This window comes from Protopterus annectens, chromosome 6.part1, assembly GCF_019279795.1.
Source record: "Protopterus annectens isolate FY-2018-M chromosome 6.part1, PAN1.0, whole genome shotgun sequence".
Classification (NCBI taxonomy): Eukaryota; Metazoa; Chordata; order Ceratodontiformes; family Protopteridae; genus Protopterus; species Protopterus annectens.
In genome coordinates, this window is record NC_056738.1 from 490,019,484 (window position 1) to 490,091,572 (window position 72,089).

Genomic DNA, 72,089 nt, shown 5'->3' on the forward strand with positions numbered 1-72,089 from the left:
CCACTACATAATCCCATAAGTATACATTTGCATATGAAAGATTATATGACAGCATGAATTGCAACAAACTCATACCTCTCAACTGTCCCTGATTTTGACTCAAATTTTAGCTTTGTCCCTCTTAATCCCTCCTAAAACTAGTGAATTTTAGAGGAAAGGTGATGAATTACACTTAATGAATAATAACAATAATTAAGAGACTTTTACTTCAGAAAATGTATATTAATTAATATGCTCTGATTCTGTCAGTGTCTCAAGTTAATAGTACTAATATTTTAAAAGTGTCCCGATTGTCCCCAATTTCTTCTGGATTTGTTCTTGATTCTGTTGAAATTTGTCCCTGATTGGTTGAGAGCTATGCCAAACATAGTAGAAAATGTTATTTTTTCTAAAGAAGCTGACAGTGAATTTGAACTTCTGTCATAATCTAATCTTTCTGGTCTTGTTTAAATTTGCTCTAAGGTCAATACCAGATTAATCTGTTGGAAGTACCAGCAGGCACTGCTTACAATGTTAAGTGGCTGATGATTTTGAGTGTGTTTGAAATCAACAAGGACCTTGTATCCAGAACTTTGCACCCTGTAACTTTCTATGCCTATTAATAAGTCTAATTATTTTTAAATGCACTAGTACTTTTGTCCTTTTCTAAACATGGTGAGAGTTTCTAAGTGTCAGGTGAAAAAATATCCAGTATAATTCTGGAATTGCTTCTTTCTGTGTTGACAACATAACTGTTGCACTGTTACAGGGTGATTCTGCATGTTAATCTCCTCTATCGCTTATCTTTATTGACATAACTATTAAATGTGTGCAATGTTATTTTAAGTCATTAATCTAATATAATGCTTTATAATCCCTAACACAGAATATTTTATTTGTTAAAGTGTCATTACCACAACATAGCCTTTTGTCTTACAGAATAAAGAAATAACTTTTTTAATCACTTGCTGTGGACAAAATGTAGTTATCTTTATTTTACATATTTTTATTTGACATTTGTTTACTGGGATGGTCCAACTGGGCACTTGCCCATTTTCAGTGGAGGCCTGGGGAGAAAAGCTCCATGGATAAGCTACAGATTTTACAGAGTATTAGATTAGATAGTAACATACAGGTTCTAATACTATATCCATCCATCCTCAGCCCCTCTTCCCATTTTTGCACATGGGGTCTGGGTGTCACTTCAACAGTGACAATCATCTAGAGCCAAGGTTTACACCACCATTCTAATACTTTTTGTACATACAAAATACTTACAGACAAGACTGAAACCATATACACTAATTTGACTACATAGAAACAAACAAAATACTCACAGGAAGTATGTGGCAGGCATAATTGAATTCATATACACTAGTTAGGACAAGCATGGTATCCAGATACTTAAGAAAATAATGGTTGTGTGCTTTTACTAAATTCAACTACTAAGAGAAACGTTTGCTAGCCGAAAAGAAGAGGTACTGGCCACAGCATGAAACAGTGATAGAGTGGGAGTTTAATGTATTTGAGTGTAAAATATTACCAGAAGAGTTAGTAGTGAAAATGTATAAGACAGGAAAGAAAAGGAGGGATACAACAGGAAATGAGTATTGTGCTTAATGGTAATGTACATCTATCCTGGTGTGGAGCATGAGCAAAGCCATTCCTTGTTTAAGTAGTCATTTAGAGAGAGTTTGAAGGATTGGAAGGAAGCATCTTTTTGTATTGGCTGTAGGGATAGAATTCCAAGATTTAGTGACAGATCTGGAATATAGAGAATATCCTGAAGGTTTGGAGGGTTTAAGAACAGTGAGTTGTATTTGCTAATTGGATTGCAGTGGACATTTTGGGGAGGCTTTTTTTTAGGGTTCCATTTAGGGCAGTGCAGGCAACAGGGTAGTGAGTAATTTTGTATGTGTATATATATTTTCAGTGGTAGGGTAGTTTAAAGCCAGTTGAGCATTTAGTACAGTACAGTGATGGGTGTGGTAGTGAATATTGGTAGCAAATTTGGCAGTTTTATTGTAACATTGTTAGAGAAGTTATTTAAGGGAGGTCTGGTGGGTTGTAAGAATGGGTGCACTATAAAGAAGGGAAGGCAGGAAGTAAGTATTTGCTAGGGTGATTCTATATTAAAGGGCCAAGATGTTTCAGCTGTATAGAGTAAGCCTAGTTTTTGCTGTGTTTCTAATGGTATTTTTATATGGAAATCAAATGTAAGGTTGTCATCTAATGTCTTATCTAATAGTTAATTGTAAGATGTCAGTTCAATATTAATGTTATTCAGAGATATATTTTAAAGTTGTTTTTTTTTTTCATGGGAGTCAGCTTTAGGGAAAAATAATAATTTGATCTTTTTGGAGTTTAAGCACGAGTTGAGAGTTATGCCGCCATTTTTGGTAGTGGTAAAGGATTCCCGAGTAATTTGTTGAAGATGAGCTGGGTGATTAGATGAACATGTAAGTGTTGTATTGTCAGTGTATGTATAAAATAAGCATGTTGTGTGCATGTATGAAGTGATTTGGTAAAAATATTAAAGTGAAGGGGACCAAGGATCAATCCTTATAGGTTCATAGGTTGGTACTAGGCTATCGACCCTAGGGCCTATACAAGCCTAACCATAACAATTCCCTGGATATTTCTTCCCACAATATTTACTTCCCTGGACCCCTGTCTAGTAGGGCGACTGACATGATCCCTGGGGTGAATTTCCTATCTCCCATCCAATCATCAAGGTTCCTTTTGAAGAGGGCCAAGGAGGCACTCTGCTTGACATGTATGGGCAGTCTGTTCCAGAGTATGGGGAGTCTCTGGGTCAGGAACCTATCCCTCCACATGTTTTGTTCATTGTGATGACAAGGTGTAACACTACTATTAACAAGGAGGTAGGGTGAGAGTGTGATGTCGTTTAAATTTCTGCCATTGTGTAGGGTGGTGATACTTTTTCCAGATTTTTGGGACATTAGATTGCTACTTGCTGTCTTTTTAAAAGACATTTACTAGGTAAGTTATCTGCAGAGGTAAAGAAGTTTTAGAGATGTTGCAGGCACAAGCTGAAGGGTAAATGTATTTTATACATCTCACTTCTCCTTTATTGACCAGGTCAGTCTCACTAGGCTAGTAGCTTCTTTTCATTGGAGACTGCGGTGGTATTTATACTACAAGGGGAAATTTGTAAAAAAATCTTCCCTATTCATCATTGTTGCGAGTATGAACTATTTTGTAGGAATATTTCCTGTTTCTGTTCCAGGCACAGAGCCAGCCTGAAAAAACAGGGAGGCAGGTGGAGAGAGAAGGAGATGATGAAGTAGTGAAAGAAATAAAGGAGGAAGCAAATATTGAGACTGAAGAATGTGTGCAGGATTCTGAGGAAATGTTCCAAAGAAACCTGTTTGATGGAGATGACTCAGCAAATGATGGATGTATAATTACAACCCTCCAGTTGTGAGGGTTGAGGGATGATTTACTTAAAGAAATAGTGGTGCAGAGTGAGGTAGAAAATGAAAGAGATGTTTCCTGGGGGATATTATGGAGAAAATACACAAGGAGGATGCAGCGACAAACTGAAGAATAGTGGTGAGATGGAAAAGAAAACATGCAGAGAAAGTAAAAGAAGGCAAAAATGGAGTGGCAGACGAAAATAAAATATGGAAGTATGTGGTAAGGATTCAAAGTAAAGAAGAAAAAGAAATGGACAGGTTTGAATTGTGGGACAACTTAATAGCTCGTTTGGGTGTAAAAGTTCATGAGATAAGATCATTATTCTTATTAACAAAGTGACATTTTGTGACATCAAACCTGAGACTGATTTTTCAATGCAAAATATTCTTGAGGAACATGAAAAAAAAAAAAGACTGTTACCCATGAAATCTTTATGTGCTAAAAGTATTTAACAGATAAACAAAAAAGAAGACTTATGTACAATTTCGAACAGAGCTAAAAAGAGAGACTTTGAAAGAACATTTGAAAGCTTTCTAGAAAGAAGTATTGGACATTGCAAAGGTCTATGACAAAAGGGGTTTATGCACTCTTGGCTCGGACTGTAATATTGTGTTAAAAACTGAAAGAGAAAAAAATTATACATATACCAAGCATGATAAATGTGGAGAGGAATATAGGTGTTGTAAAATACAACCCAAAACATGTAATTTTGTGGAAAATAAGGACATTTGATAAGTAACTGTTACAAAAGAAAATGTTTGTGGGGAAATGGGACATAATGCAAAAAATGTGAATTGAAATGTTATAAATGTAACAAACTTGGACATTTATGGATGGGTTGCAAAAATTAAAATAAAGGGTTGGGAGGGTGGCCTAATGGTTAAGGTGTTTGCCTTACAAACACAAGGTGTGGGGTTCGAGTCTCACAAGGGATAATTGGCTAGGCTTAAAATATCTCGCAAGGGCAGTTAGCTTAGTACTAATCTATCTATGAACCTATGAACAGTAAGAAAAAAGAAAGAGAAGAAAATGAACAAAGAGAAGAAATTTTAGAACTAGTAAAATAGAAGAAAAATTGGATGAAAAAAGTAATAAAGAGGAAACAGAAGATGATTCTGGAATAAGTGATGAAGAAGACATAAACTGGGAGGTAATAAAAGGGAGAAAAAAATATTCTATTGGTAAAAGGGTAAATTACAGAAAAAGAAAATGTAAAGGAATAAGTACAAAAGAAAAAAAAGAAAGGAAATAGATGAAAAAGAATATATACACAGCTAAAGTTTGGGGTTTGGTATAATGGTTAAGGTGTTTGACCCACAGACACAACGCATAGTGTTTGATTCTGACCTTTGTGAAGGCAATTGATTAGGCTTAGAATGGCCTATTAAGAAAGCTAGCCCAGTAGGTAGCTATGAATTTATAAAATCATGAATCTAAGGAAAAGGGAAAATTAAATTTCTAGAGTGCTTTCTGTAAATGTGAATAGTATTAAGAATACAGTAAGAAGAACATGAAGTTTTGAGTGGTGTAATACATGTCAAGTAGATGTAATTATGTTAGAAGACACACGATTTTTAACAAAGATTAAAACAGAGAAGTTATGGGGAGGAAAGATAATCTGGAATTTTTGAAATGAGACGTGTTTTGGACTAGCCATATTCTGCAGGAATACAGTAAAAATATTAGCTGTAACTTTAGCAAAAATGAGAAGATTAACCATTGTAGATTTAAAATGGAAAGAACAAGTACATAGAATTATAACATTTTATACTTACACTAACTGTAAAGAAAGTGAAAGCTTATTTCATCAGAGTTTTGACTATATAGTGATATATATGAATATTATAATAAAAGGAGACTTTGCAATTTAAGAGGCAAGCATAAAAAAGGAAATAATATAGGAAAAATGTTCGAATTTATAAGATGTGTTAAGTTAAAACTGTGTGACGAAAAATCATAGACTTACAGAAGGGATATATAGAACTGAAATAGAATATTTTATAGTATCAGATGGTTTAGTTATAGGAGAAGGGGAGGTAGTTGAAACAAGATTTTCTGATCATTTTGCAATATGGCTAGAGATAAAAGAAAACAAGGAATATATAAACTTAGGCAAAGAAGGATAAATGAGAAAGCATGGAATGAAGAAGGAAATATATTAGTAATACAGTCATGGAAAGAACATATTACGGAGAACAATTGGTCTGAATGGTGGATGATATTTAAGGAAAAATATAAAAGATGTGTTTTACAGTGGCTATGTGATGTGAGAAAAGTAGCGAAAGAAAAATGTAAAAGAACATATAGCAATGCATTGGAAGATTTAGAACATAATGATATAAAGTACTTTGACAAAGAAAAAGAATTATATGAAAGAAATCAAGAAAAAATACAAGCATCATTATATAAGCAAAGATATTTTTAGAAGGAAAAAGAGATGAAGTATCGACTTACATAAGCAGATTAGCAAAGGAAGATGGTAGTGTAAGGAGAGAAATAAAAAATGTAAAAGGAGAAATAGAAAAAAACTCATGAAAAGATTATGAATAGTGTAGTACAATGTAGTACAATATGTACAAGAAATGTTTAAAGAAAAAAGAAGGTCGTGAAAAAATGAGGCAAGTAAAACAGTTAACAGAAAAAGAAAATAATGAGTTGGAAAAGGGAGATTTCTTTAAATGAGCTAGATAAAGTATTAGGGCAAGTAAATATAGATTCACCTACAGACCCAGATACAATAGGGTGTGAAATTATACAAATTTAGGGGATCGGCAAAAAATATTTTGAAAATATTTTGAATGGATGGTTAATTTAAGGTTTTATGTATAAAGAATTGTGTAGTGAAATACTTAGACTCATACGGGAGAAGGAAGATAGAAGATAATTAAAAACTGGAGACTAACAGTATTGAAAAATAATGATTATAAGATCTTTATGAAAATAGTGCAAGAGATTTGAAACTAAAATGGATAATATTATAGAAGATAGTGTGTATAGTATAAAGGTGAAGGGTTGTGAAGAATTATTAATAATAGTTAGAGAAATTGTGGATGACATAAACAGAAAAGAAGAAGCAAAAATCATGATAGGAGACTTTAATAAGGCATTTGAGACAACTGGACATGAAATCTTATAGGTAATAATTAAATAATATAAGCGAGAAAGTTAGGGAATTATGTATGTCAGTATATAGTAATAAAGTAAATATACTTGTAAATGGCTGGTTAAGCCAATACGTGCATATGAAGAGTGGTGTAAGACAGGGATGTTCAATGAGTTGTATATTCTTTGTATTAGTTACGAATGTGATAGTATGTGAAATAAATTACAAAATGAAGGAGGGGAGGCTATGTATAACACCTAAAGGGTTAAGAATTCCAGTTATGTTAACATATGCATATGACATTATAATAATGGCAAACAACTAAATTTGGATAAAATAAGTAAACATTTGCACAAATGGGTATTTAGAGATGATAGGGATGGCATTAAATAAAAAGAAAAGTAAAGGTTTAGGTAATGTAGTAAAGATCAGGGGTATGTATTTTACAATGAATGAAATTACTGTGCTTGGCATAACATTTGGGAATAAAGATGTTGTGATGATATGAGGTATTGGCATCTGTGCCAGGGACAGTAGGGCAGTGCATGTGTAATACATGCCAGCATAGCTAGCTGGAATTTTGTAAAGAATTTTATGTTATTTGACTGTCGCACTGATCAGTACAGATGCTTGTGTTAAAACATATTTGTAAAGTCATTTGTGTTAAAAATGCATCTGCTGGACAGAAAAGAGATATAAATGTATGTCAGACAGTATTATTATAATTGATTAAATGTATCTGCTTTAACAGAGAATTCTGGAAGAGAAAAGTTAATCTCAATCCAGCTAATTTTAAAAAAATAGGTTGAATTAAATGGGTTGGTTTAGGCCATGAAGATTTTTTCTTATAGGTCTGATTGCAGCCAGAGCCAAAAAAAAAAAAAAAAAAGTCTGGAAAAACAAGGACTAGGAGTCTTACTGTATTGTCCTTAGGGGTGAACTAATTGCTATCCTGGAAGGGTAGAAGTTTTTGAAATTGTTTTATAGCTTTCAGATGTTGCAACAGATCTTAGCAAAACTAGGTGTGTATTGTACCAGTCAGGTGACTCTATGTGACAGCATTCTGTAACCAGCAATGAAATTATCTTTTTAGATGTTAGTGAGAAATATGATGGAACTCTTGCAGCAGCACATTGTTTCTCAGAATCTGACAGGAAAGATCTCTCACAGATAACTCACCCTCCTCACACTTCATCTTGCCTTGCTGTAGTAAGTAACTTAACTGCGGAAAAGTAATTCTTTAGTCAGTGAGGAAAATACAGTGAGATTAGTTAATTATTCTTTTTCCTGCATCTGTGTGAATCTATCCAATTATGTTATTTTTTATATCTTCTGTGATTGAAGCTCTGGTGTTTATTGTAACTAGATATTCAGTATGCTCATGTTTTCTATTTTATTTATTATTAAATATTTTATACCTTTCATTGTGGGTGGTCTTTTAGAGAATACTTTTAACATCTTAAGAGTATTTATGCTTATTTTAGTGACACTTTGGCCACTCCTGAACGCCTTGTTGTGTTGGTCAAACTCTATCATTTGTATTTGTATTAATTTTACTCTGTATAATTGGGTACCCTTGTAAGAACCTTAGAGTAGTTGACTGGTGGCAGTGTAATTACTCTATAGTCTGGCCAGAGGGGGCACAGCTGGTAAATCTGTGCCAGCCTTTCCCAGGTAGGTGTGTGTGTGTGTGTGTGTGTGTGTGTGTGTGTGTGTGTGTGTGTGTGTGTGTGTGTGTGTGTGAGTGAAAATGAAATATCCAAGCGTGTGTGTGCCAGCTACTTGGAAAAGGGACATAGAGCTCCAAAGTGGTCAGTGTGGAGTCTTGTTTGGGGCCTGGAGAGAGAGAGAGAGTCCAGTCCCAGGTCTGGAGTATGCTTCCTATGTGCTCTTAAGGGAAATTATGCTTAGTTCAAACAGCTGAATCTGAAAATACTGTGTGTATCCAGTTTTGTTCCTAGTGAATGTCCCTCACTGGTGTCAGTGGTGAAGATTGAGGCTCCTTGATTACTGGCCCAGAGTAGGGACCATCACAGATGTAAATAGAATTCATTGGGAAAAACAATAGAAGAAATAAAGCAAACGTCTTTTCTAGAGAACATATAAATTATCATTCAGATAAAAGGCTTATTTTATAAATTCAGTATTGATGGGAAAAATAGCATACTTAATAAGTATATTTATGTTGCCAATAGTATTCAAAAATGAATTATTGCAGATATTTTTTTTCATTTACATGGGGTTCTGGATTAAACCCAGTAAAAAGAGGAGTTTTACCTGTAAATAAAGAAGAAGGAGGTTGGTTTAAAGTTAATTAACCCATTGGTATATGCTGCTTCATTACATTTTTACAAATTGTTAAAGTGGTTAAATGAAAAAGATGAGAGATTAGTAGTAAAACTGTATAAATATAAGTATGATAAATGTTGGGATATAGGGAAAAAAGAGCAAAAGAGAAAAGAGTGTATATGCAAATATTTGTAAATATTTTGTAAATAAAGTTATTTTATTATATAAATAAAGGTCCCCTACTCTTTTTGATAGGTGTCATGGGATCTTTTACATCCACCTGAGCTATTGCTGGCTTATGTATGTTTGTCTAAGGTTTATGGTCTCGTCTAGAGGATGGCACACTCAGGAATGCAGCACCCCTTTCATGCTGCATTACAGTGTCAGAAATCAGTCAGTCTGGTGTAGCAATAGAATCCACTGCCTTTTGTACCAAAAGTGAGTGTGCTACCTGTTGTATCACTCACAATGTGCCAACACGAGGCATACCTTGCATCCTACAATGCTTGTTATTAATGTATCTTAAACATCATTTGCTAACATTGTTTAATGAGTGAATCATTATTCTGAAAAGATTATTCGTAATCCACTTCTTTTCCTAATTTTCTGTGGTGACAAGAAATTCTGAATAATGTTAATAAACAGAGCATATGGATATTTTCTTTGGTAAAAACAAGATGTAATATTGCACATTTATTAATTTAACATTTAAAGCAGTTTTCTTGTCCTGGACATCATTAGGTTAATGTATTTCTATAAATGTAGCCAGTTAGTGGTGAGAATTAAGGCCATGAGCTTGTTAACAAGGTGCTTTTTGAAATACAAGTTTTGATTCTATCAGCTTTCATTCTGCCTACTGTGTGACCTTGAGCAAGTTACTTAACCAGACTGTATTTTGGGGCAATTAGGAACTGAAATAAGGTTTTCAATGATCTTTGGGACTGCATGCTTAGTAACTACCTATGAGCTATCATAAACAATGTTAACTATGCAACCAATGTTACAGTCATCTGCAACTTTTTAGTCCATACAGTGTGCTTTCAAATTCAGTCAAAGAAAATGAACAGTAAAGGGACCAATACAAAGCTCTGAAGTATCCACTATTTATAATTTTCTCCACCAAAGTTTTGCCATAAATTTTAACAGTAAATGGCCTATTAGACAGCTATTGCCTAATGCAGTTTTATATGTAGTGATTTCGTAGGAATTAAATATTCGTAATACTATTACATGGTTAAGAATCAAAAGCTTTTGACAAGCCCAACTTTATTCTATCCAGGGGCAAATCTTGATTTAAAGAATCAATGTTTGTGCAAAAAAGACCTGAAGTTAGATTGAGTTGATCTGCCTTGCAGAACAACTATATTGGTTAACATCTTAATATTTATTAGAAGAAAATTAATCAATATTCTTTGAAAACATTTTCCAATAATTATCTCAATTTGACTCCTCTATAATTGTCCAGTTTGTGTTTGTCTTTGTCTTTAAATTTGATCATAGGAGGTTAATAGGCTAACTGCTCTATAGCCTTTTTAAGCCTAGCTATTCATGCTCCCTTTTTTCCCCAGTTATCAATGCCCATGGGCTAGAACAGCTTTGGTATATGCCTGTGCCTTTGAGCATCTACAAACTGTCTCTATGCACTTGAGGCCACAGGTGACAAGCCAGTGGTAAGTTTGCAGTTATCATCTATTGGTCCAAAATGCATTTGAATAAGCTTAGAGAGGAACTGTTTATCATACGAATACCTCTTCTCTGGAAAAGAGTCCCCAGTCTCTGTGACACATACCTATCCCTACAACATGTTTTGTTTATGTCAAAAATGAGGTTTAGATCCTTAGATCAGGTAATTCTAGTGCTGTTTATTTTGTGAATATGTACCAGATCCATCAGGGCTAGATCAGAGAATGCCTTCTAAGTTAGGTACAAATCACCCCTCAGCAGTCTGTAGGAGACCATGTACAAGGACAGGGTTTGATGTGGTCCACATAGGACATCTTATTTACACCCTGCATTCTTTTGGCAAGGAACCTCTGTAGCCATGCCAGCTGCTGCAAATTCCTGGTCAGGAATATGCTGAAAGGTGCATTGTACTTGACTACTGGTCTAATAAGGGTTGAGTATAGTGGGACTCTGATCTCCTTAGATCTGGATGCATGCCATTATTTATAAGTTGTGCTATGTAGAAGGATTTTCTCACTACCATGGACACATGGTGATCAAAGTTCAGGTTACTTGCAACCTGAGTTCTCAAGTTCCTTTCCACTGGGTCTACTCTTAGGTTGAGTGTTATGTGTGCTGTAATTTGCAGGGGTGGTAATCTTCCCAAAAGGTATAATTATGCATTTGTTTTTTTTTTGCATCGAGTTTTAAGCCATAGTTCTGGCACCAGTTATTTATCTGTGTTAGACCCTCCTGGAGGTTATCTACATCTTTGGGAATAATTACCCCCAGCTTGCAGTGGTTAGCAGATTTGATCAGCCAAAGGCCCTCTACATTTGCCTTAACTTCAGAGAAGTATATTCCCAACAGGAGGCATTCCAGTACTGAGCCCTGTGGAACACCAGTAGGAACAGGACTCTTGATGGAGGTGGATTCTCCGAGCCTAACTTCATGTGTCCTATCTGGCTATCCATCAGGTGACATAGGGATATATGCTTACATTTGGAAGTTTGTCTATAATATCTGAGGAGGTATTGTCAAATGTCTTTCCAGATCAAGGTAGGCAGTACATACCATTTTGGCCTCATCCATGGCTCTAGTGAACTTCTCGAAGAAGTCCACCAAGTTTAGTTGGCATGATCTGCCCTTGATGAAGCTGAACTAGAATCAGTTCAGTGTTTGAAGATTGACCAACAAACAGAAGTATACCAGATTAATGAAGGCAGAGTTAGCACAAAATACAATCAAACAGGTAAAAACAAGCTTGACCACCACGGCTGACACATTTAAAACTTTAATAGAAAAACAATAAAAAAACAAAAAGTAAAATGCAAGTGCTTTCACGGCTAAAGGCTGCTTCTTCAGGCCATAATACTCCAGACAAACTGTAGCACTGTTAAAAGTACAAGTTACCCAATCAGAAAAAACAATCGGGTCACATAGCTACTTAGGAAGTGGTAGGGCAAAGCCATTTATAAGACCATTCTAAAAAACTATAAAATCAATGCCTTAAGCCATGTAATTGTATAACTGGTTTGATAGAAATGTTATTATTCAATCCAGGGGACGAATCTGCTTTTAATAAAATAATCCACCTAAGTTCAGCACGTTCAGTAATATTTTGGATATCCCCTCCTCTAAAGGTATGTTCAATGCACTCTAAAACAATAAATTTAAAACAATGAGCAGAGCCAGAATCAAATACATGTTTAGCTAAAGCATTTGGAAGTTATTTTGTTGCAAATGTACCCAACATGTTCAAGCATTCTGTCTTTCAGCATCCGGCTTATTTTTCCTGCATAAAAACTGCTGCACTATTGACATTTTGCATAATAAATCACATTCAAACTCCTGCAGTCAGCAGAAAAGTCAAACTGGATTTCATAGCACAAAGAAAGATGTCCAATAGAGCTTGTAGTCAAAATATGTTTGCATGCTTGACAAGGTCGACATGGAAAAGTACCTGTATGATCCAACAAAGGATAACTGTTGCATTTGGTATATTTCTAGCACAGTTCTTTTTTTAAAGATTTATTATTGCAAAGCAAGAAACTCTGTGTGGATCCTAGTGCCCTTCTGACTGTTTCATCTGTCATCAGAATGGGCCAGTTATTTTTTATAATCTCACAAATCACTCCTACATTGCTTGAGTATGTAAGTACAACTCGAGGGGTGACAGTTTGTCTATCTGATCTATTAAGTGCTATTTCATTATATTCCTTAAAATAGGGCTGTGCAGTAGTTTCCCTTAGTGAACGTACTTCAGATACTGCTTCATCGACTTCCTTACAAGAGTAGCCTCTTGCCAAAAAACATTCAGGCATCTCTGTTAGTGCTTCATCTGCACTACTATCCATATTGTGAAGCCTTGATGTTCTGAGCAACTGAACTTTCAGCACTTTCCGAGTGACGTGTCTGGGGTGCATGCTGGTTTTATGCAAAATGTTGTTCTTTTTGAAACACTTCCTAAAAATCTTAGTCTCTATTTTGCCACGTATGTCCTTGGATATAGTAACATCTAAAAAAATCAATTGATTCACTCGAGAAGTGATAAGTAAATCTTAGAAAGGTAGTTGCGGTATGTAAATAATCAACAAAAGATGGAGGAGTATCAGCTGTACCTTTCCATAACAAAACGAAGTCATCCACAAAATGTCTATAGTAGCTGATGTCCACAAATGGATTATTCCAATAAATAAATTCATATTCCCATTGGGCTAAGACCAAATTCACATACGAATTGGCACATGCTGTACCCACTGCTACCCCAACACACTGTAGATAAAAAGCACCTTCAAAGATAAACACATTATTCTCTAGGTCTAGTTCAAGAAGCATACATATCAAAGTCACTTTGTTTGTAGAAAAGTCACTGTTCCTGAACAAAAAGGCAGTAAAAAGTGAGTTAATATCAAGAGTAACCAGAAGTAGTTTCTCAGTATTCTCAGGTTCTTTGTACCAAGCATAAAAGTCATGCAAAAGATGTTTGTATCTTTAAGGAACTGGATACACCATCTAAAAATAGGACACAAGGATTTTTACACAAAAATAGATAATGCATCTGTCACCTATCTCCTGCTAGAGAAATTGGTCACATGGGGGGGTCATTAAAATTCTTGTGCACCTTTGGTAGCCCATATAAAACAGGTATAACTGGATGCTCAGTTGAAAAATAATTATATAATTCTAGAGAAATCAGGCCAGTCATATGCAAATCAAAATCATAGAACTCAGCCTTATTAATCAGACCTTCAACCTTTTGTTTCAGAAGGGGCATATAGTTGTTTGCATCATCTAACATTTGAAGCATCTTAGTAATGTAATGCTCTTTGTTCATAAGGACTGTACTTCCACCTTTATCGGCTGGACGACTCTCAAAACAAGGATTTTCACGTAATGTCTTTAGTGCATTATATTCACCTTGAGACATATTGAAAAAGGAGGCTCTATCATGAAGCGCAGAACTTCTACGTAGGTCATTCTCACAAAGATTAACAAATGTATCACAGTCAATGGATACATATTGGGCGTAAAAAGAACTTTGTTTCTTAAAGTTATTGGAGGTAGAAGCTTCATGTTGAGGAAACATTAAACTTAAATTAGCATTTCTGGCAAATAATTTCAAATCAGTAATAGTATCAGTAGTATTTGATTTCTTGGCTGGTATAAAGGACAAGCCTTTGTTCAACAGACTCTCTTGATCACAAGTCAAATTAAAAGATGAAATATTAAAAATTAAGATTTTTGGGTCTTGTTCCTTGTATTTATCCTGGTTGCTCTATTGCCCTGGTTCAAGGAGTGAATGCGTCCCCTTCTGGGTCGACGTTGGGACTGCCCCCTCCTGTAATCTGTCTATATAGGTAGAGGTTCTGTGAGAGAAAAATGAGGGGCCAAAGATGTACCAGGCAAAGTTACTTCAGGTGGTTGAACTGTTAGAGGCATTACTACTATTAGTTGCCTCACTACTATCCTGGGCCATTGTAATACTGTTATCAGATGTAATAACTTCATGTGCAGAATGATCAGTAATGTCTGCAGTGTTGGTTCTGTCATGAGGCCAGGAAAAAACATTGCCTTTACTAAAATCAAGTAAACCTCTTTGTAGTTTCTTCCTTTTTGTCATTTTCAGTCTTGACTCATAAGCTAAAACATTGTCAAATAAATCAAGCAAGTGAGCTTTATGTTGTTCAGAAGCAAATTTACTCATTATGTCTGTTTGTAATTTCTTAATCCCGCATAACAAAAGTTCTTCTTCAGGTTTAAAAAAGTTAAATAAGTAGCTTCATGTAATCAAAGCTCACCTGTAAGTTAATTGATTGCCAGCATTTCAGCAGTTTAGGATAACTTGTACCATACGTAGGCATCTTCGGAATGCGCAACCCTTGTGGTATGATCTTATGATGAAGTGCAGCTTCTAAATGTAGGCATTGCTATTGAAGAAGCTTAAATTTGAACAGCTTATTCTCTAGCTCCTTTAATACAGCCATACATGCTTCAAATGTATTTGAGTCCATTCTGGAGTCAGCAGAAGGAGCATTTGTAGACATATAAAGCAATGGATTAGCTTCAAAAGACAACAGTTGTTGCAAATTATCCATGCCAGAAGTGCAAGTCCTTTTAGGATTGTATCCAAATTCTAAATCATGCCCTTCAGCCATGTTTTACTGGTAAAACTGAACAACAAGGATGAACAACAAACAGAAGTATACCAGATGAACGAGGGTTGGGTCGAGTTAGCACAAAATGCAATCCAACAGGTAAAAACAAGCTCGATCACAACTGCTGACACGTATAAAACTTTAATAGAAAAAACAATAAAAACCCCCCAAAAAATAAAAGGTAAGTACTTTCACGGCTGGAGGTCGCTTCTTCAGACCATAATACTTCATACAAACTGTAGCACTGTTACAGTACAACTTACCCTATCAGAAAAAAAACTGCCTGGTCACATGGCTACTCAGGAAGTGGTAGGGCAAAACCATTCATAAGACCATTCTAAAAAACTATAAAATCAATGCCTTAAGCCACATGCTTGTAAAACTGGTGAAAGTGCTTACCTTTTACTTTTTGGTTTGTTATTGTTTGGAGATATCAGTATCTTTATGTAAGAGTTTGACTGTAATCTAATTTTGTTTGTCTATGGTCTTGGTATAAGTCATTCAAAATGTTTTCTGCAACAGTATTTTTTTAGTACTGGAATAATCAAATATTTAATATTATTCAGAAAAATACAAAATATGGGATCTGGCCCATGAGAACATTTTTCTTGACCTTATTCAAAGCCAGTATAAGAATTTCATTCATTAAATGCAGCAACTAAGCAATGTATAGCTCATATTTAAAGAACCATTTGTACTATTGCTGGTTGTGGCAAAATAGTATGCAAATAAATACAGTAACTGGGAGTGATTGCACACGACTACACAACTGTTTTCCATTTCATAATTATTAACCACACATCTCTTTACTGATGTCATATATGAATAAATGCTTTAGGATCTTGTTTCACATTTCTACCCAAGGATCTTTGGATCTTTCATATATTTTTTGAGTCTTCATTTTCTACCAAGATTTACTAACCTCATATGGCTTATTCTTATTTTCCTCAGATGGACACTCTATAAAAATTTCTCATCCATGTTTCTTCTGTAACTTTACCAAAAGGGATTTTGAGCTTTAGCTGCCTAAATTGTCTTTTTCAGAAGTACATCACTTTCAAACAAACTGCATAATTTATTATAAATATATTCCTGTCTCTTCTGCTGACATACTATCTAGGCATTATGAGCAGTCAAAACTGACAAATTTATTGACTATTTTATAATCTGCTGTACAGTAATTTTCTCTCTATAGCTATATTGTGTGTTAGTATATCAAAGGGTCTATATTAAATCAGTAAACGCTTAAAAAAGCGAATGCTGATTGATCGACGCTAGTTCACCGAACGCTGAAAATTCCAGACGCTTGGAACAGTGATTTTTTTCCATAGGGAAAAAAATCGCTGTTCCACCAAAAAAAAAAAAAAAAAAAAACTTAAAACAATATTTTATGTGGGGGCTTTGCCCCCCACACCCCCCTACTTAAATATACCAACTCCGAGATCACACCACAGTAGAGGAAATGGCAAACTCCCGAAACTGGCCCAGTAATTTTTTTTTCCCTTAGAAAAAAATCGCTGTTCCGGGTGTTCAGGATTTTCAGCATTCACTCAAATAGGGTGGATGAATCAACGTTCGCTTTTTTAAGCATTCGCTGATTAAATTGAGACCCATATTAAATACCAGTGATACATCTGACTTGATCAAAGCCTGATTATACTAAAACAAACATTAATATCATAATAAAACAACTCGTCATGAATGAACAGTGTCTAGAATAAAATGCCTTTTGTTGAGCAGTGAACTATTTGTCTATTATTTTGACAATAAACGCCAAAAATTATTTTCCATTTATTTGGATGAATATAAAATTCTCAGATTATATTTAAAACTTTTAGATCACCCAAATGTATGGATTTTTTGAACATTTTGCTGTGTTTTCATGTTTAGAACTCCTGCTTATGTACTGGCCTGGAAAGTTTGTCATGCATTTTTGGTGCAAATCATCATTTATGCAGTCAACAGGGGTGTTTCAAAGTTGTTTTTCCCTTTTTTTCACCCCATGTCTCCCACATACACTGAATTAGTAATGGAAGTTGAGGTGTGTAATAAGTTGTCTGCACTGGGCATTTTCATAATTTTCTTAAGGGACATCACAAGCAAGCAATCCTGCCCGCCAACCCTAAAGCACAGAAGGTAGTTTCTTCTGTTTCCACATGAAAAATCAAACTGTCCCCATGCGGTCTGATTACATGCAACTTTCTCCCTCTGAAAGAGGTGAGTGGAGCAAGATCCTTCATTCCTCTTCCTCCCTGGCTTGCACCTCTAGTACAAGGGCTGATATTAAAATCCCTGTCACACGGGTTGCAATCAGAATTTTATCCTCTACACCAAGGAGACAGGCAATAAAAAAGTCAAACTCAGAGTGAAGCAGGTAGAAATTATTCTCTCTCTCTCTAAATAAATTTTCTTCTTCTTCTTTTGGCTGTTCTCGTTAGGGGTCGCCACAGCAGATCTTCTGTTTCTATTTCTTCCTGTCCTCTGCATCATGCTCTTTTACACCAATCGCCTGCATGTCCTCTCTCACCACATCCATAAACCTTATCTTAGGCCTTCCACTTTTCCTCTTACCTGGCAGCTCCATCCTTAACAGCCTTTTCCCAATATACCCAGCATCCCTCTTCAGCACATGTACAAACCAACTCAATCTCACCTCTCTTGCTTTGTCTCCAAACTGTCCAACCTGAGCTGACCCTCTAATATACTGATTCCTAATCCTGTCCATCCTAGTCACACCCAGTGCAAATCTTAACATCTTTAACTCTGCCACATCCAGCTCTGACTCCTGCCTTTTCGTCAATGCCACCGTCTCCAACCCATATAACATAGCTGGTCTCACTACCCTCTTGTAGACCTTTCCTTTCACTCTTACTAGTACTCGTCTGTCACAAATCACTCCTGACACTCTTCTCCACCCATTCCACCCTGCCTGTTCTCTCGTCTTCACCTCTCTTCCACACTCACCATTACTCTGAACTGTTGATCCCATAAATAATTTACTTTAATCAGTAAATGTATCTCGTAATGAGTATGCACCCATAAATACTCAATAGTACAAAAGCTAGTGGCTTCAGATTGTGCACAAGTCAGTCTCTTCAACCCTATTGTAAACTTTCCACTGAGTCTATATATCTGATAAATACATTACACATTAAAGAAAATCAATAGCAATTAGATCTGCAAAGTGTGATATACAAACATCTGAAGCACTTTACAGATAGTGGAAATTTGTAAGGTCAGGATTACAATATAAAATTGCAACTTTATGGGTATATGATTTACCCTCTGCAAAACTCAGCACTTAGTGAATGCTAGGAAGTAAAATTATATATCCAAATAAATCATGTAAAACACTCAGAAATAATGTAGTGTATACCTTGATGTATGCAATCCACTGTATAATTACAGCTTTATACATTTACAGATCAAATGCTTAGTACTCACCAAACATTAGTAAACAGCATAATATAGCTGGCTAAGTTACATATGCTGTATATATGCATATATATATATATATATATATATATATATATATATATATATATATATGTGTGTGTGTGTGTGTGTGTATGTGTATGTATGGGTCCTGATCAGATAATCAAAATTTAACTTACCCAAAACCCACTTAATCAAGGTGAAAATACCCAACATTCAATTAAGCAAACATTCACATCACCGGATTTCTACACAGGGAATGGAGATAGCTGGCCAACATGGGGAAATTTGCACTTTTTCCCACTGTAGTGCCATCTAAGTTGGTATACTTAAGTGGGGTGTGTGGGAAGGACACAGCTCCAACCTGGATGGGTTTGACATACTGTGGTATGTTTGTTGGTTGAGTGTTGGCCAACTGTATCCATTCACTGTGTAAAAATCTAGTGATGTGAACATTCGCTTATTTGCACGTTCACTGTTTTTGTCTCGATTAAGTGGGTTTCAGGTAAGTGAAAATTCAATTATATGAAGTAGACCCATATATATATTTATTGACATTTGTTTACTGGGAAAGTCTGACTGAGCAGTAGTCTTTTTCAATAGAGGCCTGGGGAGAAAAGCTCCATTATACATACATCATGGACATAATTTGCATTGTTTCATCATTTACAGTGAGTTTTATTCATGAGCATCAGTTCCATTATTCAGACAGCCTTGATACTGGCTATATCATTTACAAACAATATGGTTAAAAATAAGAGTTACATGGGTTGTATATGAATATATTTTTAAAAAACATTGAAGTATATGCAGTGCAATGTCTTCAGTATGCAAAGATTGTCAGGTTTTATGTACGAATATGTGTTACTATAAAGACTTGTTCAAAATCTAGGACATAAGAAGATAGGAGAAAAAGTTCAAGCAGTCCTATGAAAAGAAGTAGAGGAGGAGGCACATGAAAGATGAAGACAAAATAATGGAGGAGACGGTATCGCTGGGATAATGGTACATTAACTGTTGTGTAGCAGAGAGTTATAGTGTAAATTCGTATAGCTATACTAGTACCAGTTTAACCAGGGGTGGTGCAGGTGCACAGCCATTTATAAGTCAGTGAGGCTTCAAATCACATTTAAAGTCTTTCAGGTTAAAGACTGTCCTTGAGTGGGATGGGTATTCCAGCTATTAGCGATGCACTGTGAATACAGGGAGTATCCTGCATTGTTCTTAGGTTCAGTTATGCAGAATACTTTGTCGGTGGAGTGTAGAGGTCTCTTAGTAGTGTAAGGCTGAATGATGGAATGAAGAGATGGGAATTTTTCAGGGCTGCGCAGTAGTTTGAAAGCTGTAATTAATTATGAGTATGACAGAGAATTATTTAGTGAGAGCCAGTGTTGTGATCTAAATTGTTGGTTAGTTGCATCTTTGGCAACATATAATGTATAACAAAGTGTCGCTTATTAAAGAACAGACCCAGTTTTGCTTATCTAGCCATACACTAGTGTTTATTTCAAAAAGAAGCAATCTAATGCTTGATTTACTCTAGGTACACATATAGAAACAGGTAAAGACTCTAGGTGCATCTTTAACTCATTGGGGATGTGCGCACAAAGCCATTCCTAAGTTGACATTCATGTTAACCATGCTTTAAACATATCCTAGAACCATCTATGAGATTAGAAGAAGGTATTCTCGAATGGGGTTGGGACATTAGAGGAATGCATCCTTAATGTATTAGTTTTCCACCCTCTCCCAAGAACTAGAGCCAGAATAAATGATAGTAAAATAAAATACTTTTACAGTCCCACGCATGCATGTACAAAGTAAACACTCTTGTGGCTACAAAAAGATGCTACATGTATCAGCCTTGTTTTAAGGATGTCTTGCTGCACAACCACAAATCAGGTAAGAAGCAAGTATTCCCTGGTGGGGTTGGGACAAAAGGAGGATGCTTCCTTAATAATGTAGTGTTTGGTCCCATTCAAAAAATAATATGGTAAAAGTAATGCAATAAAATAAAGGGCCAGATTCAATAAAGCCTACACTAAGTGTACACGATATGTATTCAAAAATATTCTTATCACATTTTTTTCATTTTCTAGTCACTCAGAAAGATTACACTGTGTCCATGTAGTCTACATGTTGTGTTAACCTTTATGAATGCCTGTCAACATTTAAAGCTGCAAGAATATCATTAGGAAAACTAAAATTAGGAGGAAGACGGTGTGAGTTATGTCTGTGTTGTCTGTTCACTCAAATGGTGTACACTTAGTGAATACTTAGGGTAGGCATTATTGAATCCCAGGGAAAATATATTCATACCTTTACACTAAGCATAAAGCACAACTACCAATGAGTTTAAAAGTAGGTGTTCCCCTAAAAGGGCTGGGATACTAAGAGAGCACACAGCACATAATTAATATGCTAGCTTTCTCTCACCAGACGTAGGATCAAAATAATAAAACATACCAAAGCACAATAAAATAAATCCAAATTCTTCCCTCATTGTAATACAGTTTGCAGTGGTCTTAACCTGCAGTACAAATATGTATAAATATGACATTTTCTATTGAAATTTCAGTAGTTGTAATCATGAGTCCTGGAATTATGAAAACAAGAGGAAAGTAAATGACATCAGTGAATCTTGACAGTTGGAGTTTTATTTTAAAGCTATTTTTTGCAGGGATGCAAGCACCACCTCCCACACTCCCCAGACTCACTACTTATATATGCCAGCTCCCCAGACTCACTACTTATATATGCCAGCTCCCCAGACTCACTACTTATATATGCCAACTCCAAGACTGTCATGCCTTTTAGAAAAGGGAATACTCTGAAACACAGCAGTCTCAGACTTAGTATATGAAAGCCCCAGTTCCCACACATGCAGTCTAGCTATTCCAGGACCTGCACATACTAGCCTCAGCTTTTAAATCTCTTACCCTATATCTAGACATTCTGACAGACAGATAAGACATACCATCTGTTGCTGGCTTCAGTTGGTTATCAGCATTAGTGGTTTTAGTGAACATAAACTCATCACACCATATATGGTTGAGTTTGTACCATAATAATGCAGTCTGCATCATAAGAATCTGGACTGTACCACAGTTATGCTGCATTTACCATGGTAATCCAGTTGGTAGCATTGTAATTTGGCTTGTACTATAGTAATCCACTCTGTGCCATAGTAATCTACTGAACAATTCCCTCCATGCTTAAAAAGTATTTTATTTTTTCTGCAGTCTCAGATTGACAACTGTGCCTCATGGGATATACTGTAGTTTAATAAACTCTTCTGTACCACCGTAATCTAGTATGTACCATAGTAATCCAGTTTGTGCCATAGTATGTACTGAACATTTCCTTCTATACACTACGTTATTGGTCTATCTTTTTTTTTTTTCATTCTCAGACTGCAACTATTTGTGCCATCCTTATCTAACAGCTGTGCCTCATGGGTTATAGAGTTATTTATGATAATTATTTTCTCATCATACTAACTTTGGACATTGGTTCTTAACAGATGTATTTGTGTTTGCAGGTTAGAATGAAATATCCCCTGACATATATATCATGAGAGAATGAAAATTATTCCTCTTTGTTAAAAAAAAGTACTGGTTTAATCTGAAGTATTATGTCTTGTTCTTTTACTGTTTTTAAATGATGTCTGGATATCTGCACATATCTCTGTCATCTGTTATACTGCAGGCAGAATAGCTCTGTTATAAAGTGCTTCATAATATTCTGCTTTAGACATTATTAAATTTTTCATATAAAAACTGAGGTCCATAATTACTTGGAAGCTGCAGTGGCAAAACCCCCCATAGTTGTTTCCCATTAAAATCTATGGTTGCTATCACTGATTTGAGATTGAAACAGGTTATGACTTGCTGTAGGATACACCGCTCAGGTCTACCTAATCTGTATGGATGCCTTTTAGTTTAAAATTTTGGTTTGTTCCAACTAAAATTTGACATTTTTCAGAAGTTTTAATTTAATGGTACTATCTATCATTTACAAGTGTTCATAATTTATGACTTTTTTCTCTGGTTATTTTTTGCTTTGTCCCTATTGCTGTAGGGCTAGGTGAATGGCAGGATTAGAGAGAGTAGAAGGTTGAATATAAACTCTGTTATATATTTAGTGGATTCAACCAAATAGCAATAATTCAAATAGAAATTTGATGCATGACTGCATTGTTTAACAAAAAAGTTGTACTAACATATGTTGCTGGTGATGATTCATAATTCAAGATAAATTTATGTCTGTCAATGGCAATTAATGATAAATGTTTTTGTAAATATTTTCAATATTTTCAAATAATTATTGATCTTGAACAAAATATGCAACCCAGACAGATGTAATAAACATCAGCAATTCCAGACTTTTGCTGGAATATACCAGCACAGCATATGTAAATGTTTTATGTGATACAATTTAGGGGCATGGTCAGCCTGAAAAGCTTCAATTAAAACATACTCTGGGTTAGTCAATAAATGTCTGTGGTCATACTATTCATCCTTTTTTTCATCATCCAGTTAAGTCCAAGCAAGCATAGTCTAATCTTTAGCAATACTTAATCACCAGAGCTAATTTTCTATTTGTCACAATATTATATAGAAGGATTGCATGAAAATGAGTTAAGCAAAGGTTTATTCAGAATAAGCAATGTTTTCAGTCACCACATCTTAAGAAAAGGTAGGGAGTTTATCGACATTACAGTGGAGAGTCATCTTCTTTCATTATGTCATGCTCAGTCCATATAAGAAAAGCAGAATTGGTTAGTTACTCCAAAGGCACTTTTGTCACATGCTTAAACATGTCAGTAAGAGTTTTGATCGCACTTACACTGAAGATTGATGCATTTGTAGCTTTGAAGTCCCTAAATCTTGGAACCACCCATGAGAAGGACCAACTTGGATTTAATATACTTAACAGCTATGGGGTTTGGGCGTTACAAGAAGACTTGATCCCCTGCAGATATTCTTGTTTTTATTTATTTACTTTTTGTCATTAATGCTGGTAGTAAATCAAGGTTTTATGGAGATATTAATGAGTGCTAAGTTGTGGAACTTGGTGTTTGGATATGGAACTACTTTTGTTGTGTTGCAGGCACAGCTATGACTGTAAAATGCTGGTCGATGACCAGTCACTAGCTTAAGGTGATGATCAAATAGAAAGGCATGGACTTTTTAAACCCCTAGAATAAAGCAACAGACTTCTTCTCTGTCTATGAAGAGCAATGATCTGCTATATTCAGGGGATATCAAACTACAAACAGAAGTATTTCCATACATTCTTTCAGATATCAAAAGCAAAGACCTTAAATACAGCATTCATTCATTCATTCATTCATTCATTCACTGAAGTCAGGTGAAACATTTGAAACAAAAAATTGTAGCTTTGCTAGTAATGAGGTTTCAGTATGGGTAAATATTTTTTTCTGGTTGTCTGGTTTCTTTTGATTTACAAAAAACATTTTCACCGACTTTTCTTTTTTGGGACACTTGTATTTACTCAAGAAGCTTATCATGTGAAATACTGCTGCTTAATTCAATTATAGCTGGCAGATGCAACAAATTAGCCCAAGGAAAGATAGGCTGTGTGCTATTGTGTTGTGTAATACAGTACAGAAAGCTATGTAAGCAGTTTTTGTCTGGCGATGCTTACTGCTGACTCTCTCACAAGCACAGAATAATGTCTTGTCTTAAAGGAATGCATATGTCTGTAGATTTGCTGCAGTCTAAGCCTATATTTTTTCAATTATTGTAGTACATGCTTAACTTATCAAGATGTCCCTGCTATGTTTTCAGAAATCCCAACTTTACATCCTTGTATGGTGTATTTTAAATGCTCTGTCACTGATTATTTGTTTGACTGAGCAAAAGGAGACCCGAGTACAAAATGTATACAGTGGTATGCATCTTTAGGTACATTGATTTTTAAATATTGTTTAATTTTTTCCCCTTTTGATTCTGATTGTAAATATGCATGCTGGCAATCCACTATCCACCTACTAGAGCAGCAACATTTCCATCCAATAGTTACAAAGGGTAATTTACTTGTACTATTTTCTATTTCTTCAAAGCCCTCACAGTTTCTTATAGACTCGTTGTTGTAAACTGTCTATTCATATGTCCACTTGCCTTGTAGCAGTCTGTCAGATTCATACTTTACCTTGAATCTGACAGAAAACTGAATTATTATATTACTTTGAAAAGACTTAGAGGATGTATTTTCTTGTAGCAGTAGTTGCTTCAGATCCATTTCAGACTTGCACATTTCTGAATAAAATCGTAATAGTGCTGAGAAATAAATTATTTAAGATTTTGTTTATATTTTGTGGTACTGCTTGTATATCTTGAATAATTCAAGTCACCCATAGCACTTAATGTGGTCATTTCTCTTCTTTCTTTATTTTCCTTTCAGGTCAGGGTGATTTCTCAACCATAGTGCATTAAACAAATCAGACATTTTGAATGTGTTCTGTTTCTGCTACTGCCATAAGCTTTATTCCTAGAATTACTTCTCTCCTAGGTTATCATCGCTTTGTCTTGCACCCACATCATTTTTGACATATGAAGTAGTTGAGCATAACTGTGCATTGATCAGCCTGTATGAACTAGTCAATATTTTGCTGTTTCTACTGTTGAAATCTATATTTTCAGTATCCACTAATATTTATTTCTCTACAGTTTAATGAGACTCATGCCATCCCCTCCCCACGAAAGTACAAAAAAGTGTATATCTTCATTTTCAATCCATCCAAAATCATAATGATTGGATGTTTTCTTTACTACTTTTTTACTTTTCTGCTAATATTAATTCACGCCATTCCCTTATTCTGAATATCACCAAAGACTTAAGTACAACATGTTTCAGTGCAATATTTACCAGATCTCCAGAGGTTGTACTTGCTGGTCTGCCCTACCGATGCAAGCTGTTGTGCACTGCTACTGTCTGATTTCTCCACTCAAAGAATATGAACATATATATATATATATATATATATATATATATATATATATATATATATATATATATATATATATATCACTTCTCCTGTAATATGTGCTGATCAGCAGCCCTCCCTTTTTTAGGAGCCTTCATACAGGTAGCCATTGGAGGTTCCTAATGACATCAACTGGTGGCTCATTCAAGCAACTGGGTCACTATGGGAGGATGTGTCATAGTCTTTCCTGAAAGGGAAAATGTCAGTGTGGGAGGCAGGTTTTCCATAAAAACTGCCATGACCAGTGTCTGTTCTGTTTGGGTGCTTCCCACAATCATATACAGTGCTCTATCTGTCAGGTATTTGTGCCTAAGACCCTACATAGTCATATTTCCTCCTTGTCCATATACTTGGAGAGCCACCATCTTAAGTTGTTGGCTCAGGGTGCTATGACAGAATCCTGCCATCCCCAGAGCCAGCCATCTGCCAAGACGAAGGCCAAAAAAAGTTTGGTCTGATCCTGCTCCTGTCCAGCCACCCCTGGACTTCTCTCTTGAGGCTGGTGAAAACCCAGAGGACCATCTAGTAGTTGCTTCAGATTCCCCTGCTGTGACCCCATTAGAGGCCAGCATGAATCCCTGTTTTTGCACATCCTCAGATGCTTTTCAAACATCTGTACCTGACTTTGAGGGGGAACCTTGGCTTATTATTTCAGAAGGACTGAGGGGGATTTTTCTGATCTTAGTTAGGGAGGAGATTCCTATGACCATTATCAAGTCTTGCCAAGGGTCTGACCCTCTGAGGGTGTTTCATGCATACATCATACAGAAAAGGAAACAAAAAGCAAAGCATATTTCCCCTGTGAAGGCTCCCCAACATGAATGGCAAGATTTCAATGAGGGTTTATTTAATGTTTTGATGTCCTCGAAACCTCCTCAAGGGGTTTCAGTGCCTGCTCCTCCTTGGTCTTCCACTCCACTCGAGGACTAGGGAATTAGATTCCTCGGATGATGACCTGGACCTGGTGATAAAGGCTTTGGCTTACTCTTCCCAAATTCCTCCCCCCTTTGGAATACGGTACAAAGGAGGAGGATTCCATCAGTCCAGATTCTCCACTGGAAGGACTCTGCTGTGGGGATACCATTGCCTGTATGATGGATTATTTTAAGTGGGATTGTTCTCAAGTCTCTGAGATTCAGAAGAGATATTATGAGCTCCTGCAAATGAAGTCTTCTAAGCCATTTTGCTGTTCTTCCTGTTCTGGCTGTCCTTCTGGATACTTTGTCAGCAGGGTTTGTGATCCCTGACTCACAGCCACCTGCACCTAAAAAGTCAGTCAGATAGATTCTATAAAATGCCTGAGTTGTGCAAATTTCTTTACAAATGCCCTTCTGCTGACTCTTTTATAGTCCGTCTCTTGTGACAAGTCATCCAAGTTGTTGACTTCTACCAAGTTGTTGACTTCTGATAAGGGTAGTAGGGGTAAAGAAAGGCAGGGCAAAAATTTTACACTGCTGCTACTTTGTCATTTAGGGACATCAACTACCAGACTTCTATGACCAGGTATGTTTTGGCCTCCCTTTCTCAGATTTCTGACCTTCCTGACGCTGGGAATGCTTTGGCCCTTTCCTTGCTGGACTCTACCTTTCATGTTGCCTACCACTCAATAAAATGTAACTGTGATGCAGCTGATGCCTCTTCCATGGCTGCTTCCTTTGGTTTAGTTATGAGACATTATGCTTGCTTTTGTCTTCAGGCTTTGCCTGATGACATTAAAGCCAAATTCTTAGATGCTCCTTTGGATAATAAAAATCTTTTTGTATCTGCAGTAGTTTAAATTTTCAAGTCTCTCCAGGATAAGGGTAAAGCCTCACAGGAGCTGATGTGTATTTTTGTTTCTCTTATTCCCAAATTTCAGAAGAATTATGCCTGTGAATCTGCTTTTGTTCACAGGCAATCTCAACCTCACCCTAAGGGCAAGAAGGGTTCCAGGCATGTGTGTCCTGCTAAGTCTACTCAGACTCTTGCCTCCCAGAATCCTCCTTTCCAGGATAAGCCAGATTCTGTTTGACAGTTTGCTTCCTCCTACCCTCGATCATGTTCTCTTGTCCTCTGTCTGTCTCTTCCATATTAACTTTGGATCACTTTAGACTCCTAGGTTCTGTCCATTATCTGTCAAGATAATTTCATGGTTTGGAAGTCCCATACTCCCTTTTCAGACATTTGTCAACCTTCTTAGAAACAGGTCTCTCTTTTCTCAGAGGTTCTTCACTCTCTTTTGGCTTACGGCACCATTCAACCCATGCATCCTACCCAGGTAGGGAAGGACATTATTTCATCTTCTATTACCCCAGGCCTTCCTGGATACTCTGGATCTCAAGGATGCATCCCTTCACATCCCTATCTATTCTTTGGCCTCTCTGCTGCCTGAAGGTATTCACTAAATGCCTCGTTCCTGTCATTGCTTTTTGCAGGGTTTTAGGAATTCAGATCCTTCCCCAACACTCTGCTGCAAGATCTCCAATTTACTACTTTCTTGTTACAGATTCTGGGGTTCACCATAAACTTCCAGAAATCATTTGACTCCCTTCCAGAATCACATTTTCCTTGGCTGTAGGCTTCAGACAGTTCTCATGCTGGCATCTCTGCCTGTCTACAAGGCTCTGTCTCTAACTGCTTTTTTTCCAATCCCTTCCTCTCCTGTCATCTATCTCTGGCAGGGAATTTCTCAGGGTTCATAGGTTCATGGCTTTTACCTTTCCCATGCTCCCTCTTGACAGCCTCCATATGAGAAAGCTTCAGTGGTACCTCAAGTCAGTGTGCTCTGAATACTACCACCCCCCTGGACTTCCCAAAACCTTTCCTTCCCTGTCTCAAGCTCAAGCTTCAGTGATGGATTCATCAACTTTTATTCAACGCGAGGCTTCCTTTTCAAGCTGCAGTTCCAACCCAGGAGCTCTTGACTGATGCTTCAGACAAGGGGTGGAGTGCATCCTGTGAGCCCCTCAAGGTTCACAGTCTCTAGCCTCCTTATCAGAGGACAGCCCACATCAGTGTAAAGGAGATGAGGGCTTTGCTTTTGGCTCGTCAGGCTTTCCACTCCTGCATTCATTCTGGACCCCTTACAGTTTTCACAGACAGTACCACACTGGTATGTCATCAAACAAAGGGGCATATGGTCTTATCTTTTTTGCTGACTAGTTCTTCTGGTCTGAGATCTAGCTATACAGTAACAATATCAAGTGACTCTTCAGGCAGTTTATATTCCCTTGGAGCACAATTGGCTTCTTGAGCAGGTCCAGCACACAAGCTCATGAGTGGATGCTTTACAGAGATGTGTTCCTGGATACTGTCTGTCAGTAGGGTATTCCTCAGATCTTTTTGGCTCTACTCTGAACAGGCAACTTCCTGTATTTTGTTCCAGAGTCCCAAGTCCCCTGGCTTGGAAAGTGGACACCCTGTCTTTTCCTTGGAAGGGGATGTTTCTGTACACCTTCCCTCCCCCTTCCTCTGTTACCATGAGTCTTGCAGAAGATCAGGCAGGACACTTCTAAAATCTTGCTAGTGACTCTGTTTTGGCCCAGACAGCATTGGTTCTCCCTTTTTTCTTACTTGTCCAGGGGAAATCACCACAAGTTTCTTCACCAAGTGGATTTTCTCACACAAGACAAGGGTTCTCCTATTCATCCTCACTAGTCCGCTCTTCAGCTGACACTGTGGGTGAGTGGTTTTGATCCCTTTCAGGCACCTCTTTTCTCAGGACATACTTTGGGTTATGCAGGAGGCCAGGAAACCAACTATCAGGAAATAATATAAGTCCAAATGGAAGTGGTTTTCTGTCTGGTGCCTCTCTCACCTTCAGGATCCCTGTATGGGAAGGTTACTCTGGTTCTTTCTTTGTTGTCTGATTTGCCCCATTATGTGTTGGAATATTTTTCAGTTAAAGCACATTTGTCAGCAGTTTTTGCTTGTCTACCCTTGACTCTTCCTCTGGCCTGTAGATTTGAGGTCAAGCAATTTCATAAAAGCATCCTGCATATTAGGCCTCCCAGGAAGCCTATTCCACTTTACCTGGAACCTCAATTTTGTAACTTGAAAAACTAACTCAGGCTCCTTTAGAGCCTGCTTCTTCAGCTTCTTTACAACATTGTACTTGGAAGACTGTTCTTCTTTTCCCTGTCACTTTAGCCAAGAGAGTGTCTGAACTTCAGGCTCTCATCGCCATCTCTCCTTTCTTAGTTTTCTACAGACAGGCTGTCTCTTTGACCACATTGGACATAAAAGAAGGATTAGTACAATGAGTTGATCTGTAATCAGTCTATTCATCTTCCCGCCTTTTTTCATTCTTTGCAGTTTGCCAGTGAGAAAGTTCTTCACACCTTGGAAATGTATAGACAACTCAAATATTTGGATAAAACTACAGTTATTCAAAATTTTTAGCAGTGTTTTGTTTCCTTTCATCTCAGGACTTAGTTTTTGACTGTTTCTTAGCAAACCATCTCCTCTCTGATTTTAAGGCCATTTCTTTTTGTTATTCTTTTCATGGAAAATTTCTCCCTAGTAATAAAGTTGCATTTCACTAGGGCAGTTGCCTCCTCTGGTACTTTTGTCAAGTGTCTGGATACTAATTCCATCTTTGAGGGTGTTACTTGGGTCCTCTGTTTGTACTTTCACTCAGTATTACAAGTTGGATGTTTTTCCAGGGTGAGGGCAGGCTTTCCAGGACTGTCCTACATGGGTTTGTAGTGTGCTCTTCTGTGCCTTTCTCCTCCCAGGCTTCCTCTTGAGCTCTTGTACTCTCCCTAAGCTGAAGAATAGTGTAACAGAGATTTGGAAGGACATTTGTGTAAAATCTCACCATAACAGTAGCTGTCCTTCCCTTCACTGTTGCAATATTCACTTCATCCTTCCTATCCCCTCTGTTCTAGCACTTCCCTGTCTTTTTCTTGCCCTCCTGGCTGAGTGACTTCTTTTGCTCTTTTGGATGCATGTTTTCCTTGTCCCTATAGGCATTCTGTTTCTTCGGGGACATTTTCAATTTTGAGTGTTTTTGTGTCCGTACATCAACTTTATGCACTACATCTTGTACTGGGAGCATATGTGATGTACGACACCTATAAGAACTAAAGGGGTTTGGTATATTGGCCAGAAATTGGGCCATCCTTGGCAGGAGATCCATTAGGTAAAGAATACTGCAATAGTGAAGAGAAGGACATTTTCATTGGTTCATAGGTAGGTACTAGACTATTGGCCCTAGGGCCTATATAAGCACAGCTAAAAAGGTTCCCTGGCTTTCACCATCCAAGAAAATTATTTTCCTGTGCCCCCTGTCAAACAGTGCTGCAGAAGTGATCCCCGGGGTGAATTTTCTATTTCCCATCCAGTCGTAAAGGTTTTTCTTAGAGGACCAATGAGGAGCTTTGCTTGACATGAATGGGTAGTTTGTTCTAGAGTATGGGAAGTCTCTGGGACAGGAATCTATCCCTCCAGCATGTCCTGTTTATTGTGGTGACAAGGTTTAGGTCCCTGGAGAGTGTGGTTCAGAGAGACTGGGATTTCTTTAAGTATAGCATGACCAACAGCACTGGGTTTGACATAGCTTTGTATGTTAGGCAGAGATCGCCTCTGAGGAGGCGATATGCAATGGAGTAGAGCTGTAGTTTTTTGAGACGGTCTCCGTATGGTATCTGTTTGATGCCAGTAATCCTCTTAGTGAGGTATTTCTGTGGCCTTTCCAATTGTTGTAGGTGTCTAGTGAGATACACACCAAATGGGACATTGTACTCTATAATGGGTCTGACAAGAGATGAGTAGAGAGGAACAATTACTTTTTTCTAGAGAAGAACCCTTTTGTGATGGTGTGCCATGTAGAAGGATTTTCTGACTACTGTGGCAATATGGTTATCAAAGAGAGACTGCTGTCCACCTAGTGTCCCGAGGTCTCTTATCCCACTTTCAATGTTTAGTGAGCTACCACCTATGTGGTAGTTCATGGGCACTGAGTTTTTCCCAAAGGCGATGACACTGTACTTCTTGGCATTAAGCTTGAGGCCATGACTTTGACACCAAGCATCTGTCTTTGTGAGGCCCTTCTGTACAATGTTTACATCATTAGGTGATTCTATTATGGCTCCCAGTTTGCAGTCATCTGCGAACTTTGTTAGCCAAAGAACTTATGCGTTGGCCTGCTCTTCAGAGAAGTAGATGCCGAACAGGAGAGGACCCAGGACCGAACCCTGTTGTACTCCACTCATCACTGGTCTGAAGTCAGACTTGGAGTCGCTACTTTTACTGTGTGGCTTCTGTCAGTGAGCCAGTTGACCACCCATCTTGTGACATAGGGATTTATGCCCAGTTTAGTGAGTTTATCTATAATTCCTGAGTGGGGGATGGTATTGAAAGCCTTGGTGAGGTCAAGATAGGCTGTCTGCACTACTTTGCCCTCATCTATGGTTCTAGTGACTGATTCAAAGAAGTCAATCAGGTTTAGTAGACATGATCTACCTTTTACAAACCCAAACTGAGTGGGGTCTGGGGTTTGGAGGTTACCTATGTCTTTGTTTATAATCAAATAAGATTTGAATCAGATTTTACACAAATGTACTTTATGCATTTAAGTTTGCAATATGGTGTTTTGAGCAGTGGTCCATTGTGGTTTTGCCTTCTGAGATTACAGGAGGGCAATTTTTGCATAGAACTTGTCAGCTACTAGGCTAAAGGAATCTGAGTGCAGGAATTTAAGTGACAGGCCAATAAGACTTCTGCCTTCTTACTGTCTGGAAGCCATTTGGATTTTGGTCTGGTTGAGCAGCACTGCTCGTCTTGGAGAGAGAGGGATACATCTGCAAACTTTATTGGAATGAGTTACAATTGGTTTTCTGTTCATTTCTGAGGCAATGCCAATATGTGGCAGCCCTGATTCAAGTTTTGACAGAAAGATGCCTTTGTTTATGGCTAAGCTTTTGGATAAAGCACTTGGGCTTCAAACCCGTTGTTTTGCATTAAGAAGGTTTGTGGTCTGCACTGTTTTGGCAGGACAGGTAGCTTACATCCTTCTAAGTTGGGAGTTGCTGATTGAAGGCTTAGTGTCTGTTATTCTAAAAGTGTATTAGTTCTGGTTTAAGCACTTGGGCTTCGGACCAGTTATTTTGCATTAAGAAGGTGTGGTCTGCACTCTTGTGGGAGGAGAGGGTAGATTCTGCCTTTCTGAGCTGGGAGTTTCTGGTTAAAGGCTTATTGTGCCTGCCTATTTGAACTGTTTCTTTCTGAAATTGGTACATCTTGTTTGCTGTAGCATAGACTAAATTCAGACCTGCTGGATCTAGCTTTGTTTGTATAACTTGTGCACTCATCCAGACCATCTTTTTTTGGAGAAGGTTCTCCTGCACTCTAGTGGCAGGAGTGTGCAGTTAGAACTTGTCTGATCAAAGACTAAATCAGTTTGCTCATTTGCTACTGTTATATTAAAAAAATACACTTTATGCATCGCCACTTAGCTAGGGTTAAACTATTCCCAGCACCATAAAGTCTGCTCTTCAAATTTGCCCTTAGATCTAGCCAGTTTTTTAGTTTTAGCACTCAAATCTGTTTCTTTGAGCTCAGCACTTGTTTAGAACTTGTTGTAAGCACTAAATAAGCTACAAATTACTACAGCACGCAAATTTCCTCACATGTCTAGAGGAAAACAGTTTTTAGTACTTAATAAATAAGCACCTATCCAGGCATGTCTAAGGGTTAGCTCCCAGTGTTTTCTCCTGTTTACCTGATGAATCTGGGCATCTTGGGGCAATGCAGAAATTGCCTCATGTACACAGACAACTCTCTCCTCCTACCACCCAACACTACAGCCTGTGAGAGATGCACTTATATAGCCAAACTGGAAGCAAAGCTCTTTTCAGCCAAGGCTGGACTAGACAGTCAAGAGGAGAAGGTAAACACTTACACCACACCACACTCATCACATAGTCCCTCAAAACCTACACCACCAAAACACACACATAGAAACACAAAACACACACCTACATTCGTGGAGGCTCTCAATAAAAATCTGCTCAAGCAACAGAGACCTCCAAAGCAGAAAGGCAAGCAACCTCCACCCCCAACACAACCCAAATGACACATAGCCCACAAACTCAGTGTGCCACTCAACCACAGCCCATAAGACATAACAACGTACCCAACACTCTAGTCATAGGTGACTCTATAGTCAGGCACACTGATGTTCCACTTACCAGGCTAAACAAGGAGAAAGTTACTGTCAGCTGCCAGGATCCACCACATAATGCACGCACTCGGGTCCCTCCACAACAAGTACATATATGACTCTATCATTGTCCATGTTGGTGTGAATGACCTGAGACATACCTCCCTGGACTACATGAAAAGAAACATGGAGGAGCTCTCCAAGCTTGTAGCCCAGGCAGGTATAACCCTAGCCCTGAGTAGCATCCTGCCATCACCCAGAATGATACCACAGTACAAGGACAAAATGATTGACTTCACCAATTGGCTAAGCTTCTGGTGTCATTCTAAGGGGATCCGGTATCTGTCTGCCTGGGATGACATGATCGACAGACCACAATGCTTTGCCAGAGATGGCCTGCATCTGTTGTCCTTGGGATTCTGGATACTGGCTAAGGCTCTTGCCACCCCTATAGTGCCTTTTTTAGGCAAGGTTCAAATGACAAATTCACCACTGTAACAGGTACAAGCAAGCAAAATCTGAGGGTAATGCTACTCAATGCTAGAAGTCTAAACCTCAGAATACATTCACTCGAGGTACACCTTAAAATGGAGAACATCAACATCTGTGCAGTGACGGAGACCTGGTTCAAGGCTCCAGAGAGCACCCCTGCATTACCAGTCTATAATTCATACCACACCTTTTGGCCAACTAACTTGAACTGAAACACTAAAGGCAGAGGGCGTGTCCATATTCATTAAGAATATCCACACCTCCAGGCTGGTTGCTCAGCATAATGCATCCAAGATTATCCAAGTGCAATTAACTCTGGGAAAGACTGCAATCTAAATTGTAACTTGCTACAGATCCCCCACCATGCCCCAGGATTCCCACTCCTCATTTCTTGATACACTGGAAAATATTAGGGTACAACCCAATATCCTAATAATGGCCGATTTCAACTAACCCACCATTAACTGAGAAAACTACTCATGTACCAACTCTTTTGCTCAACGTTTTCTGGAGTTCATAAATTGCAACACCTTGGATCAACTTATCCACACCCCCACCAGGGGCAGCAATATCCTAGACCTGGTCATTAGCAACTTGGGCGACCAGTGTTCCACACCAGAGGTCAATTCCTCATTGGTCAGATCCGACCACAAGCTAATCACCCTAGACATCCACATCCCGCCCCCACCCCCCCATTAGGGAAACCACAGTAAAAAATTTCTCCAAAGCCAACCTCAAGCTTCTTAAGACAGAAGTGACAAACTTCACAACACCCATGCAGATGGACAATAGAGGTACGATTGCTGAATCCTACAGAAATGCACTTTATAAGCACTTACACGAGTGCATGGATTGTGGTATCCCTAACAGAACCAAGATGCTATCCTCCAAAAAAAGGAAGCCAATTTGGTGGTCCCCTGCCATAAACAAACTCTACAACAGAAGAAAGAAACTGTTGCAAAAAAAGAGTAAAATCCCATGATTGGAGTAACTCCCTGGTCAACCTCAGTAAGAAGCTGAGATCCCTCATAAAATCCTCCAAAGCTAGTTACAAAAACAAAATCGCCACTGATTCTAAAGACAACCACAAAGCATTCTATAGCTGCCAAGAATCTCAATGGCAACACTCATATCTGCTCTGAGTTACAGCACAATGGCACTAAATATACAGAACCAACTGATATTGCCAGCATCCTGGCAGATAGGTTCAGTGTTAACTTTACCCCCCCCTCTCACCTGGGGCCCATCTTTATAACGGAAGAATGCAAAGTTCCTGTAATCACGGCTGCACAGGTAAAAAACACACTCTCCAAAGCCAAGAACACAGCATCCATGGGACCTGACAACATCCCAGGCTGAGTTCTACATGAACTAGAATGAACTGGCACCCCACCTAAGCATCATGTTCAATCATAGCCTCACCTAAGGCTTTGTGCCCACTGAATGGTGCACAGCGATGGTTATCCCACTCCACAAAAGGGGAGCCACCATGGACCCCGGGAACTACTGCCCCGTTAGCCTAACGAGCCGGGTCTGCAAGGCCATGGAACGTATCATCATGGAACTTATAAACAAAGACATTGGTAATCTCCAAACTCTGGACCCCACCCATTTCGGGTTTGTAAAAGGCAGATCATATCTCCTAAACCTGATAGATTTCTTTGAAGCAGTCACCAAAGCCATAGATGAGGGTAAGGTGGTTCACACAACCTATCTAGATCTTGCCAAGGCTTTTGACACCATCATCCACTCTGGAACTATCGATAAATCCACTAAACTAGGTATAAATCCCTATGTCACAAGATGGGTTGCCAACTAGCTCACTGACAGAACCCACACTGTGAAAGTAGCAGACTCCAAATCTGACTTCAAACCAGTGATAAGTGGAGTACCACAAGGTTCAGTCCTGGGTCCTCTCCTGTTTGGTATCTACTTTTCTGAAGTACAGGCTAACACAGAAGGTCTTTGGCTAAGGAAGTTCTCAGATGACTGCAATGTAGGAGCCATAATCAAAATTCCTAGTGATGTGGACATCCTACAAAAGGGCCTCACTGAGACAGATGCCTGGTGTCAAAGCTATGGCCTCAAGCTCAATGCCAGAAAGTGCATTGTCATCCCCTTTGGTAAAAACTCTGTACCCATGAGCTACCACATAGGTGATAGTCTGCTTAACACCGAAAGTGTGATAAGATACCTTGGGTCACAGGTGGACAGTAGTCTCTACTTTGATAATCACATTGCCACAGTAGTCAGGAAATCCTTATATGTGGCACACCTCATCACAAAAGGTTTCTCATCCAGGAAAAAAGAGGTCATTGTTCCCCTCCACTCATCACTCATAGACCCATTATAGAATACAATGCCCCTTTTGGTATGTACCTCACAAGACATCTACAAGAACTGGAAAGGCCACAGAAATACCTCATGAAAAGGATTACCAGCCTCAAACAGATGCCCTACGCAGACCATCTCAAAAAACTCCAGCTTTACTCTGTCACATATCGCCTACTTAGAGGCGATCTCTGCCTAACATACAAAGCTATGTCAAACCCAGAGCTGTTGGACATGCTCCACTTAATGAAATCTGAATCCTTCCAAGCTACACGCTCTAGGGACCTAAACCTTGTCACCACAATAAACACAACATGCTGGAGAGATAGATTCCTGTCCTAGAGACTTCCCATACTCTGGAACAAACTACATATCTATTTCAAACAAAGCTCCTCATTAGCAGTCTTCAAGAAAAATCTTGATGATTGGATGGGAAATAGGAAATTCACCCCGGGGATCACTTCTGTGGCTCTGCTCGACAGGAGAAAAGGAAAATAATTTTCTTGGGTGGCGAAAGCCAGGATACCTTTTTTGGCTAGGCTTGTATAGGCCCTAGGGCCAATAGCCTAGTACCTACCTATGAACCTATCTCATAGAGTAGGATATAAAATGGGATATTTGTTTGGCCTAGAATAGGAGGTAATTTATTTTTATTCCAGTTTTGTTTGACTGAATTTGAAAGGTGAGGGATTAAACTATATAAATTCCTATGCATTTAAAAGAAGAGACATTTTTCAATGCACTCATTGTCTTGAGATCTAATATGTAAGAAAATGGTGAGTTTGTCGAGTCTATGTTATGTGCAAGATGTCATGAATTTTGTTTTGGAAGATTCAGAAATATTTTTTTTTCCGGGATTCAAAGATGGCTGCCATTCTGTAAACACTGCTGACCTGCAGCTCCTCAATAAACCTGAGAAAAATCTGTAACCTGAGTCGATACCAAGAGGTTTGAACATCAAATTAAAGTCAAAAAAGATGCATCTACACTTAATTAATCTATAACCAGGAAAAAGGTGGAAAAAAAAGTCTTTATCTATCAGGATTCCAAGTGATTAGCTAGCTCTGAAGAGAGAAATAAACAAAGGACTGTCTGCATTCTTCATTTTACCTGTCAGATTAGGGAAAGGAAAATGTCACAAGAAGGAAAAAGCATGGAAACAACTACTACCAAAACAAAGCTGTTGGAATTACAGTCACCAGTAAAGGATGGGAGTGCAAAAAAACAAAGAATTACTAGACAGCAGGAACAACAGAAACCAGAGACTAGATCTAAAATTGATCAGCCACTAAACATGGACGATATCAAACATGCTTTACTGCCTATACAAGAAGCTTTAAAGGAACTGACTACTCAAATACAAACTTTTGGATTTTCATGTAATCAGTTGCTGCAGAGAATGGACAAAACAGAGGCTAGAATTTCAGAAACCGAGGACAAAATAGACTTGCTGGAGAAGAAAACAAAGGTACATGATGTGGAGTTACAAGCCATGCAAAGCAAACTTACTGATTTAGAAGCAAGGTCTAGGAGAAATAATATTATTATTAGAGGGATCCCTGAAAATATTCAGTATGCAGAGCTAATGCCAACTATAACACAAATACTTGAAGTTTTGTTAAATGATGCTGATGGAGTGAAACAAATTGTTATCGAAAGGGCAGACAGAGCACTGAGAGAGGTACAAGCTTCTAATATGCCTAGACCTGTATATGCTAAGATATTGAACTTTCAAGATGTTAGCAAAATACTTTTTACTGCAAAAAAGAATGGTGGCTTTGTTATGTGGAAAAATAATAAAATATCTCTGGCTCAGGATTTACCACTGCAAGTAAGGCAAGTTAGGCAGTCTTTATCTGCATACTGTAAATTTCTAATTGACAAGCAAATTAAATTCCAGATGAAATATCCTAATGTGCTTACATTTATGGTGGATGGGATTAAATACTCTGTTTCTACTAAAAATGAGGCAAAGGGAGTGTTTCTGAAGGTTTTTAAAGTTTTACCTGCATCAGAGGGCTGAAAGAAACTTCCGTTGAGACTGGCATGCTCCTGAGGTCAGATCCAGTATCTACTATCCTTCGAGGCTTAGGTAATCCTTTGTTCCCTGCTTAAGTCGTTTAGACCTCTGTAAAAGCAATAAAACTGTTTGTTTGCAATAATCTGAGGGTCTGCTGGCAGTTTTCCGAACTTGTATGACCTCTACGAACTTTTTTCATCGAGTGGTAAACAGGAAATCTCTTGAATGCAGCTGAGAGTGTGGATTTCGATGTAACACTTCCTGTGCTCGCCAAAAGTGGTCCCCGTCACGAGTATTACTGATGGTTTCCTGGTTTGAGAAGCTGAAAAGAACTGACATAATGTGTTAATGTTTTTTTTTTTTAACAAGTAAATAACATTAGAATATGTACGTGAAGCATATAATAACATCTGTTTTTCCTGTTTCTTTTTCCTTATGCTTATAGTTTTGAACCAAATTATATTTTTACAATATCTGCAGTGGGTGCAAGGTATAGCACTATATATATGAATATAAATAGGTAAATAGTGGCTATTGGGTGGTAATAATCAGACAACTAATGTCAGTATAGTTAGGAATAAAGCATGCAATTTCAAAACTTTGACAATTGGTAGTTGCAGGCACTGTGTATGGTACAGAATTATAATGGGGGATGCATTTATTTTTTTCTGTCTTTTTTTTTTTTGTTTTCTTTTTTCTTTCTTTCTCTCTCTCAATAAAAGGGGTATATAAATAATGATTGTAACAAAAGAGGTATTTGGGGTAAGTATAAGTAGCTAGCTAATATATTAAAATTTTTTTCTTTAAATGGTAATACTACTTTACAATAGAGATTTGCTTAATTAATAGTTGGAACATAAGCTGTAGAGCAATAGCAGTGTTTGTTAGGGAATGTTTAGTTTAGACTTTGTAGTAGCTAAGTTAGAATATATAGGTTGTAAGTTTAGGAAATGTTTTAAGTTTTATTACATGAAGCTTTTAAATATGTTTGTGTTTTTAACCTTGTTCATGTTTTTTTCACATACCAGACCTATATAAGTCCTGGTCCAGGGGTAAAGTGGGTAGGCACTGGCTGGGGACGGGATGTAGAAAATGCTTCCAGATTATGTTTAGTATGCAGTTAATACATATCCATTGGATAATTTCCCTTTTATACTATTATTGGATAATTAGACCTGTCAATGTGGGAATTAGACTCATGGAACGTTAAAGGGCTCCAGAACTTGAAGAAGAGGAAGCTGTTACTACACATATTGCTACAGGACAAAGCACTGTTTGCATTTTACAAGAAACACACTTGTTAAATGATCAGTGGGATGATATTAGGAAAAAGAACTGGATTAGAGCGGTAGTGGCATCAGAAGGTAAGACAAACAGTGCTGGAGTAGCTATAATTATTAAAACTCAATACAAAGACAAGATTTTAGACACTAAAGTGGATCAAAATGGGCGATGGTGTTATGTTATTTTATCGGATAATGCGTTTGATAAACCTCTTTTACTTTTGAATATATATGCACCATGTAATGACCAACAAAGTTTCATAACATCATTATATCCAATCTTAACACAGTAATGATGGTTATTATTTTATTGTGGGTGGGGATTGGAATACCTATCAAAATCCAAAGTTGGATAGGTCTTGTCCACAAAGAGCATTTAATAAGCAGGCTGGGATAGCATTAAATGACTTCAAGGAAGATTTTCAATTATATGACCCCTTTTGTTATGCACATAATATAAATAATGCAATTAAGTATACCTTCTATTCACCATGCCACAAAATGTGGTCTAGGATAGATTTTTTCTTGATATCCAAAGCATTAATTAATTTGGAACCAGTAGTGGTTATACATACTCGATATCTATCGGATCACTCAAAAATTTCGTTAAGGTTTTCTAAAGATTTAAAAAATACAAGAATGCATAGAGGTTACAATTGGTCACTGAATCCAAATCTGTTAAATAAAAAGGATATAATAGACGGAATTGTAAAATATCTGAAAGGTTTAACAGATAGGATGAAGCTTCAGAAACATACTCCTGATATTGAATGGGCAGCAGCTAAATCTCAAATTAGAGGATTTCTTTTGCAAAAAGCCTCATATTATAAGAAAAGGCAAAACATTGATATTCAAAAATTAGAAACAAAAGTGAAGCTACTCGAGAAAGAATTGATTCAGAATTTTAATGCTCAAACAGAGAAGGAAATGTTGAAATGTCAAAGGGATCTCTTCTTGCTGCATAATAGTAGAGTAACACTTCAGGAGCATAGGTGTTTAGTGAAATATGCCAATAATGTTCAAATACCGTCAAAAGCATTGGCAAGGATTATAAATCAATCGAAAACAACTGTACATATTTCGGAAGTACAATGTAATGACACAGTGTATTCTAAAACTGAGGATATTATTGATATTTTTGAAAAAATCTATACCAAGGTTTATGAGGGTCAAATTGATAGGTCTATACATAAACAGAATAAAAGATTCTTGCAAAAAATTAATTTTCCAAAATTAGAAGAGAGTCTGCAAGGTGATCTGATTAAACCTATATCTTCAGAGGAAATAGTATATGTAATTCAACATATGAAAGTACATAAGTCACCAGGTCCTGATGGTTTGACAGTTGAATTTTATAAAGAGTTTGCTGATAGTTTTGGTAAAATATTGTCTCATGTATTTAACTACATAATCAGAAATAAAATTAGTGACCCCACCTTAATGCATCAAAACAATCTTTATACATAAAGCTAATTCAGACCCCCAAAGCCCGGATAATTACAGGCCAATAGCATTAATAAATGTGGATATGAAAATTCTAACTACCATTATAGCATGTAGATTAAAAAAGATTATGATCCATTTAATTTCTAAGGAACAGGCTGGATTTATGGCAACTAGACAAACTAGTGATAACACACTTACATTACATAATATGATGATGTATGCTAAACAAAACAACTCTAATATTTATGCCCTTATAATAGATGCTCAGAAAGCATTTGATAGAGTGGATATAAACTTTTTGTTTGATGTGTTGCCTTATTTCAATATGCCACAGGAATTTATTCAGATACTACAAATATTATATAGTAATCCGTATAGTAATCCGTATACTACGTTATATATTAATAGGAGTTATTCTAAAAGAATACAGATTAAAAATGGTACATGGCAGGGTTGCCTTTTGTCCCCCTTATTGTTTAACCTTTATTTAGAACCTCTATTTTTATATATTAAGCAAAATTTGTATCATAATGCACCAATACTTTATAGGACTAAATTAGTAATGTCGGCATTTGCTGATGATCTTATTATTTATTGTACAACCCCAATTTCTGATAGTGAAAAGATATTAAATGTTATAAATGAATTTTCAGAAGTCTCTAATTATAAAATTAATTTGGAGAAAACTAGTATTTTCCCGTTAAGAACCCCTAAACCTTTTTCATTAATGTCCCTGGTGGGGAAGATATCATGTAAAGAAAATATCAAATACTTGGGTATTAGCTTCTACGGATAATAAGGACTTTTATAGTAACAATATTAAACGAGTATGGGAACTAATAGTAGCTGATTGTGGCAGATGGAGGAATTTAAGACTACTGGTATTGGCAAAAGTATCAATAGTGAAAATGAATATATTACCACGAATGTTGTATATCTTTAGGTCTGCTCAAGTATCAATTACAAAGACAGTTTTTAAATAAATTCATAAAGATCTAGCTAAATTTATTTGGGAGCCAAAGAAAACTAGAATATCGTATGAGAAATTAATGACCCCGAAGAGTAGAGGAGGACTTGAGTTACCAAATTTTGAAGTATACTATTTAATTGTGAACGCCAACAGGTGTTTAAGAATTGCTAATTACGAGGTAATTAGTACAAAGTGGATACCAACTTGGGTGGTCTTGAATTACAAGCATATTCTAGATCGGAACATAAATCCTAAAGCTTTACCCTTTTTGGATAAAAGTAGTTTGATAAAGTATGGGATTATGGACCACTTAAAAACATATGTGTCATCTTTGCAAAATTTATTCCAATCAGTAGACTTGTTGCAATATATGATGGTTTTTCAGCCTTTCCATAGGAATCCCAATTTTAAACTAAATAATCAGTTGATTGATCTTAGTAAATTCCCATTAATAGTTAATTTGACTCTGATTGATGTTTTTAATAAATTTCGTTTATCGGCTTCGCAAGTTAGGTAGGAATTGAATCTTCCTAAGAGTTATATGGTTGTCATGAGACAAATCAGAGAACTTGCTCTGAGTCATTTTGAAAACTTTAAACCGGTAGTCGGAATTGTGGATAAATGCTCTGAATTGTGGCAGGCTCTCCAACAGGAAGTCAAATTTATAACAACAACAAATAAATTAATTAAAGATTTAAAATTCCAGGATAAAATTCTGTTGTCAGGGTATTGGGTAAACAAAATGACAGTAGCAGATAATCAGGTATTAAAAGCAATTGATTTAACAATAAAATCGGTCTCTTTTCAAAAGTTGATGTATACAGTTGATGATTTGGAATAATGCTTATTATACTCGTCTTAGGTTACATAAATTTATTCCTAGGAATTCTCCAACTTGTCCATATTGCACAAATCAAATGGCGGATCTTCTTCATATGTTCTGGAGCTGCAAGTGTATATATAAACTTTGGAACTCTCTTAGAACACAACTACAAAAGATGGGTTATCAAAGTTCAACGTTATCATGGGAATTTATGATTTTACATGTTCCTCCAAGAGAGCTCTCTAGGTCACAAACTATAATATGTATGAATATTTTTTTGCTGATGAAGTTATATATAGCTACAAATTGGTTAGAACCAGACAAGACATCATGGGATAATTTTAAGCTTGTGGCTATAAAGCATATATTAGCACATAAATTACTCCTGAAGCAAAGTAACAAAAATATTAATAACCCGAAAATATGGGAAAAGGTTTTTAACATTATATTAGCATAATACTGTTATTAGGAATATATTAAAGTTTGGATGCATATGTGGAGGAAACAATGTTTTGAAAACATGTATGATATGTATGGGCGCAAAGTACTTCTACAAATGTTTTGGCTTTGTTTTTCTTCCCTTGTGTCTTCTTTTTTGGAATAATGACGAATTTTATATGGAAGCATTTCATGTAGATATTGTATATAGTTTTGATAGCAATAGTAGTGAGTTATGTGTGTGATTTTATTGTATTTTGAAAATATATATCAATAAAAATTTATTATGGAAAAAAAAAAGAAATATATTTTTTTCCAAATACAGGATGGGAGTTTGTTGGAGAGGTATTGTAGGGATTATTCAAGGGTGAATAGGAAACCATTGGAGTGGAAAAATACCATATCGTCACTGCACTGCAAGATTGAGAGCTGAAGTTTACCAGAAGGAAATTTGTGGATAAAGATGGAGAAAAGTACTGGTGTCAGGACATATCCCTGAGGAATACCTTTAGGAGAAGTTTAAATGCTATTTTTGATAGAAAAGTATATGTTGGAAAGGTAGGTGTGGAACCAGTGAGTTGCTTCCTGACCTATACTTATTCTACTGTGACACTCCATCAATGGACCAGTAATCAAGGAGCCTCAATCCTCACTACTGGCACCAGTGGGGGATGTACACTGAGAGGATGACAAAATACACAAACAGTATTATCAGATGCAGCTCTCGTCATCAAATACAATTTCCCTTAAGACCCCACAGACACCACAGTCAGTCCTGGGCTGGGTTCTCTCTCTTTCTTCAGATTCCCAAAAAAACTCCTCACTGGCACAGCTATAGAGTTGAGATCTCAGCTGAGTGTCCAAGCCAAGACCTCCAGCTCCTTTTCTGTCCAACTAGTGCTTCATGTCCCTGCCCAAGTAGCTGAAACACACACTCTTTGAGGTTTGATTTATACAGACACACACACACACACACACACACACACACACACACACACACACACACACACACACACACACACACACACCTAAGAAAGGCTGGCACAGGTTTACTAGCTACCTCATATAGGTAGAATAATAGCTAATTTAGGTACAACACCATGTGGAAAGTGTAAAATCTGCTCTCATGTGGAAAATATTTTTTATTATATTAATGGAAAAAGTTATAAATCTACGGGTTCTTTTAGTTGTCTCACTAAACAAGTCATTTATACAATTAAATGTGGTTGTAAAAAATTCTATATAGGACAAACTAAAAGAATGTTTAAAGTAAGAATAATGGAACATCTGAGGGACATTAAGAATAATAAATTAGAGAGCCCTTTGGCTCAACATTTTGTAAAATTCCACAACTCGGATGTAACTAATTTTAGGGCATCTATACTAGAAGAGATTGATAGTAAGGGAGCTAGTGAAGAAAAAATAAAGAATTTACTTTTAAGAAAGGAACTAATTTTTATTTTAAAATATCAGACACTTACACCAAAGGGACTAAATGTTGACTGTTGTTGGAAGAGTGTAATATGAACTTGTCTTTTTAAAAGGTAATGGATTTTTAATTGTTTAATGATTATTTAATTATGTAATTAGTTAATGGGTGTGTGTATAAATAGGGAATAGTGATGTATGGTAATTTACTCCTTGAAGGCTTTGTTGAGCCGAGGCGCTAGAGACTGTACAGCAAATAAAACGTTTTTGGTCAACTGGCTGTTGTCGTATTCTACATTTGGGTTCTTATCTTGTTCGAGCTGAAGAGCTGGTGTTGTGAATTATTTTACTAGCTATGCCCCCTTTTACCCAGACTGTAAGGTAGTTATCACTGCTGAATTCAGACTCAAGAATTCATTGCTAAAAGACAAAAAACATTTATTGCAAAGCTTTCGGGTCACAAACACCCTTCCTTAGTGCTACTATCATGAAAGTAAAAAATACAACATTTAAATAGTTCTTAAAAAACACATGATTACAGCCAGCCTATCACAAAATAATAATGATACCCCCCACACCATATTACGATATACACTTTGTAGCAATGCATATGTATATGTAAAAAAGTTATATAAAATCATTTAAACATTCATATATAAATATATATGCACATACCATACACATATGTATAAACATGTACATAAGACTATACATTTTCTGTTTTTTTACTAAAATGAGCGTCAAGCTAACAGCATTATTTAAACCAGGTAAATAATCTGCCTGTACCCTATCCATTCATACTCTTTAAGTTCAACAATATTGTTAATGTTACCACCCCTATTATTAACATATATGACATTAATAACTCTGAATTTAATTTGATGTACTTGACCTTTTTCAGAAATGTGTTTACTTAATGCATTAGTTTTGATGTTTCTTCTATTATCAGACTTACGTTCAACTATACGTTCTCTTAATTTCCATATAGTTTTTCTGACATAGAATGATGAACATGAAGTACAAGTAGCTAAGTAAACAACTTTAGTGGTATTACAATTTGCTGAACAATCAAACATATATTCTTTATTAGTTATAGGGTGTTTAAAAATGTTATTCTCTCTATAAATATCCATACAACAACTGCAGTTTAGACATTTTGTAGTACCTGGTTTACTAAAAACATTTTTTATGCTGCCAGTTTGTTTAAGGTCCTTGTAGCACAACCTTCTCTTTAAATTATTTTGATTTCTGTAGGCAAAAAGTGGTCTATCGCCATAAATTTGTTGCAACTCAGTCATTGCCATCAAAATTGTCCAATTTCTTTCGATGATTTTCTTTACTTCAACAGTTTTTATGTTATAAGTAGTTAAATACCTTATTTTATCATTTTTGTTCTTCTGTGTTAATAGTACATTAATAGTACATTAACATTACTATCCAAAAATATGGGTTTAATACTATTATGTCTTTGATCAGACTTCCTCATAAACCTGTTTCACCTTTCCTAAATCATATCCACTTTCATAAAATTCTTGCATCATATCTTCTGCCTGTTGTCTAAAAATCTCATCTTCTGTATTAAGTCTACTCAATCTAGTCAGCTGTGCTCTTAGTTGTTGTTGTTGTGTCTTTCGGCTTTTCCCGGTTAGGGGTCGCCACAGTGGAACTCCGGTCCGCTAATGATTGGCAGTAGATTTTTACATGCCGAGTTGCCAGCCCTGATGCACAACCTTCAACAAAGGTATGCCCATTCACGCATGTCTCCACACAGAAGATGCTCTAGCTGAGAATCGAACAGGACAACGTCTTACTGTGAGGTGACAATACTACCGCAGCACCACCACCGTAGTATGTGAATACACGAGGTGCATGCTTACTATGCCTATTTACATAGTTTACTTGAACATCTTTCTTATGTACTCTAGTTTCTATTCTTCCTTATATTTTTCTTATCTCTACATCTGAGAAAACTATCTTTTCATTTGAACTCTCCACTTTAAACTTTAGAAAGCTGGTAGTACAGTTAAGATAAGCAATGTATGTATTTAACTCTTGTGATGCACCTTTCCAAACAAGAAAGCAATCATCTACAAACCTTTGGTAAAATATAACATTACTATTCAAATCATTTTGTTTACTATAAATTAATTTATTCTAACATTCATATAGTACTAAATTAGTATAAGTGTTGGCCATGGGAGTACCCATGGCCATACCTGCCAACTGCAAGTAAATGTTTTTAGTTAATGGTAATTCCAATATTGTACAAACAGTTGCTATGTATCTGGCCTGCAGGCCTGCTTCCATACTTAGTCTCATATAACATCTATTCCATATCTGTTTGGTATTACTGTAAATAGGGACATAATGCCCAATGTAACAAAAGCTTATCCCAACAAGTAGTGATGATATTGTAAAGGCGCTAACAGATTTGAAACTGTTTGTGCGAAATGTAAGCTTAAAACTGATTTTTGGAACAGATACAGCACAAGAAAAGAATGTTTGTAAGAAATTAAATATATTTATACCAGTATGTTGTTCATTATTAGTGACATTTAGTAATGTCTGTGAAAGTGAACTAAGAGAATCATATTCTAGAAGTAATAAAAAACATTATAACTTGACATATGCAGAAAATATAGCCCTTAAACAGTTAGAAAGTGATGAAAGCATTACTATAAAGCAGGCCGATAAAGGGAGTACCGCTGTAATAATGGACAGAGTAAAATATATGACATCTTTAAATGAAATGGTGCAGGATGCAGAGACCTTTAGAAAAATAACTTTTTTAGAAGCAAAAAGATATATTTCTGAAATAAATATGGCCATTTATGAATTATTACAACTGATGAATGATATAAATGTGGAATTATTTGTCTGCCCCATGCCCTAGAATACCACAGATATGTGGTATTCCTAAAATACATAGAGATGTGTTTAACCCCCCCCCCCCCCGAGACCAATAGTCTCAGGGGGTGGTTGGATAACTGAGCCCATTTCTATGTATATGCAATTGCAGGTGAAAATATATTTAGAGAAATGTCCTAGTATTTTGAAAGATACAACGGATTTTTGTGTAAGTTGAAAAAGTGGTATGTCAAACATTGAGAGATAGATTATATTTTTGTTACAATGGGCATTATGTCCCTATTTACAGTAATACCAAACAGATATGGAATAGATGTTATACGAGACTAAGTGTGGAAGTAGGCCTACAGGCCAGATACATAGAAACTGTTTGTACACTATTGGAATTAGAACTAACTAAAAACATTTTCTTGTTTGATAGTTTTCACAGATGTAGAGATAAGGAAAATAGAAGGAAGTAGAGTACATAAGAAAGATGTTCAAGTAAACCGCTATGTAAATAGGCATAGTATGCATGCACTTCATGTATTCACAACGGTACTAAGAGCACAGTTCACAAATTTTTGCCTACAGAAATCAAAATAATTTAAAGAGTAGGTTGTGCTACAAGGACCTTAAACAAACTGGCAGCATAAAAGGACCTTAAACAAACTGGCAGCATAAAAAATGTTTTTAGTAAACCAGGTACTACAAAATGTCTATACTGCAGTTGTTGTATGGATATTTATACAGAGAATAACATTTTAAACACCTCACAACTAATAAAGAATGTATGATTGTTCAGCAAATTGTAATACTACTAATGTTTACTTAGCTACTTATACTTCATGTTCATCATTCTATGTCGGAAAAACTATACGGAAATTAAGACAATGTATAGTTGAACATAAGTCTGATATCAGAAGAAACATCAAAACTAATGCATTAAGTAAACATATTTCTGAAAAAGGTCAAGAACATCAATTTAAACTCAGAGTTATTAATGTAGTATATGTTAATAATAGGGGTGGTAACATTAACAATATTGTTTAACTTAGAGTATGAATGGATAGTTAGGTTACAGACAGATTCTTTACCTGGTTTAAATAGTGCTGTTATCTTGAAGCCCATTTTAGTAAAAAAACAGGCAGAAAATGTATAGTTTTATGTACATGTTTATATATATATATGTGTGTGTATATATGCATATATATTTATATATGAATTTTAAATGATTTTATATAATGTTCTTACATATACATATGCATTGTTACAAAGTGTATATTGTAATATGTGGTGGGGGCATCATTATTATTTTGTGATAGGCTGACTGTAATCATGTGTTTTTTAAGAACTTCTATTTAAATGTATGTTTACTTGCATGATAGTACCACTGAGGAAGGGTGTTTATGACATGAAAGCTTTACAGTAAATGTTGTTTTTTGTCTTTTGGCATTGGATTCTTGAGTCTGAATTCTACTAGTGATTCTTCACTCCATTTATTGCAGTACAGACTGCTTTTGTGATAGTTATCACTGCAACCAGCCAGCTCCTTATCAGTTACTTTAAGGGCCTTAACAAAGGGTGTCCAATCTTACTGTGTAATGTTACCATTAATACAAGTGGTAGTTTGACCAAGAGCAAAGGTATTAGGAGTGGCCCACACAGTGTCACCAAATAAATATGCAAGTACTCTCAGAACCTAAATGTCTCTAGACAGATCAGCCACAATGAAATGTTTAAATATATGTAATAATAAATATTAAAAGAACAAGAAAATACTCTGTATATATTTACAGTGACATCAGAGTTCAAAATCACAGGAAGTACTTAAAACAACATTGCAGAACAGTCCTAAATAAATGAAGAAAAATATCTAAAATAAGCTTTTCTATATTCCTGACTATATCTAAGAGAGTTACTATTCCCTAGAAATTTACTTACAGAGCAAGGTAACTTTGCAGTGAATGGGTCTTCTTGTCAGGTCCAAGACAGACTACAGAATGCTGTCTCTTTCTAAGAAACTTCTTAAATTAATATCTCAAATATTACTGCTGGGATAGCTTGCAGAATTACATAATTTCTTGTCATCTGAATCTATCCCAGGTGAAACCCCCACTGCTGGAATCTGGCAATATTTAGCATCTACCTGTGAAAATACACAGTCAGGGGCTTTTCCTCAGAGCTTTGATAGATGCTGGAAGTCATAAAACAATAAAATACTTCCAAGATAATATAGAAAGTTCCCTAGTTTTAGACATCATGTCTCCTTGCTGCCATAAAGTAATTTAATTTAATTTCAGCTATTTTTCTGAAATTTACATGACTAAGGTTAACCTCTTATATCCCAGTTTCCACTGTTAAAATATATATACATTTACACAGTTACAATAATAGATGTCAATTTCTGTTCTTTTCCAGTAGGGCACACTGTGGATGCATTTTAAACATAAGCATTTTGCAAACCCTTTTCATCACACGTTTGTGCAAACAAGTTTGATATACTCATAACATACAGTTCTAATACAGTTGTAACACGAATATCTACACAAATCATTTTGATATTCACCAACGACATATAATTATTTACAAAATTCCAGATATTTGTGCTGGCAGCATCTCCTTTCATGACATCTACCATGTTGTTTATGAGAGTGCAATGGTCTACCAGATTAAAAGCTTCAGTTAGGCTGATAAATATTGCCCCTGTAAACATGCCTTTGTCTATATTAAAAAGATCTTTATCTGGTAGTGTCCAGATTGTAGTTAAAGTTTTACATTCAGTCATACCTCTCAACCTCTTAGCACAAGAAATTTGGACAAAGTGCAAATAATGGGGGACAAAAGCCCAAAAATAGGAACAAATTTTAAATATTGCTCTTATAAACATAGAAAGTTGCTGGAATAACAGGATATGTGTTAGTATGCATTTTCTGAAATATATGAAGTTTGAAACCTAAATGGATGACATTATTTAGTGTATTCTATAGTGCCAGAAAACTGCAAATTTTTCAGGGACAGACCAAAAACATGAGGCAAAAATCTGGGCATTCTGTGAAAATCTGGACAGTTGAAAAGTATGCTTTCAGTCAAAAAGCCATGTTGTTTGCAACATAGTGGTTTATATTTATTGATGTATTCAATTAGCATTTTTAAAATATCTTACCTGGGGTAGGTAAGATGGAGATGAGATGGAAATGTGAGGTTGTAGATAGTTAGGTAAAGGTTTGGCTAAGGCTGATTTCCAGATATTTGGTGTGATGCTTTGTGTAAGGCGTAGGTTATACATGTGTAAGAGAGGACTTGATAGGAAGTCTCTGAAGTCATATATTAGTCATGGGTGTAATTTGTCTCTGCCTGTTGTGATATCAAGTTGGGACTTGTTTGAATACAGAGCAGTTATCTTTAGAATTAGTCTGAAAAAGAATGGAGGAAGGAAAGGAGGGGAAGTGGATCAGCGTTTTAAGAGTTGATAAAAGGAATATCTGAGAGTTCTCTTAGGAATTCTGTGGAAGTAAAAAGGGTGAGGGAGGAATTAATTGTGGAGTGTTTGCTTCAATCAGTAAGTTGATTAATTTCTTTTCAGAAGAGATTTGGTCTTTTAAGTACCTGTGGCCTGAGGGTGGGTACTGGCAAGGTGTTTTAGACTTTTGAGGAGGATGGATTTGCGACGTCAAAAAAACTAGGTTGCATAATTGAGCATAGTGTTGATGTTTGAGGGCTGTTAAATTTTGTTTCTAAGCATGCAGGCATTAACTTTTAGCTTCAGGAGAGATTTTTAGTTCATGTGTCATTCATTTGTTTTGTATTGTCATATAAAGTCTATTAATTATTGGAAAAAAATTTATGTTATTAAGCATAGTGCTAAGGGTTTTATCTGCAAGACTGATTCCACTGACTTTGCAACTGTGACCCATTTAATGGATGTTAGGTGTATTTTGAGTTTGATGATTGGTTGAGATTTTGGTATAAAGGAGAGAGATTTAGGGAAAGTTTTAGAGTTAAGTTTTGTATATTAAAAGTTATGGGGCAGCGATAACTCCAAGCTGGGCAGTACATGGAGGCTGGGATTATTGTGGAAGGATTGTTTCAAATTACTAAATCCAGAAGAGAATGTTTTGTAGAGTTTATGTTAGGATGGGTGACTAGTTGCATAAGGGTGAAGTCTGCTAGCATATGATGTAGTAAGTTAAGATTGAAGTCACCATGGATAAGAAGGGTTCTCTGAGTGTGAACAAAGAAGAATATCTGCTTCATGAGTGACTGGAATTGTTCTCATAAGGCTAGAGCTGGAAGACAGTCTACAGAGATGTGACATCTGTTTTTGTAGTATATTGATTTAAGTAGTATCCACTTTTGGGCTGGAAATGGATGAAGATGAGTTGAGTTATGACAATAAATCTATGTTAAGATTGGATTCGTGCAGACATAAAGTTCCTCCCTCCTTTTTGGCTCCTTGTCTAGAGTCAAGACAGTAGTTATACCTTGGGAAAATGATGGATAGAAGGGCTGTCGGAGGATGTCAATGTACTATGAGGAGCTTGTTTAATATATGCCATAGAGATGTCCAATAATTCATGAAAAAATCCCTTTATTAAGCATTTTACAAATTATCTACATTTTTACCTTACATTTTCTTGCAGCTTTTTTCTTTCTTTGTTTCTTTCCCAAGCTCCCTGTCTCTTGTTGTAAACTCAGAGTCATGCAGACATCTCTTAGTAAAATATTTCTTGTGGAACTTGATTACTAAAATGAAATATACTGGACATATTGCTGGAAATTTTAGACATTTTGATTGTGTTATGAAGCTCTCGCCACCATTTAATTTGTGTCTGCCCTGACTTGTTCGGATACTAATAAATACTAATATAATAAAGTTCACATATATACATAGATATTTATATACACATTTAGAAGCAGACCTTTTAAATTGAACTCTAGCAGAAGACAGGAAACGCATGATAAGTGTATGAGGTATAATACCATACAGTATCCTTGTTGTTCCTTTATATTAAACATTATGCTGAGAATTAGAGTAAGAAATTGTGATTAGATAATAGATCCCCAGTATCCAGTCCCTATGGCAACAGCACTTTAACTCCAAATTTACTTATGTTTTGATTAACTTGTCTAGATTATTTTCTCAAAACCTTGTTCAAATGTAATTATTTCAGCCCATCAATTATAAGATAAACTTCTTCCACATACATCTTTCCTCTTCAGGATGTTTATTTGCCCAAAAGCAAGACAGTTTTGTAAACTTTATGGCTTTTTCATTAAATTCCATAGCCTAAGTATTCCAGTATTTACTAATGCAATTCATGATCTGTTCTCTCATTTTCTCTAGTTAGAATGATGTCTACAGTGTCAGAAATGGAAATTGTTGTACAAATTCTTAAAGTGCTACTTAAAGTAGGCAGAAAGTGTATTTGTTAATAACCATGTGCTTCCATTTGTCTAAATTTTTAGTAACAATCCTTTTCTAATGGTGCTACCACATTTCCATTTGCAATGGCTGGATACCATACCAATGATTGTTTACCTTAAATATAGTCGCATCTGCAATACATCTCTCTATCCCATACAGTATCAAATCATTTTGTCCTCTTCATGCTGTTCAGGCAGTAAGCAAGTAAACCATTTATTTTTTTACAACAACTATTCCATTGTATTCAGAAAGATTTATGGCAATGTAGCCAGCAATTGTGTGCAGAGTGCCCCATGCACAGGATATGTTTAATTCAGGGACACAGTGTATGTGAACTGGGAAGGCCAATCAACAGGACTGCTCACAGTATATGCTAATGACAGTGTAATAATATGCAATGAGCAACATTATTAAAATGAGAGTCTCCATGTATGCAAATGAAGGAAAATTATACATACCACCAGTGAGTCTGACTGGGAAGTAGCAGAACTAGGTTAGGGATAGCTTTAGTTTTTAAAAAATGTGCATATACAACAGGCCTCTATTGCCAGTAATAGCCACAGTGATGTGCATAGTCATAGATACAGTTGTCATGTCATCCAACTGTGCTTAACATTTCATGGCCTTCATGCATACCTCTCAACCTCTCAGTGCAAGAAATATGGACAAAGCCAAAAAGAAAGGGGGGACAAAGGCCCAAAAATAGGGACAGAATATAAATATTGCTTCTATAAACTAGGCATGTTGCTAGAATATGTTTTGCATAAGTATGTATTTTCTGAAGGATATAAAGTCTGAAAGTCAAATGTCTGTCATTATTTAATATTATTTAGTGACTTCAAACTTTAATGATTTGCCAGAAAAACCCAAATATTATGAGGAACAGACAAAAAATATATTGCAAAAATCTGGACATGCTGCGAAAATCTGTACAGCCGAGAGGTATGCAGGTGACACTGTCATTATAGACTAGTACCATGAAGATGGAATCACCATACAGGAACTGGTAGACATGCATTGCCCTCATCTGCAACCCTTGAGAATCACTGATGACCTATCCAAACTAAGGTATGCATAGTTTTAATACTACTAGCTACAGGGATCTTTCTGCTACCAGCTGAGGACACAGTTGGGTTACCCAAGGGATCTGCTTCAAGGATACTCTATTAGCTCTTCAATGCCATGCTACAGCATATAGAGGTACATGTGTGGTTTCCTGATGCCACAGAGGAGACAGCAAGCACCAAACAATATAGCCCATTTACCTGATGTACATGGGATCATAGACAGCACCATATTAAAATAAAGGCTCCACCTGGTGAGCTGGGAAGAAGTTATGTTAACTAACTGCCAGGTGGTCTGTAATGCAAAGGATATGTGGCTGCAGATAACCCAGATGGCCACTACGTCTCCACATATGGCATATATGTCACTTGTAGCAATGGTTTGTGAGGAATTACTTCCTTTACCAGCATCTTATTAGTGATGTTGCTTTTTTCCCACTTTTCTGAGATTTAAAAAAGTTCAGTTACAGGCTTGCTGTTCTTAAACTGTTTGTAAGTTTCTTGGAGGCCATTTTTTGCTTGGGCTAAAGGGAAGTCTCTCTGTTGATCAGTGGCAGTGAAAAACATTGAGCAGCCTGCCTGCCCCTGTGGGAGTGGTTACTGACTTGAAACTGTAGTTTTATTGGCCATTTTGGGTCAATTCCTAACTCCTTCATATTCCTCTCTTAAAACCTGGTTGCCTCGTGGTTTTGGCATCTTTTCAGGCTTGTTGGCTGTTGGTGAAGCACCCACCAAGAGGAGAAAATGCTGAGAGAAGAAAGGAGCCACTTTTGAGATTTTAAGTATTTTTCCTCTGTTTATTTGCTAAGTTTTTCTGCATAGCTGCCTATTTTGAGCATTTTCTGGCTTGTTAAACTTGATTTCTGCATTAGTAACTGTATTTAGAGCACAACCTAGAGCTGTTTACTGAATTTCCTGTTTGAACTTACTTTTAAAATCGTTTTTTTCTCAAAACTTGCATTTTAACTTTCTTTGGCCTAGCACTCTTGTGTGGGGTCATTTACTGCACTGTTATAACTTGTTGATACTTGTGAACCTCTGCTATCTCTGAAAAAAAAACAAAAGAAATCTTGCTTTTTTTCCCACTTTTCTGAGATTTAAAAAAGTTCAGTTACAGGCTTGCTGTTCTTGAACTGTTTGTAGGTTTCTTGGAGGCCATTTTTTGCTTGGGCTAAAGGGAAGTCTTTCTGTTGATCAGTGGCAGTGAAAAACATTGAGCAGCCTGCATGCCCCTGTGGGAGTGGTTACTGACTTGAAACTGTAGTTTTATTGGCCATTTTGGGTCAATTCCTAACTCCTTCATCTTCCTCTCTTAAAACCCTGTGTGGTTTTGCGCATTTTTCTGCATAGCGCAACAGCGGGCAGCGCCGCCTAATTGGGTTTAAACTATTCCTGGCTCCACAAAGTCTGCTCTTCACTTTTTCCCTTAGAACTGCTCTATCTCTCAATTTAAACACCATATTCTCATTATAAGGCCCTTCACTGGTCCAATTAAGTAATCCTACAAGTTAGCACTATTAAACCATAAGCACTACTTACTCTTATACTCTCTACGATTACCCTGTCCTCTATTGGTCTGTCTTAAATTCAGTTTCCCTATATTATTCTAGCATGTCCAAAGGTCAGTCAATGGTTTCCTCTCCAGTCCAGCTGGTGAATCTGGGAATTTTGAGGCAATGTTACAACTGTCTCATGTACACGGACAACACTCTCCTCCTCCAAACAGATTCAAATATATGTGAGAGATGCAACTATTTAGCCAAACTGGAGGCTGAGCTGTCTCATCTCAAAACTGGTGTAACCAGTCTGGAGGAGAAGGTAACCTCACACAACACAATTCCAGTATCACATAGTCCCACCACATCAGCGAACCAAACACATAAAAACACAAAAACATACTCGGAGGCTCTAAATAAAAATCTACCTAAGCAACAGAGACCTCCAAAGCAGACATCCAAGCAAATGATACCTCAAAACAAAACATGCACAACACATAGCCCACAAAGTCAGTGTGCCAAGCAGCCACAGCCCTTAAGGCTGAATAACACACCTGATACTCTTGTAATAGGTGACTCTATTGTCAGACACACTGATGCCCCGCTCACCAGGCTGAATAAAAAGAAGGTCACGGTGAGCTGCCTGTCGGGTGCTAGGATCCGCCACATAACGCAAGCACTCAGGTCACTCCAAAGCAAATACAAATATGACTCAGTCATTGTACATGCTGGTGTGAATGACCTGAGACGTACCTCCCTGGACTACATGAAAAGAGACATAGAGGAGCTCTCTGATCATGTAGCCCAGGCTGGTATGACCCTGACCTTGAGCAGCATTTTACCCTCACCTAGAATGATGCCACAGTACAAAGACAAAATGATCGATTTTAACAATTGGCTAAAATTTTGGTGTCATTCAAAGGGGATCCAGTGTCTGTCAGCCTGGGATGACATGCTCGACAAGCCACGTTGCTTCAATAGGGATGGCTTGCACCTGTCACCACTGGGCTTTCAGATATTGGCAAAGGATCTTGCCACCCCCATAGTGCCTTTTTTAGGCAAGGCTCAAAAGTCAAACCCACCCCCGTAAACAGCACAAGGAACAAGAAACTAAGGGTAATGCTGCTTAACGCCCGAAGTCTTAACCTCAAGATGCACGCACTCAAAGCTCTCCTCAGTATGGAGAACATCAATATCTGTGCAGTGACAGAAACCTGGTTCAAGGCTCCAGAGAGCACCCCAGCACTACCAGGCTATACCTCATATCATGCTTTTCGGCCCCAAAACCCGGACCAAACCACAAAAGGAGGGGGAGTTTCCATATTTATCAAGGATATCCACACCTCCAGGTTAGTGGCATTGCACGAAGTATCAGAGACCATCCATGTGCAACTAACAGTGGGCAAGACTGCTTTTCAGTTTATGGCATCCTACAGACCACCCTCTCAAAGTCAGGAATCCCACTTGGCTTTCCTGAAAACATTGGAGAACATGAAGATCTCTCCAAACACCATTATATTGGGTGACTTCAACTACCCAAACATTGACTGGGAGCACTACTCAAGCCCCAGCACCTTAGCCCAAAGGTTCCTGGAAATTATAAACTCAACTGCTATGGAACAACTAGTCACCACTCCCACAAGAGGGGACAACATACTAGACCTGATCATTACCAACATGGGGACTCTATGCTCCACACCAGAAGTATATCCCTCATTGGTAAGATCAGACCATAAATTAATTTCACTGGATGTCCACATCCGACCCCACCCCCAGCCCAGAAAACCACAGTGAAAAACGTCTCAAAAGCGAACTTCTCACTTCTCAAAACCGAAGTGGAATCCTTCAAGGCCCCAGGGCCAGTGGAAACTACGGCCCAAACTGCAGAATCCTATATAAATGCATTCTACGGACATCTCCAGGAATGCATGGATTATGCTATCCCAAACAAAACCAAGACCCAATCATCCAAAGGCAGGCGTCCAGTCTGGTGGACCCTGCCATAAATAAACTGTACAACAGAAGGAGGAAGCTACTACATGATAGAGCAAAATCCCTAATAGGGAAGGCATCTCTGATCAGTACTAGCAAAAAATTACTATCCCTCATAAAATCCTCCAAGGCCAGCTTCGAGAGAAAAATTGCACAGGACACCAAAGACAATCATAAGACTTTTTTCAGTTATGTTAGGAACCTGGGATGCAAATCCCAGACTTGTTCTGAGTTGATTCTAAACGACAAATACACTGAACCCACAGACATCACCAATATCCTGGCAGACAGGTTCAGTGCAAACTTCTCCACCCCCCCCCTCCCAAAAGAGCAAGTATCTATCCCGTCAGAGGGCTGCCTCCCAAACATCTCTGATGCTCAGGTGAAGGCTGCCCTCTCCAAAGCAAAAAACACTGCTTCCATGGGACCAGATGGCATCCCAGGTTGCGTCCTACATGAACTGCAAGAGGAACTAATCCCTCAAATAAAACAGCTATACAATCTCAGCCTCACTATAGGATATGTGCCCACAGAATGGCGTACAGCAACAGTGGTCCCACTCCACAAAGGTGGAGCCTCTATGGACCCTGGAAACTATTGCCCCATAAGCCTGACTAGCTTAGTCTGCAAGGCTATGGAAAGGATCATCATGGAGCTCATAAACAAAGACATTGGGGACCTACAGACACTAGATCCTACCCAGTTCGGCTTTGTCAAGGGCAGATCCTGCCTTTTGAACCTGGTTGACTTCTTCAAAACAGTCACCAAAGCCATAGATGAAGGGAAGGTAGTCCACACAGCCTATCTGGACCTTGCAAAGGCATTTGACACAATACCCCACTCGGGCATCATAGATAAGCTATCCAGCTTAAATATAAACCCCTATGTCACAAGATGGGTCGCAAACTGGCTCAAAGACAGAACCCACAGAGTGAGAGTTGCTGGAGCCATGTCAGACTCGAAACCGGTCACAAGTGGCATCCCACAGGGTTCTGTCCTGGGACCACTCTTGTTCGGTATATACTTTTCCGAGGTACAGGCAAACGTGGAAGGACTATGGCTCACCAAGTTTGCAGATGACTGCAAACTGGGTGCCATAATCGACTCTCCAGCTGACACAAACATTCTTCAAAAAGGTCTCACAGAGATGGATAACTGGTGCCAGCGCCATGGTTTAAAGCTAAATGCCAAAAAATGTATAGTCATACCCTTTGGCAAAAACAATGTGCCCACAAATTACCACATAGGCGGAAACCCATTAAGTACAGAGAAAGTTATTAGGGACCTGGGGACCCAAGTTGATACCAATCTCTCCTTTGAAAACCACATTGCCAAAGTGGTTAGAAAGACCTTCTACATAGCCCACCTCATCATGAAGGGTTTCACATCTAGATCAAGAGAGGTAATCGTGCCCCTTTATTCATCCCTCATCAGGCCCATCATAGAATACAATGCCCTTTTGGGATGTACCTTACCCAACACCTGCAGCAATTAGAGAGACCCCAAAAGTATCTCACCAAGAGGATCAAGGGTCTCAAACAGATGCCATATGCTGCTCGGTTAAAAAAACACCAGCTCTACTCAGTTGCATACCGCCTACTTCGAGGCGATCTATGCTTGACATACAAAGCTATGTCAAATCCAGAATTAATGGACATGCTCCACCTCAGTAAATCTAAATCCCTTAGAGCCACACGCTCGAGGGACTTGAACCTCAGCACAGAAATAAATAGAACTTCCTGGAGGGACAGGTTCATAACCCAGAGGCTCCCTTTGCTCTGGAATGGAATTCCAGTTCATGTGAGGCAGAGCACCTCACTGAATCTCTTCAAGAAGAATCTCGATAGGTGGATGGAGGATCATAGGTTTGTCCCCGGGATTACTCCCGTGTCACTATTAGACAGAGGCACAGTAAACTAAACCTTAAAAAGGGCACAGTATACTCAAATCAAGGGGTGGCGTAAGCCATACAGAATCAAGCTGGGCTTATAATTGCCCCAGGGCAGATAGCCTAGTATGAACCTATGAACCTATATCAGAAAATTCCTGGAGCCATGGTGGATGACATCCATTAGAAATCCACAAACTGTGGCAGACAATGGATACAACTATGCCTTGTCACAAATTTGGGTTATCACTGAGCATGTGCTTTTTCTGATTGGATGCATCTGGTGGTATCTGGATGCATCTGATGGTATAATGCAGTATGACTGTGGCACATGTGCAAGGATATTTTCAGTATGGGCAGTATTTCACAATAGAATATTGAGAAAACAGTTGCAGCAGGTAGAACATCTGCCTGAACATATACCATTCCAACAGGCAGTGAAAATTCAGCTAGATGAGGAGTCAGTGGAGGACTAAGCAGCAGGGGATAACCATGAGATGAGGGTCCATGCAGTATGCTATGGCACTGGCAAAGAGGCAACAAATGGCAGAAAGTATATGGCCATAGTAAAGAGTAAACATTAGATTAAAAGTGGTGCATGCAAAACTGCAACTCAACTTTACTTACGCATACCCAGACTTGCTACACTGTGAATCAGACATGGGGAACACAAGTAAATATAAAGCAGAGCACAGTTATCATCATTTGTACAGGTGGGGTTAGGAAAAACAAGCGTGCAGTGACTTCTACAGGAAACTGTGTGTGGTGCTGTAACTGAAAACAACTGTTGTGTGATGGTGTTTTGATGAAGTAGAGGAGAGGACTATTGTATTATATTCTGGGAGGGGTCACTGTCATTGGATGTGTGTGTGTGTGTGTGTGTGTGTGTGTGTGTATGTGGGACTGCAACAGATTGTATGTGAGTATGCTGGGACACAGCCTCAGCAGATATTGCAGCACAGTGATTGGGTCTTAACAGACATGTCAGACAGGCCTCCAAAGAAGATGTGCAGGCACAGGGTCTTTACTAGAGGTAGTTGTGCTGTGCAACTGTGAATAATGCCTTCTACCAGATGTGGCACGGACATAAGATCTACTCCCTCAGGAATAGTCTCGCCTGGCCACATTCACCACCACATTAAATGTTGCTGTGCCCATGGTGGCACTGCATGACCTTAAACTAGGCTTTTATGTTCACTACAGCTATCAGCAATAGAGACAGAAGTGGACAAACTATGCAGTGCTTGCCTGGCACACATCCTGTAGCAAGGGAGAGCTACACATGTCCATAATGTCATACATATGGGAAGCACATTCTTGAACACATACCATGCGATACACATACTGTCTCTGCAAAGACTGTGGTATTGCTAGCCTGAGCCTCTCGATGGCCTTGCACTTTGGCAGGCTTGCAAAAATCGAGAAAACGTGTTCCTGGGGTTCAGTACCAATGGTAGCTATGGGCACCAGAACCCCAATGCACACAATCATTCCTGTACCCCATGAAGCTTCTACAGACCATGAGGGCAACATGACGTTTAGTGGAAATCAATGCAGCTTGTGTAAATTCCATAGACACAATGCCATGTCCACTGCCTGACTAGAGAATTGGTTTGCACATTCCTTCTATACACCACCAACAGTACACTCCCTGACCATGACAGCTCTTCACTGCCATTATTGTCAGAGTTGGACTTGTCTGTAACATCAGGCAGTGGAATATTCACAGGGGTTGAGCAGGACAGTACATCAGTTATAAAGACACTAAAACATAATACCCAGTATAAGTATTACCCATCACCTCTACTTTATTCCTAGTGCTGAAATGGTAGGAATACCAAATAGTGTTAGTATTGAAAAAAGATGGACCTACCTTTGAGAGGTTGCTGTGAAGCTGCAGTCCTGATGTTCCCACAGAACAGGAAGAAAACAATTTGCCTAAATGCTGTGCTCCGCAGATATTGCAAGTATGGTCTTCTGGTTACACTGTCCACTTCTGTGGCATCAGTAGTGGACACTCATAGGACATACTGCAGCTGAGCATCTAGGTTCTTCACACCATCCTTCACACCATCATGGGAAATTCTAAAGTCTTGTCCCCCATGAATAGTAGCAGGAAACTTGTTTATGTCAGTCGATTGTGGTTTGGCTGATGGATTGCCTCCTATTGCCCAGCCCTCTCATGCAAGGCAGGAAGCATACTTTTGTGGATCTTTAATCATGTCAGTGGCCTACATCTGACTTGCTCGTGGGTTCTTTCTTGACCACCAACAGCATTAATCTCTGTAACTGGATCCTGCTACACATGGTCACAGTAGGGCTGATTAGTATTCTCTTTCTTGGAGATGGAGGGTTTGCAACAAGATCTCATTATCCACATGAGAGAGCTTGCATTTGCAGGCCACTCTTGTGCCATGTATAAGTGTGTGGTGAGAAAGAATGTACCATTGTGAATATACCAGTAAGCACTGCCTTTCATATGACACCATCTGCAGTTCATTACTTAGCATGTAACATAGTCATGCCAATATTTATACTTAATGGTTGGCAGACTTCTGTACTTGAATATATGGCCCAACCACAGCAAGTGCCACTACTCCCCAGATCATCCAACTCCCGTCCCTCTTCCAACCACATATAGCAACAAACTTCAAACAGGCATGTAACCCCATCCAACAAATCCACTATGCTTTACTTGCAGTCAAGCTCAGCCACCAAGGAACCCATGGGGTATCACTGAAAGAAGTGGTCAGTATACCCTATTCACTGATCAGCAGACTTATGTGTTAGGGTATAGTACTGTAGTTGTGGTATTCATCCTGTCACACCACCATCCACCTCAGATTAAAAAAAATCCACATACAATGCTAAGCAGCACAGCCATTTCTTTGCTCAGCAGTAGCAGGTATGCAGAGTAGTAGTCCTACCAGCACAACTGTTGCAAACAGTATAATGTCACTTTGCAAACTTTGTTATTAGTGCATCATCTTTAAATTCTGACTTAAGATTCCAAAACAGGGGAGTGTCTGTAGTTAACATTCACATTAAATTTGCAACACTTGCCTTTCTTTTCCTTGATAGTACATCAGTTACATTAGTACTAACACTTTCCAAATGCACATTTTTCCATATTATTTTACAAGAAACACATTTAGCAGACAGTGCAGCAAAAGCAGTAGTCAGTAAATGACACAACAGACAGTTATATTGTCTTCCTCCTTCAGAAGCTGTTTTCTGACAGTGGTAGCACATTTCAGTAGTTGTGTCCTAGGCTTTCTTCTGTAGCCTACTGAAGGTTATATGTAGCTGCTGGGGATTATATCTCACAGCAGTGGGCCACAGAGTGTAATGATTATGCAAATGATGGGCCATCTCATGAATCTTTCTGAATCTAAGCAGGGTGACTAAAACTATAGCTGCTCAAAAAGCTTTCAGTTTGTTGTGCACCCACATGAGTATCTGCAGTGTACAATGACCATGTGTAGGTTGATTAATGATCCATGTAGCAATGTTTACCTTTCCTTTTATACAGCTGTGTTCAGTGGAGGTGCTAAACAGTAATGTTGCTCCAAATGTTCAACTGCAGGCACAGACTGCTTACATGTTCTGCCATTTTTCACGTCTGCTCGTTAGAATCAGTAGTATTGGCATAGACCATCTCATACAATGCCAGAGGTTATGCCACTCAGCTGCCCTACATTGTACTGTAACTGACAAAATGTCAAACAGCTATGACTATGAGATGCCAACCATTGGTATGAGACCTGAAGTATGTCCGTGGCATCTAAAAAAACACTGCTTCTGGGAGAGTGTCCCACTGGAGCTATAATGAATGTAAAATCTTCCTGCATTTGTTACACAAGGCCACCACGAGTACCTGCTTGGGGACTTGGATGAGGCTCCCAGTATAATGTGGCCACCCAGCACTGCTTCACAGGGTTTTTACTGATGCCATAGGCATGCTCTGGCGAGCAGTACAAATGCCACTATCGTTACCTACGGAGGCACCATCCAGACTTTCTTAATTGGTGAGAAGAAGAGGTCAGAGTAAGGGCACCTGAGATGTACTGCAAGTATTCTATGCAAGTTAATTTTGGGTAATTAAATTAATGATCTGTCACCTTTATTGACTACTCAGGATGATATTACATAGAATAGTCTCTTATTCTGGGGGATGTAGTACCATTCCTGCCAGATGCAGGGGTGAGAACACCTTAAATTAACGTACTGCAATGATATTCCTTCTGTACTATTGTTAAACTGCTTAATTTTTCAAAGTACTATCTGTTTATGTGAAAATCTACTCTATGAGCTGTTTCAGTTTCTGTTGTATATAGTTTTTGGTCAGGTAAACTGTGATGCCACCAGGTTGATTTATGCCTTTGCTCATATACCAGGAATGTATGAAATGCAAGTTACATAAAGCCAGTGGGAAATATATTGACATCCTGATATATTGTAGGTAAAGTAGCTGGAATGCACCTGACAGTCATAGTAAGAACAGGTAGTATACCCCCCAATATTTCCCCTTTTCACACTAATTAGATTGCACATGGCAACATATCACTAAAAATGTGTTAAATAGTTGTGATTGTCACCTGAGTTTTGCAAATATGTTGATGCTGTAGTTGTACTTGGTATCACTGAAATATAACTGCCTTTCATACTCCATTTCATGGAATGTCTTCCTGTTTCTATCTTTCTGCATTGTCATGTCCTTTCGTTTTAATTTATTTTGTTGTATTTGTTGTGTTGCTCTCCTTTTGTGTTACATTTCTATACAACAGCTGCCATGACACTGTCATTGGTTTCACCCTATCCGATAGGCTCCCAGTGAGACCTACCAGGTGGTGGATTTGCCACATTGCCAGCTAGGACATTATCCACAGTGCCTTTCCGTAGGAAACCTGGTATGCCCATCTCCCTGTGGCTGTTGGGGATTTTTTATCTGAATGCCTGTTGCTGATCTTGCATCTGCCAGAGTTGACTCATTTATAGTGGAAGTACTGGTGGACTGGGATAGGGATGCTCATATTAGCTACCTAGAAAGACTCCTCTTATGACTGGTAGAGTCAAATCCCTGCCTGACACTGGCAGTCTAATTTCAGCAAGGACCTACTGATGAGAGGGTACAGAGTGGTATCTGACCTACCACTGGGGATGACATGAGCAGGGCAGTTTGGGAGACTTATCCGCCATATCCCCCAGCATCATATTCCTCTCCATTTTGTGTCTTTGCCCCCCTTGTGTGTTGTACAGTTCTCCGTCTCACCACTGTTTTTCTGTTGCTTGTCTGATGTCTCAAAATTCAGTGTCACGCCCCCCATGTATCAGTGTGTCTCCTGTCAGTCTTGTCTGTGTTGTGTTTTTGAGTTTGTCCCTGTTACCTACCCTACCCTGTTAACATACTTTCACCTTCCCTTACATCTTTCTCTACCTTTTCTTCTTTGAAAGAAGAAAATGGGCACCTGCTCCACAAAAAAAAATGACACTTCCTTTCTTTCCCCTATCATATTCAGTGCTCACCTGTTTTCCCTTGTGTGCTTGGTTTGCTCTTTTTCCTGTTGGCCTATACTCCATTTTTCATCCCTTTCTCTGGTCAAAAAAGAGAATTAAAGTGTTCAGTGGGCTCTCTAATGCTGCTGGCTGCATTTTTCTTATTATTACTTCTCTGCGTATATAAACTTGCCAATATGAATACATGTTCTACATTCACTACTTGTGCTCTTCACATTATTTACAGACACACACACACACACACACACACACACACACACACACACACACACACACACACACTCACTCACACACACACACACACTATTGCAGCTTTCTCTGCATGGGAAGATACTAATTATCTGGTGTTGGGGTTCTGGCTTTTAACAGCAAATTGATAATGACCTCAGAACCACGTTGTGTGCTAACAGTAATCAGCAGGTGGTTCACCACCATTGCAGTGAGCATGTTTCTGAATCCCAGGGATTATCTTTTCTTGTCATCTCAAATTATTTAAATATTTGCATTCTTCCTTTTGTTTCTGTCTGTTAAAAAGTTGTATACTTACTTTCCATATGACATTTTATTTTTTTTAACTGTCTTCTCAAATACAATGTTGTCCAAAATAATTCTGTTGCCTGATAGGTTCTTTAAGGGTACATTTCTTCAAGTTTAGGCCATTTCAATGGAGTTCATAATCATATGTGGCATTTAAAGTATTTCTGAAGTAGATATAATTATCCTTCTAGTCCATTTTCTTAAGCTCAGCTTTCCTTTAATGCTCTTTTAACATTTCATTCTGATTCATTATTTGTTCTTTGAATAATTTTAATAATAGAATCACCTGTGATAACCTAGTCTTATTTATATACAAGTACGGTTCTAACTTCTCTAAATATTCCCTTCTTTTCTTCCTTCTCTGTGGTTCATACTACCCTAGTTATCTATATTTCTTTTTATTTAATTCCCGGTATGTATGTTATTAATCAGTTACTACTGACAGTATCCCACATTTTAGTACACCTTTATTTAAACCATAACAACCATTCTCTTTGCCAACAGTCCTCTCATTCAATCACTTACCGGCATTCACATCCACTTTTTCCTGACTTTTTTTTGTGTCATATGATTCCACTCCACATCTTTCTGCTTTTTCACTGTCATAGTTCTAGTCTTATATTCCTTAAGAAGTCAGGATTTTGTATTAATAATCGACTAATATTTGCTTATCTTGCTTGTGCAGTTTGCATTGAAGTAGAATACATCCAACTGTGCATTACTGTTTCTGTTTTTATTTTAATTTTCTTAGTAACCTTTATTTCTTCCCTTTTCTCACTCTTTGTTGGTTATTATTTGTTAGTTGTTCATCATCAGATTCCTTTACTAAACAGTTATCCTCAGATGATGCACCCTTTTTGGTTCCTGAAAATTCTATTGCAGTTTCCCTTATAATGTCCTTATGGTTCTAGTTATATCAATATCAGTACATACATTAATACAAACATTTTTTTTTTCTCAAATCTTGATTGATTTTTGCATCTTGAGCTAAATTAATTATTTCTATTTCCTCCATCAGCGCTGTATCTAGTTGAACTTCTGCTGTCTATATTCTTTCTTTTTCAGAAAACACTTTTATTTTACCTTAATCAGTTTTACTAGATCTGAATTAACTTCCCTGAACTCATTTAGTTCTGTTTTTAAACCATTTTCTTACATGTGGTTTGCTAAGCCATACAAAGCATGTACTAGTATTAACAGTCTTTGAAATTCATAGTTTCCTTATAAAAAAAAGTTATGGGAATCTATTTTAACATGCTTTCTTACTTTCTGGGCACGGGATATTACTTTTGCTACTCTTTATGCTGCCAAATGCCTTGTTATGTTACCAGTACGTATTTCAACTGTACTTGTATCTTTGCCTGCCAATAACAATATTTATCAGAAGTTGTTTTTGATTTGTTTTGTAGCTCGCATCCATTTTCTTATCAAAAAGTCACATCTCTATCCCTTACGTTGTCAATGCATAATATCTACATACATGCATTTCAGATTCTGTATTCGGGGAAAGAGTTCCATTTTATCCATTCATATATATTCTAACAGTCTGATTCTTTTGTTAGATATATTTACTTGGTGTCTGTTTGATGTCCATACCAGACTCAAATGCTTATTTCAAGAATTCCTGACAAATCTAAAATAATGTGGGGCCAAAAACCCAAAATTAGGAACAGATTTTAAATACTGATCTTATAAACTTAGAAAGTTGTTATATTAACAGGTTTTATATTATCACAAATTCTGTGAAGGATATGAAGACTGAAACTTGTGTGTGTGTGTCATTATTTAGTTACTTTGGTTATCAATGATTTGCCAGAAAAACACAGATTTTATGAGGAACAGCCTAAAAATATGAAGTGATAATCCAGATATTCTTTGAAATTCTGGATAGTTGAGAGGTGTGCTGATATCTGATACAAAGTTTATTACTGTGGCTGCACACAACAAAGAATGAACTTGTTGTTGCTTTACCCAGTTACTTTTTTATGAGAATATTTAATGGATAAGTAAAAATGTGTCCTAATAGTAATGTGCCTTTTAATCTAGATATCATTTGGTTTAAGGAGTCAACATAAGACATCTTAGTTTTTCTCAGCTCTCTTTCTCTGTCTGTCACTGTACTTCTTTGCACAAACCAGGGTCACAAGTACCATTAATATTTTTCACACAACTAATTCTCTGCAGTCTAAAATTCATTTACAACTTCTGCAGTTTTTCTACCCTGATTTTCCATGTCTTGACAGCTTACATATATTTGTATATTCTGTCTGCCAGCCGTTTTACCATAATTACAGTTGTACTATTTCTCTCATCATTTTCATAAGAACACGTAAAAAAATACTTAACTTGGTTGGCCTAACTCTGAGTCAGTAGCTCATTCATTATCATTGTTCATTGTAAATATGGCCTTCAAAATGCAATTTTTACTCAAATAATAAAATGCTGAAAGCACACAATATAAATGAGATAATATTACAATAAATTATGTAGCATAATTACTACTACTAATATATATCACCAACTCAGAATTCTTGCTGTGCAAAAAAGATGATGTTACATGATATAACTTTGAAAAAAGAAAGGAAAAGATAGTATATGTAAAGGAGGGAAGATAGGAGTTGACATTCCTGAAGCATCAAATGCCGAAAGCCTAAGATGTGAAAGAACACACTGCCAATCACTGTTTCCATAGGAAATCATTGCTAGTGAGATTTTTAAGTATGCATTGGCAGTGACCCCCTTTTTGGAGAGATTTTTTCCCCTCTTTGAGCTGTTGTGACCATAGAGTTGGTTTATACAAGATCAGGTGGCATAGAGTGTAGCCCCCACATTGGGGTGGTGCACGGGGGGCTTGCCCCTGCAAACAAAATTGAAATTACTTTTTCCACCCTTCTGTGTTTTGAGTATTACTTGTTCCTTGGATTTTCATAGTATAACTACAACATGTAGCTCATATCAACTATAAATATTATAAGATTTAAATAATAATAAATGTATGCACTAAATACTCACAATATTATTCTCACATTTGTCCGAAAGCATACCATTTTTTTTGCTAGAATCTTAAATTTGACAATTTGTTTCTAGCCCTCAGAATATTAACACTTATTTGATATAGCAACATTTAATAGATTCAAAAATTCTAGAAGAGAGGATGTGACAGAAATTTTCCAGTTTTATTTTTTTGGTAGTAACTGTTCTTGCTACATTTGAAGCAATGTACAAAGTTTTCATACATGAATGTAACTGCTGCACATGTCCGTAAGTTCACAAATGACTTTGTATACTTTTGAGAGTCAGCAGTAAGTGCCTACGTGTGTTAGTATTGTGAGATTTTACTTCAAGAACTTGTGTGAACTGTGGCTTAGTACTGTTTCAGAGAGCAGTACAGCAGCTTTTTTATTTTACTGTGGAGGTATACATGTATGGATGCCAAATTTGGAATTTTATAAGAAAAAGGGGAAGATGGGAAAGTCAGAAAAAGATGAGAGAACAGACAAGAGAAACACAACAGGAAGACATGAGTGTTATTTTAAACACCTTTATTGAATTATCACTTGTGGCATAGACAAACCTATATAAAAGAAAACAAATCATATTAACTTCTTCAGTTACACACATTGTACAATATAATCCAACATTACATACAGCGGTCAATCCCTGCCTTCCCTTAAACCTCATTCCTCCTCTAAAACATTTTTTGCATGTGCTTTTCCCACAATTTCCATTTTTTTCTATGTAATTTGCTCCCACCCTTTACTAAAGTTCCCATTTCAAGTTATCTGTGTTACAATATTCCCTCTTCAAGTGTTGTTGTAGACTTTGATTTCCATTTTCTCATAACTGCTTTGTTTGGCAGCCACCAGAATTAAACTTAAGAAGGCCTTAGTATGTTTAGGTAACTCAGATCCTGTATCCAAACTCAAAAAATAATAATTTCCTTCATTATACTCATTTCCTCATCCAGTATTCCTGGCAGAGTAGTCTGTAGTTTTTTTTTAAAGTCTACCAACTCATTACACTCCTAGAACATATGTTCCTAGTTACTCTTTCTTCCCTGTCACACCTCCAACATTTGTCAAATATTGAATGAAAAAAAATGCTTTCTAGTTAGCATGGAGTATAAAAATACCAGTGCAAACACTTTCAAGAAAAAATCCTAAATCTTCTAGTCTTTGTTTCATATTTGGGCACCATACATATGTGCTCCCATTGTTTCTTTGTGAGTTACTTCTAATCTCTCTTCCCAATCTTTTCTGACCTCCTCTGATTGATTCCCGTAGTTATTGCACAATATTTTAAATGCCATTCAGATTATCCCTTTTTAACAGTGACTTCTGTTCTAGATTCAACTAAAACTCTACCAGTGCAGGCCTTTCACTTAGGATTTCCCTTTGCCTATGTTCTGATATCAATCCCTGATACGGAAGGCTGTCTCTAGTCTGCAGTCCAAATGTCTTCTTCCCTTTCTAATACCCTTCCCTGTGTAATTATTTGTTCCCAACAGCTTAGTTCCTTTACCAGTTTCCTCTAGTAAATTCTAGCCCCCCCCTTGCCTATTCTCTGTTTCCCTAATTGCAGCCATCCCTATTGGCAGAATCTCCTTTCTCCATTCCCATGTTGACTTAGTTCTTAAAATATTTTCTGCTGTATGATTATTGCTATTCTCCTTAATGATCTGCATCCAGAATCCCACTTTCTCTTTATTTCATGAATTTCCTCCCAGCTTCATCATCTCTTTCCACTCTGAATTGTAGCTTTCTGCTTATGCTATGTATAAGAGCCTTTACTGTGCAGCTCTAAAATATGCCTTCAAATCAGGTAATCCTAAACAACTTAGTTTTATTGGAAGGATTAACTTATCTCACTTAACACGTGACTTCTTCCCCTCCCAGATAAATTCCTTCAACTCTGTATTTATTGCTATTCACAACTTCTTCTCTGGTTGATAAAAATATATGTGACCTGTGCATAAAACTAAAGGGACTAAAACATTTTTACTGCTTGTAACTCGCTATCCATATCCATAGCAAGAGCTTTCAGTTTCTCAGTTTTTGTATTATCTTTTGTTTATTCTTGTCCTACATATCCTTAGCTGCCATAACAGAATCCTTTTTAACCTATACTCTTAAATACTTCATTTTATCATGTCCGTATAAATATGGGTACTGCTGAACCAACTCATGTGTGGGTACATAGTTCACAGATATAGCCTTTGTTTTATCTTCATTTAATTTTGTATATGAAAAAAAATTAAAACTGTCTCCGAATGTTCCACAACACATTGAGATGTCCTTTTTTTTGGTTTTATCAAGTACAAAATAATATCACCTGCAATTAAAGCCAATTTTCTTGATTACCATACCAAATGTATCCTTGAAGAGTCCTTTATTTTATTTGTCAATGGTACTAAATATAATGTAAATAACTAAAGGGAAAGCGGGCACCCCTGCCTGGTTCCTCTATTCAGGCGCATCTTATCAGAGAGGAACCTAATGTCTTTGATTTTTGCCTACGATCCCTTAAATATCCTCCTAAGGAACCTTCTTATTGTATCAAGGAATACAAATGCTTCTATTTTCCTATGCATAAACTCCCAGATTAATCTGTCAAATGCTTTCTCTGCCTCAAGACCCTCCAACAAAAGCAGTATTTCCCTTACATTCTGCTTCTGTCTGGATCATCATTGTTCTATTAATGGTATAACATGTTTGCCTCCTCTCCTGAAAACCACATTGGTCCATATCTTTGAATTTTGGTAATACCTTTACCATTCTTTTAGCCATTATAGATATAAACACTTTGTAATCTTGTTTTAAAATTGAAATGGGCCTATATAAAGCTGGATTTGATGGATCTTTGCTGTCTTTAGTTATTACAACTATCACATCTTTTTTCCAGGATATTGGTGGTTCCCATTCTTATAAAATAGTGTTAAACAAAAGCTTCCAGATCTTTATCACTTTCTTCCCTCCTGGCTTCCATGAGAATGCCATCCCTTCATGAAGTCTTTCCTGCAAATTGGTTATACATCACCATTTTAATCTCATCTCCTCCTGTCTTAACTTTTAATTGTTGAGCCTCATCTATATCTAAACTTGGCATATTTAAATCTTCCATACAGATTTCTAGAACTCCAGAATATCCCATAACTTATTAACTTAATACAAACATACAAAACTATGTGTATCGTCATATAATGAAGTTTAATCTTCCTAGTGCCAAAATTGTCCAAAATAGATGGCTGCAGACATAGGCACTATCTGACCTAAATTTAATGTTATCCATGCTTAGAAGCATGTTACTGCTTGTGCTCCTATTTTATTAATTGGTGTCTGTTTATTTTTTATTTGTACTCCCCTCCCAA